Genomic DNA, 72,089 nt, shown 5'->3' on the forward strand with positions numbered 1-72,089 from the left:
TAATGATAGATGGGCTGTATTCGTCCTTAGCCTCTGTGCTTGAAATTGATCTGTTAGACGAGTGGTAGTTCGGGAAGGTTTGCTGAGTATACGGTGGCAAGGTTTCGGAGGGCAAGATACTCCTCGCATGAGTACTTCGGGGTTTAGAAGACAAGACACAATACCGAGGTCTGGGTTGGGTTGTCGTTACGAATGACGATGGTTTCATTAAATTGTCGGTTAAGGCGTTGGATTTTCGAAACACATGAACTTGGTATGGTGAGGACCATGCCAATCCATGACGAATGATGACAACGGACTCTTTACAGAAACAAATGTTAGGCTGATTTGAAAGAAACGTTTGTTATACGATGGTGTATCCCGAGTGTGCTCAACATGTATTCGGTGTAGACTTTCTAGTGTTTTCAGCTTTCTCCTTGATATAACCACTGTCACAAATTGTACCGCGATGAGCGAGTACTAACTGTGAAAGTGCTTTGATAACTAGTGTCGATACTTTATGTTATGATCCTCCTCGCTACCTCTATGATCGCCCAACATATACAAGTTATGTATAATTAAGATGAATAAGACGGTCGACTGAGTGACTCTGCCCTAAATCCACAACCAAACAAGGAATATGAATTAAGGCGAAATCACTCACTCTAAGTCTGCAAAATCTTAGCTATGCACAACCCTGATGTACATACTAAGCCATCATAGTTCACCTGTACGAATCTTTAATTCTCTTATGAATGCTGTGACTTGTTTAGATGAGTGAGTTATTATAATTACTTTTAAATGTTTCCCCAAGTTTTAATCTTATATAAATATAAATTAAAATTTCTAAAGTAATTGTTTTATTTCGAAGACGTACCGCTGCTCGCTGGTGATTCCGGGGTAGTTTCTCCTGCGGTGATCATCAGAATTCGTCCATCCACGCCTGAGTTCTTCATTATCGGGAAGTCCCTCTTGTAGTTCCCTGTCTCACCACAGCCATAGCAGGCCTGGTTTACTTCAACTCCGGGGACTTGGGAGATCGGTTGAGCCGGTGACCTGCAGAAACGGGCAGTGTGCCCCTTCCTGTGGCAGTTCATGCACTGCATTTCCCGGCATACTCCAGTGTGGTGGTAGTTACACTTACCACACTTCGGAAGAGTTCCAGCATATCGACTGACAGATGCTGGAGTGGCAGGTGTTGTGGCGGCGTGTATAGTAACCGTTTATTGCTCCTGCGGGGGTTCTTGTGTCGTTCGCTCCTTCCTCTTGTTCCCCAACTTTCTTTTATAGTCCCCTCCCTTTGATGGCTCGGGAACGGGGACCACCACGCCATGGCAGACTCCATGGTCAATGAGTAGCTGGGCCAGGCGTTTGGCGCTATCGAAGGTAGTTGGGTTAGAAGACAGTACATCCCCTTGAATCGGGGTAGATAAACCACATATATACTTTTCTATCTTCTTACTCTCCGGGGTAACCATCCCGGGGCACAGTGCTGCCAGGTCACTAAACCTGTCAGTGTAGGTCACTATGTCTGAGCCGACCATGGTATGCTCCCATAGCTCTTGTTCCAGCTTTTGAACTTCGCCCCTTGGGCAGTATTCTTCCAACATCATCTCTTTTAGGTTCTCCTAACCTATCGAGATAGCCACTGATAGGGTCAGTGACTTAACATGGCTATTCCACCATGTTAGGGCCCTGTCGGAGAAGGTGCAGGCAGCAAACTTCACTTTGCTCCCTTCTGGGCACATACAGATTTCAAAGACCGAATCTGTTTTCTCAAACCATCGCATCAGAGCAATGACTCCCCCATTTCCATTAAAGGATTTGGGTTTGCAGTTCATGAAGTCCTTATACGAACACTCCCGTGGGTAACTCCGGGGTTGGTTAAGTGGGTACCGCTACCAGTTCCACTGGTACCACTTTCGCGGATGTGAGTTAGAGCAGTTGTTACTGCGACTGTTATCGCTGCTTGGAGAGCAGCAGGATCGAATTGTGGTGGTGGATTCTCAGTTTTGCTATTGACTACGCGCCTTACAGGTCTACCGCGAGGCATATTTTGCTAGAATGAATACAAAGACGAAACGGAGATAAGTCTATAGTAATGGTTATAAGCTGAAAGCTGAATGACAAGGTTATCCTAGTTTTGAGTGTATCTGGTTCTGAATTTCGTAGGGTTCTGAAAAATAATTCATAAAGGGAGTCTATACAAAATAAACTTTATGAATCAGAAGTGGCTATCCTCGAATGAATTTTTGTGAATTGAATAACTGTTACCAGTTGCACGAAAAAGAAATAATCCTAACACATAATGTGAGCAGTGTATTCACTAGCTCACTAAGTCAATTAATGTTATTATTTATTAGCATGACGCATAAGACGTTTTGGTTTCTTCGGCTGATCCCTCCTTGGAAAATTCTCTATGAATCTCTTCTTGTTCCTCCTTGACTCCTCTGCTGACTGCCATGATGGACTGATTATATCTATATGGGTTTGTCGTGCGAGAACGGAAGTGTCTAAAGAATCTATGAGATGAAGTGAAACATTATGGGGTTATCCTTACCGGGTCTTCCTATAACTGCGCAGTGTACACAAGTTGTATATAATTCAAGATTAAATAGACCTTCGAATAAGTGATCCTACTCTAAAACCACAACTAAGCAAGGAACAGGAAGTAGAGCATAGATCACAAATTCTAAGTCTATAAAATCTCAATTATATAAAACCTTGGGAGTATACACTCCGGAATTATAGACCTACCAGAAAGGTCTTTTAATTTTTACATATGTTATTTATAGTGCCTAAAATACTCCTATAGTATTTTAATGTAATGAACTTGGTATGTTTTAAACTTGTTGTTGTATGATAGTATCATAAAATACTCCTATAGTATTTTAACTCTATGTTCTGATCTAGAAATCCATTGTGTATAGAGTTAGGTAAGTTTTAAGACTGTTGCAACACCACATCAATCCCAAACACATGTTGGTCATATCTCAAATGAATATATTTGATCAGGCTATATTGATCCCAGATATGATTACATAACTGTCTAGGTCTGACCGCAGTGTCCAACCTTTAAATACTTCTGTTCTGTTCTTATTGTGATACTTGTTCTAGTATGTATATATGTATTAAGGTATGTATATTTTTATAAGAATATTGTTATATTTTAAAATATACTTTTATTCAGAGCACTTCGGCCCCATTGCATTTATAGTTGTATATCTTTTATAGGTTGATATACTTAGTTCACTATAAACAATGCTCTGATACCAATCTGTCACACCCCCAAACCGGAACGGCAGAAACGTTCGGGGGTGGAGGACGTCATGTTTAGTATCACAACACATGCATCATAGTAATCAAAGTAACAAACAACCATTGTATTAATATTAACGTGTTTACATGTATTTGACTCACAAAAGATTTACTCCAACAGTAAATAACAAAACAAGACATGAAGCTATATGCTCCATCTACTGAATCCCTGAGCGCGTACATGTCTACTAGTTCCCTGAGAATACAAATTATTTTGAAAGAGTAGATCAGCATTTAAGCTGGTGAGTTCATAAGTATTTTAGTGATGTAAAGTAAACTGTAAGTTCTTTTAGAAAAGTTCGCATGTTCCTCCAGAAAATCCTATATCTTCTGATGTGATGAAAGATAAGTAAAAATGACTCTACAATTCCTTCTATGAGTACTAAATGGATACAAGTTATATAAAACCCAGAGTTAACAGACAATCGGTTGTGTGAATCTGCCGTAAGCCCACAACCAAACAAGGAACAGGAAATGAGGCAGAAATCACACATCCCATTGTTTGTTAGATCTTCATTGTATATAACCCTGGCGTATTCATTTGGTACTTACGGAGTTAACTGTAATAGTTCTTTATATTTGGTGAAAACATTCTTTAAGAAAATCATATATTTCCTTTAGTAAAAATGGTAACCACAATAGTTCCTTCTATAATCACTTAGTTTATACTAGCTATATATAATCTAATATCGAATGGACAGTTAATTGTGTGAATCTGCCCTAAGCCCACAACCAAACAAGGAACATGAAATAAGGCAGAAAGCACACATCCAACTGCCTATCGGATATTAATTATATATAACCCTGATATATAAACTAAGGTATTATAGAATTAACCACTAAAGGTCATTTAAGTTATACTGGTTTAATAAAATGATTTAAACCTTTTATAGATAAGTTTCTAGTTTAGCCAACTTAATGTTCTATCTGAAAAGTATGTTTTGTACTAGAAAACGGTTTACTGAATTTGTATGCTTTGACCTGACCCATACCTGTTACTCCCTATGTTTACTTGGTGTATACAGAATATATATATATATATATATATATATATATATATATATATATATATATATATATATATATATATAGCTAAGATCGAATAGATAGTAGATTGTGTAAATCTGCTCTAAGCCCACAACCAAACAAAGAATAGGAAATGAAGCGGAAAGCAGACAGCCTATTGCCTGTCGGATCCGATTAATATATAGCCCTGATGTATCTACCGAGGAATCATAAAGTTAGCATTATAGGCCCCCTTCTAACTGAATGTTCATGTTACGAGTAAGTTATGTGGCGTTGTTCTATTGTTAGGACGACTACTAGAAGTAATGAAATCCTGCACTCTTAACGCCTGAGTCGATACTGTTGTGAGTTTTGTATATATTAACATGTTTTATTTATTATTGTCCGATACTTTGTAGATGTACCCTTTTTAAATAAAATCCGGTACTTTGTAGATGTACCCCATATATATAAATCCTGGCACTTTGTAGATGCACAATACATATATATATATATATATATATATATATATATATATATATATATATATATATAAATCCTTATACCATGTTTATTATCATATTTTGTTTAGAACAATGAGTTAATGATACGTTCCCGTCCTAGGTTACTGGGAGTGTAAAGTATAAGTTCGTGAATCATGATTTGTTCTTCTGTTATAGTATGTTCCTTCCTGTTCTTGTTATAGTATGTTCCTTCCTGTTCTAGTTATAGTATGAACTGGCCCCTAAACTATACCTATTATCGTTTACTAGTATGCTTGTTTGAACTGTTACTGACATGAAGAAAAGACTCAATTATCTACTGAGTTAAGCATGTACCTTAAAACGAAGTTTTATAAACAATAAACTAATAACTTTAAAATAGTTTTTGAATTGTTTTGATTACTTACAAAAGCATAAGAAATCCGTTTAATGTGATAGTTATCACAGGTAAATATTTACACAATATCATTGTGTTCAACTTGTATTCCCCCCTTAAAAGCATTTAAAAACATTTAAAAGATTGATTATAGGGGTATGAACTCACCTTATGTGGGTGATTCAATTGAAGATTCGCGTAAGGATGAGAAGTTCCACTAATGAAGTCCCGAGGCACAAATGAGTCCTAATGACATATATTGATACATATATGTATATAGTTAGTGTCTATAACAACTAATATGCTAGGGAAACAATCTTAGGAACTAGGAAACACTTGATATGAAGTGTTAGAATCACATGTGATTGATCACAAGGAGTTCACGGCCAAGATCTAGGAGTTCACGGCCATGAGAGGGTTTACGGCCACACAAGGATGTGTTTACGGCCAAACTATGATCTTATGAAGGGTTTACGGCCAAAGGAAGAGTTTACGGCCGTAAACTCTTGAAGATCATGCACTTATTGTTTGTTTCATGGCTAGGAATCAAGTGTTTCTTATGGATAACTTGATGATAGAAGAGATACTCACACTTTGGAGGTCTTTAGGGTGTTTACGGCCCAAGAAACTAGTATGTGTTCTTGGTGTTCTTGATGAAAAGGATGATGATTTGAAGATCTATCCCAAAAGAGTTGAATTCATGGATGAAATCAATGGGTTTAACAAGATCAAGAAAGATATCAAGAAACAATGGAAGAATCACTTACAATATTGAAGAGAAATGGAAGTGTTCTTGATGATACTTGAGAGATAATGAGTTTTCTCGACTTGAAGATGTGATAAATGAAGAAATAATGAAGGAAGTATATGATGTAGGGAAGGGTTCACGGCTGCCAAGAGTTTATGGCTGTAAACTCTAGTTTGCGGCCGTAAACTCCTTGTGATGGAGTTTCCAGCTCGAATGCAACACGATGACCTTTAGTTAACACGTCCTAACAAACAATCCTTGAATGTACTAGGCTTAGAACACTCAAACAGACCCTTAACAATGCTAAAAGATAGCAGAAATAAGTTTGACTTTTGATTGAATTGAATGGCTTTACAAGATAGAAATTTCGGGTTGGCATAGCATGTGAGAGGCATTGGGCCTAAACCTGCTTCTATAGCGAGTACAAGTTGTAGCACCTGGTTCCTGGTATGTATTTTATTTAAGTATTTTGCATTTTTGGACTGGGACTCGGCGAGTTGAAGGCCCAACTCGTTGAGTAGAAGCGGATTTGATCCGGGATTTAAATGACGGACTCGTCGAGTCGGCTTCCAGACTCGACGAGTAGACTCTGACTGGACAAAACCCTAATATGAGGGTTTGCACCCTATTTAATCAACCTTATACAGCCTCCATCACCCCTTTATGCTCCTAGAACACTCCATACAGAACCCTAGTCGTGTTGTGAAGATCTAAAGGCCTTTTTGGTGATTCTTGGTAGTTTGTGGTGGCAAGAAGGAAGGAAAAGCTTGAGGAACCAAGAGGTTGGCCAGAGGAATCAAACTTGTGCATCATCTACAGTTCTTGGAAGGTATAAAGTCGATACCTTGCTTGTTCATTTGCTAGATCCCTTTTTGGGGAGATTTAGGGCTTTTATAAGCCATTCTTGGTAGCCAACCATGATTTCAATCATGGTTGGGGGTTGAGGCTTCGGATCTAGGTCCATGGAGGAGTTACAAGGCAGAAAAGGGCTGCTTTTGCACCCATGGAAGCCCCCATGCAACTTAAGAGCCTCTTTTAGAGCCTTTTTGGCTCAAAGTCCCATGCATGCACGTAAAGTTCGTAACTTTACGTGCTAGATCGAGTTTAGGGACCTAGATCTATCATTTGGACAAGAGTTGTACACCAGAAATCGAAGAAATAGACTTGGGACTATATGGACTCGGCGAGTCGTTCTTGGGACTCGGCGAGTCCGAGGCTTGATTTCCCTTTTCTGTTATGGTTCAAGAGACCCAGTTGAGTGAAAAAAAGGCTTTAGAGGGTCCAGGGAAGTGACCCAAACGTATTGGTATAAGCCATAGTCCTGGAGTTCATAGGACTCGACGAGTGCACGAACAGACTCGACGAGTCCAAGGCAATCTCCCAACTCTTGAAGATGAACTCGACGAGTTGTTCATACAACTCAGCGAGTCGAGGACAGGACGTGTTCATAGGATGAGGATGGACTCGGCGAGTGTTCATACCGCTCGGCGAGTCGGATGAAGGTTCATCCGGGGTTGTGTTAGAAGGAGAACTCGTCGAATCGTTGCTAAACTCGACGAGTAGAGACGTGGATGGTGACAGTTGAAGAGATAGGGACTCGACGAGGTGGCGACCAAACTCGGCGAGTCGGGTCAACTGAAAGTTGACTTTGGCTTTGACTTGGACTTGGTCAGGGGTAAAATGGTCACTTTACCCTAAGAATAGATATCAGACTCTGATTAAGTGTTTTGTGGGGATTATAGCCGGAGGATTTCCGGAGCAGCAGCAGAAAGAGATTTCCCGCACAGATTAGCAGCAGCTACTCGTTCAAGGTGAGTTACCTTCCAGTAGCGGTGGGTCTACGGCCACAATGCCGGCCCACCGGTAGGAGTTGTATGTTGGATGATTGTCTTTGTGATATCATCCAGGTTTGTTACTACCTGATATGTTATATGCTGGCATGATATGTTATATGTGATAGTAGTAGAGTTCGGTTGTTAGGACCGAAGGGTAGGTCGGACACCCCAGATATGTCTGACAGTATGTTGTGATATGTTTATATGCTGGCATGATATGTTATATGTGATAGTGGTAGTAGGAGGGGAATAGTCCCCAAGTTCGGTTGTTAGGACCGAAGGGTAGTTCAGACACCCCAGATATGTCTGATAGTATGTTCATGTTATGATATATGTGATAGTAGCAGTAGGGGGTGGAATAGTCCCCGAGGTTCGGTTGTTAGGACCGATGGGTAGGTCAGCACCCCAAAATGGCTTGACACGGGTAGGTCAGCACCCCAGAATGGCTTGACATGGGTAGGTCGGAACCCCAAAATTGCCGTACCGGGTAGGTCGGCACCCCAGAATGGCCGTACCGGGTAGGTCGGGCACCCCAGAATTTCCCTACAGTATGTATGCTATGTGATTGTATGGTATGAGATACGATGGGGGAACTCACTAAGCTTCGTGCTTACAGTTTACATTATTGGTTTAAGGTACCTCTTCATCGAAGGGGAAGGAGCTGGCGCGGTAGCAGCACATCATACACACACGCATTGATTTTCCGCACTTGAGATATTCTGGGATTGTACTCTGACATGTTGCTACTTTATGATTTGGGCTTTCAGACATGATATGTTGATTTACGAAATGATAAATTTTTACGTAGTTTTCTTATGAATGCTTTTATACTCAGTTAATTAAAATGAAATTTTTGGACTCGAAATTTGGGATGTTACAAGTTGGTATCAGAGCCTTGGTTTGAGGGATTCGGACACACCCTCGGGGGTGTCTGGACTCAAACCGAGGAATTGAAAGGTTCTTACAAAGAAAATGGTTTTCTAAAAAGCTAAGTTAAAAGTGTTAAGAAAGAACAAGGTGTGTGATGTGCGCGACCGGCCGAGCTCAAGTAAGTATTCCCCAAAGTACCCATACGAGTTTATGTTATGTTTATCTGCTTCAGTAGAACAACATGTTAGAATAGGACTAAGGATCTAGGAATGATGCCTTATGTGCCTGCTTTATGTGTTCCAGCTTATTGAGAACTGCATGCTAGTACAGATTAGTCAGTATGATAGCCAGAGTAGTATATGCTTGATTATGTGTACTCAACGCCCGAATGCTGCTTGCTTTGTGCTTTTAGGAGTTCTAGTTGTCTTTCACTAACTAGTAAACGAATATGTTAAGTTACATATTGCAAGGACTAAATAATTTCAGAAGGTTAGGTCTAGCTCTATTTCGCAGCTCTTGTTTGAGTCCAACCGTTGTAGGGTAGGATCTCTCATTCGAAGAATTATCTAGTCTGAGTAATATGTAATAGTATTCGCGAGCTAGTTAGGGGAATAAAGCAGGGACTTCTTATGCAGCTGATGGCAGAGAGTGGGTTGGTGATTACCCTAGGGCAAGCCTAGGATGAGAGTAGCAGAGAGCAGTAGTAGTAGAAGGGGCTTGGTGGAGTCGAGGCGGTTCTTGAGGAAAGTACGGATAGATGTGGAAGGTAGTATGGGCCCGTACTACTAAAAGCAGAGGATCCGTACTTGAATCGAGGAAGGCTGAGGCAAGACCAGGGAACTTATGATGGATGTGATTCCTCTAGATGTATCAGTATCACTGTCGGTTGTCATTATGTATTGCAAAATGGTGGTACTACATCCGAGGCCAGCAGTTGGCAGTTCAGGAGAGGGATCGGGTTCGGGTTCAGGTTCCGAACCAGTGGATGAGAGGCTACGCGAGTTCATCGCGTCCGAGATCACCAGAGGCATCCCTGATGCGACCCCGGTCATCTTTGGGTGGATCAAGGAAGGGATTGTCGAGCTGATGGAGGATCGCCTCCGGGCGTTCAGGAGCGACATGGCGAACAGCCAGTCAGGATCACGCACACTGTCCTTTAAGGACTTCAGGGGCAGTGGTGCGCCGGATTTCCATGGGGTGAAGGACCCCATTGCGGCCAGGTGGTGGATTGCAGACATTGAGTCTGCACAGTTGACCAGCTTCTGCCCCGAGGGGTCGAAGGTGAGATATGCAGCAAGGTGTTTGAGAGACAGGGCCAGAGATTGGTGGGAGTCGGTTGGTGACTCTCTGGGAGCCTCGGCTGTTGAGGCTATGACATGGCCAGATTTTGTGACCCGGTTCAGGGTTGAGTTCGCACCTGCGGTGGAGCTTCAGCAGTTGGCCAGGGAGTTCCTGGATATGAGACAGACGACTGAGACAGTGGCGGAGATCACCGCCAAGTTCCGGGAGAGGGCGTTATTGGTGCCCCAATATGCGGGAGATGAGGACATGAGGAGGACCCGCTACCATGACATGTTGCGAGCTGACATTCGGGAGCATGTTAGTTTTTCAGCTTGCCCTACCCTGGATTCCATGATTGCCAGGGCAAGGGAGAGGGAGATTGATCTGGAGCATATCCGAAAGATGAAGGTAGAGGAGGGGCAAATGACTGGGGCTTCGGGGAAGAAGCCCAAGGGATCAGATGGTAGGCCGAAAGGCCAGTCAGGACAGGGTCGCTGCAGGAAATGCGGCAGGCCGCACGAGGGAGCGTGTAGGTTGGGATTGTCGGGCTGCTACAAGTGCGGCAAGACGGTGCGCTTCAGCAGGGATTGTACCGCCCCTGCACCCACTATTCAGGCATCCGAGTTGCTGTGTTTCCACTGCAACCAGAGGGGCCATAAGAAGGCCAATTGCCCCCAGCTGACAGCAGCAGCGCCAGCTCCAGCGACCCTGCGGATTACTGATGGCCGGCATGGCAAGGCAGAGGCTCCAGTGGTGAGGAACCAGGCCTTCCAGTTGACTACCGAGGAGGCACGCGCCGCACCTGATGTGGTCACGGGTATGATTCTTCCCCTCTGATCTATTTATATGATGTTTATGATATTGATATATGCTCTGTATATACATGTTTAGGATCGTTCCATGTGAACGGTATTCCGATACAGGTGTTGTTTGATTCAGGTGCCACTCGATCTTTTGTTTCTCTTGCGCTCAACAAGAAGTTTCCTGAGTCCTCGGGTATGTTGGATTGCCCACTAGAGGTCGAGATTGCGGACGACCGATCGGTGCGAGCATCGGCGGTTTTCAGAGATTATGTTCTAAGGCTATTCGAGGAGCGCTACCTGGTAGACTTGGTTCCCATTTCGTTGCGTGGGAACAAGGTGATTATAGGCATGGATTGGTTGAGCCCTAATGGGGCGGTGATAGACTGCACACAGCAGTTAGTGCGAGTCAGGACCCCAAGTGGGGAGAGTTGGTGATTCACGGCGAGAGGCCACAGCGTGGACCCACATTATGTTCAGCAGCGAAGGCTAAACGCTACCTTCAGCAGGGCTGTGCTGGGTATGTCGCCTATGTTATGGATACCCGGGAGGTGGGTAAGGCGACGGTGAGCGATGTTCCAGTGGTACGGGACTACGCCGATGTGTTCCCAGAGGAGCTTCCTGGGATACCTCCGGAGCGGCAGGTGGAGTTCAGGATCGAACTAGTCCCTGGTGCGGCTCCGATAGCCGGGGCACCGTATCGGTTGGCTCCTCCCGAGATGCAGGAGTTGTCTACACAGCTGCAGGAGCTGTTAGACAAGGGATTCATTAGACCGAGTAGTTCACCCTGGGGATCCCCGATTCTGTTCGTGAAAAAGAAGGACGGGTCGCATCGGATGTGTATAGATTATAGGGAGCTGAATAAGGTAACGGTGAAGAACCGTTACCCACTCCCGAGGATTGATGGCCTCTTTGACCATCTACAGGGAGCATCTTGGTTCTCCAAGATTGATTTGCGTTCAGGGTATCATCAGATGAGGGTCAGAGAGGAGGATGTGCAGAAGACTGCGTTTCGGACGCGTTATGGCCACTATGAGTTCGTCGTGATGCCTTTCGGGCTCACCAATGCTCCTGCCGCATTCATGGACCTCATGAACCGTGTGTGTAGACCAATGCTGGATCGGTCCGTGATAGTTTTCATTGATGACATCTTGGTCTATTCCAAGACGCAGGAGCAGCATGAGGAGCATCTGCGAGAGGTTTTGGATACTCTGAGGAAAGAGAACGTGTACGCCAAGTTCTCCAAGTGTGAGTTCTGGTTGCGCGAGGTGCAGTTTCTTGGGCACCTTGTCAACCAAAACGGTATTCTGGTCGACCCGGCCAAGGTGGAGGCCGTGATGAGATGGGAAATTCTGAATTCTCCATCCGAGATTCAGAGTTTCCTGGGATTAGCCGGCTACTATCGGAAATTCATCCAGGATTTCTCCAAGATAGCCGTACCCTTGACGCTGCAGACGAAGAAAACTGTAGTCTTTCGTTGGGGGCCTGAGCAGCAGGCAGCGTTTGAGACACTGAGACAGAGATTGTGCGAGGCGCTGATCTTAGCCCTACCAGAGGGCGTAGATGATTTTGTTATGTATTGCGACGCGTCTATTTCAGGTTTGGGCGCGGTATTGATGCAGAGAGGGCATGTCATCGCCTACGCTTCGAGGCAGCTAAAGCCTCACGAGGCGAACTATCCGACACATGATTTGGAGTTGGGAGCTGTTGTGTTCGCCCTCAAGATTTGGCGTCATTACCTGTATGGGGTCCGTTGTACCATCTACACGGACCACAAGAGTTTGAGATACCTCATGGATAAGCCAAATCTGAACATGAGGCAGCGCCGATGGTTGGACGTAGTGAAGGATTATGATTGCGAGATCCTTTACCACCCATGGAAGGCCAATGTGGTGGCCGACGCGCTTAGCCGTAAGGCAGCGCCGATTAGAGATACTTGCATGTGGATGACAGTAGTGACTCCATTGTTGGAGCATATCCGGGAGGCCCAGCAGGAGGCTATGAAGGAGGAACATCGGAAGAGTGAGCGTATAGTGGGACAAGTTTCCTCCTTCGACTATGATAACCGAGGGTTACTGACTCTTCACCGTTGGGTGTGGGTCCCCTATCATGGAGGCGTGTGCCAGACATTGATGGATGAGGCGCACAAATCCAGTTTTTCTATCCATCCCGGAGCGACGAAGATGTATAGAGATCTTCGTCTTGACTATTGGTAGCCCTGCCTAAAGCGGGATGTAGCATGGTATGTGGAGCGGTGCTTGACCTGCAGGAAGGTCAAGGCCGAGCACCAGAGGCCGCACGACAAGATGCAGCCGTTGGATATTCCCCTGTGGAAGTGGGAGGATATTACCATGGATTTTATCACCAAACTTCCCAGGACCGCGCGAGGCGTAGATTCGATTTGGGTCATCGTCGATCGATTGACCAAGAGCGCCCATTTTATTCCGATTCAGGAGAGTATTTCGGCCGAAAGGTTGGCCGATATCTACATCAGGGAGGTGGTGGCGAGGCACGGGGTGCCAGTTTCGGTGATTTCAGACAGGGATATGCGGTTCACTTCCAGGTTTTGGAAGAAGTTTCATGACGAGCTGGGTACTCTTCTGCACTTTAGCATTGTATTTCATCCGCAGATGGATGGTCAGAGCGAGCGAACCATCCAGACTCTGGAGGATATGATGCGGGCGTGTGTGTTAGATTTCGGTGGTAGTTGTGATACTTACCTCCCATTGGCTGAGTTCTCGTACAACAACAGCTACTACGCGAGTATTGACCGTCCTCCCTTCAAGATGTTATACGGGAGGAAGTGCAGGACCCCGATATGTTGGGGTGAGGTTGGCCAGAGAGTCATGGGGGGCACCGAAGTGGTGCTCAAGACGACAGAGAGGATTCAGCAGGTTCGGAGCAGGCTTCAGACTGCTCAGAGTCGACAGAAAAGTTATGCCGACAAGCGCCGATCAGACCTGGAGTTTCAGGTCGGGGATATGGTTCTCCTAAAGGTGTCGCCATGGAAGGGCGTCATCCGATTCAGGAAGCGGGGCAAGTTGGGTCCCAGGTATATTGGACCGTTCAGGGTTTTAGCCCGGGTGGGCAAGGTGGCGTACAGGATGGACCTGCTAGCAGAACTCAATCAGATCCACAACACTTTCCACGTCTCCCAGCTGCGGAAGTGCCTGGTGGACGACTCCGCAGTGGTGCCTTTAGAGGATATTCAGGTCAATGACAGCCTGAATTACATCGAGCGGCCTGTAGCAATCCTCGACCGGAAGTCGAAGGATCTGAGGAACAAGAGGGTCGAGCTGGTGAAGGTGCAATGGCAGCACCGGAAGGGCTCGGAATGGACTTGGGAGTCGGTGGATGAGATGATGGAGCATTACCCAGAGCTTTTCCAGGGACGAGCAACAGACTTCGAGGACGAAGTCTAAAATAAGTGGGGGAGATTTGTAGCACCTGGTTCCTGGTATGCATTTTATTTAAGTATTTTACATTTTTGGCTGGGACTCGGCGAGTTGAAGGCCCAACTCGTCGAGTAGAAGCGGATTTGATCCGAGATTTAAATGACGGACTCGTCGAGTCGGCTTCCAGACTCGACGAGTAGACTCTGACTGGACAAAACCCTAATCTGAGGGTTTGCACCCTATTTAAACAACCTTATACAGCCTCCATCACCCCTTTATGCTCCTAGAACACTCCATACAGAACCCTAGTCATGTTGTGAAGATCTAAAGGCCTTTTTGGTGATTCTTGGTAGTTTGTGGTGGCAAGAAGGAAGGAAAAGCTTGAGGAACCAAGAGGTTGGCCAGAGGAATCAAACTTGTGCATCATCTACAGTTCTTGGAAGGTATAAAGTCGATACCTTGCTTGTTCATTTGCTAGATCCCTTTTTGGGGAGATTTAGGGCTTTTATAAGCCATTCTTGGTAACCAACCATGATTTCAAGCATGGTTGGGGGTTGAGGCTTCGGATCTAGGTCCATGGAGGAGTTACAAGGCAGAAAAGGGCTGCTTTTGCACCCATGGAAGCCCCCATGCAACTTAAGAGCCTCTTTTAGAGCCTTTTTGGCTCAAAGTCCCATGCATGCACGTAAAGTTCGTAACTTTACGTGCTAGATCGAGTTTAGGGACCTAGATCTATCATTTGGACAAGATTTGTACACCAGAAATCGAAGAAATAGACTTGGGACTATATCGACTCGATGAGTCGTTCTTGGGACTCGGCGAGTCCGAGGCTTGATTTCCCTTTTCTGTTATGGTTCAAGAGACCCAGTTGAGTGAAAGAAAGGCTTTAGAGGGTCCAGGGAAGTGACCCAAACGTATTGGTATAAGCCATAGTCCTGGAGTTCATAGGACTCGACGAGTGCACGAACAGACTCGACGAGTCCAAGGCAATCTCCCAACTCTTGAAGATGAACTCGACGAGTTGTTCATACAACTCTGCGAGTCGAGGACAGGACATGTTCATAGGATGAGGATGGACTCGGCGAGTGTTCATACCGCTCGGCGAGTCGGATGAAGGTTCATCCGGGGTTGTGTTAGAAGGAGAACTCGTCGAGTCGTTGCTAAACTCGACGAGTAGAGATGTGGATAGTAACAGTTGAAGAGATAGGGACTCGACGAGGTGGCGACCAAACTCGGCGAGTCGGGTCAACTGAAAGTTGACTTTGGCTTTGACTTGGACTTGGTCAGGGGTAAAATGGTCACTTTACCCTAAGAATAGATATCAGACTCTGATTAAGTGTTTTGTGGGGATTATAGCCGGAGGATTTCCGGAGCAGCAGCAGACAGAGATTTCCCGCACAGATTATCAGCAGCTACTCGTTCAAGGTGAGTTACCTTCCAGTAGCGGTGGGTCTACGGCCACAATGCCGGCCCACCGGTAGGAGTTGTATGTTGGATGATTGTCTTTGTGATATCATCCAGGTTTGTTACTACCTGATATGTTATATGCTGGCATGATATGTTATATGTGATAGTAGTAGAGTTCGGTTGTTAGGACCGAAGGGTAGGTCGGACACCCCAGATATGTCTGACAGTATGTTGTGATATGTTTATATGCTGGCATGATATGTTATATGTGATAGTGTCACACCCCCAGCCATCGGCGGAAACACCGGGTAGTGTAACGTTATTCTTCGTATCACAGTTACATTGAACAGTACTAAAGAAAATACATACCTTTATTGATAGCTGAAAGTTACATAACTGTTTTTCTAGAACCTATTACATAATATCCGACTATGGCATACTTCTTAACGAACAGAAAGGTAATAGTAAAACTTCTTCTGTTCGAATACATACCAGCTTTTCAAGTTCCTGAAAACACATGCATTTTAAAATACGTCAACATAAAGTTGGTGAGTCCACAGGTTTTGACTCCATAAAATAATACATTTTCCACATTCAAAAGTATAGTTTTTGAAAGTATCATTTTGACTCTCCAACATTTAGTATGTATATTAGGTATAATAGTTTACTTATCAATTAAGTGTTATACCTAAACATTCCTTAATCCTAAGGTATAAGTAGGGGAAACTTATACTTAACATTAATACTTGTATACGACAAAGTATAATGTTTCTAACAATTTGCTACCATGAGCCTGTAACCGCTGCTATGACATAATACCTCTGATAGAACACACTCATAATTTACCATGAGAAACAAACACACTCATGATTTACCATGAGAAACAACACCGTACGCTTCATCGACGCCGGAACAATAACAAATAAAAGGATAGTTCATCACTTGCTTTTGGTTGACTGTAGCTAACAGTCACAAGTGGGGTGGTCAACCCGTATACTAATTATACACGGCTTCCTCGCTCACACGGGATTAGCGGTTACAGTTCAGAGGATTTCCACTAAGATCCCCAATCTTAGTTGATGAATACAATTACCCATGTAGACTTTGACAGCTTCCTATAGCTCTAACAACAAAAGCATCTTTATGTCTAAAACCCTAAGTTACTAGACTATGCTTTTAAACATTACTCCTAACTTCATAATATTTAGGCAGTATAACAGCTATATCTTGAAGTAAAACCAGGTTTTATCTTGACCTAAAACCAATAATAACAACATATAACGTTCCTAGTTTTATCTTGACATAAAACTATCAATAACAATACCAAGTTTTATCTTAACATAAAACTAACAATAACAACGTATAACATATCCAGTTTTATCTTGACATAAAACTATTAATAGCAACATACTTTATAACTTAACATATAAATCTTCCGAATATAACTTCGGAACTATATCGCACACAACATATATATAGAATCTTAAGTATAACTCAAGATCTACATTAGTAAATTAACATACTGATAAGTTGATAATAGTTGTATATATTCAAAATATTATATTTAGAACAACTATACCCCGGCTATTATAACTATATACTATCATATAGACATAATAATAACATATATATATATATAATATCTAGCATGCGTTTTCCCCCGAAATATTAGAAAGTGGGGCCGTGAAACTCGCCCTAGTAGAGTGATTTTATGTTATCTAAGCAAAAACGGTCAGCGTACGAGGTCGTCGGGGCTCGGGATGCAAGAGGGCCTCAGCAAAGGAGAGAAAGGGAAGAAGTTTAGGTGTAAGAATGGCTGAAGTCGGACCTGCTATTTATAGTAATGATTTTAGAACCTCACGTCCTGAGTTTTATAAGGCTCACGTCGTGAGTCCTGCATGTTCATCCCGTAGACTTGCCATTTGCGTCCCTAGCTTCGGAAGGTGGACATGTGACTCCTCACGTCGTGAAAAACTCCTTGTTCACGTCGTGAGTTTGGATGTTATCCCCTAGCAGCCTCGTCACACCTTCTAGATCCGAAATGTGGCGGTTTGAGTCCTCACATCGTGAGTTTTTATGCTCACGTCGTGAGTTCAGTCAAATTAGGGTTTCTGACAGCGATATCTTCGGAAGGCCATAACTTTTGCATACGAACTCCGTTTTTGACGTTCTTTATATCCACGCGTAGGTATTTACGAGTACTACAACTCTCTTTTAGACTTAAATAGCTAATTCTAAGTATATTTTAAATTCCTCTTATTATAGAGATTTACAGTGTTCGGTTTATCATAACTTCTTCATGCGAAGTCAGATTCAAACATTCTCTATATTTTTGGAATCGTATGCACGTATACTTTGAGTTGTATCATAAAGAAGGTTCATATTTGTATTAGAATTTATCATGAACTACATAACACTCTTACCACATTACTAGTTTAACATAATCACATTACATGATTGGCATAATCACATGTGATTGTCTATTGACCTATTTTGACTAGTGTTACAGATAGTGGTAGTAGGAGGGGAATAGTCCCCAAGTTCGGTTGTTAGGACCGAAGGGTAGTTCGGACACCCCAGATATGTCTGATAGTATGTTCATGTTATGATATATGTGATAGTAGCAGTAGGGGGTGGTATAGTCCCCGAGGTTCGGTTGTTAGGACCGATGGGTAGGTCAGCACCCCAGAATGGCTTGACACGGGTAGGTCGGCACCCCAGAATGGCTTGACATGGGTAGGTCGGCACCCCAGAATGGCCGTACCGGGTAGGTCGGCACCCCAGAATTTCCTGACAGGATGTATGCTATGTGATTGTATGGTATGAGATACGATGGAGGAACTCACTAAGCTTCGTGCTTACAGTTTACAGTTTTGGTTTCAGGTACCTCTTCATCGAAGGGGAAGGAGCTGGCGCGGTAGCAGCACATCATATACACACGCATTGATTTTCCGCACTTGAGATATTCCGGGATTGTACTATGACATGTTGCTACTTTATGATTTGGGCTTTCAGACATGATATGTTGATTTACGAAATGATATATTTTTACGTAGTTTTCTTATGAATGCTTTTATACTTAGTTAATTAAAATGAAATTTTTGGACTCGAAATTTGGAATGTTACACAAGTGCTCCATCCCAATGGCAGTCATAGTCACAAGTACCACAACCAACACAAGTACTTGTTAAATTCTTAAAGAATTTGTTAGCTTTGCTATATTTTTAAGAACTTGATGCATTTATAGTAATTTTTGGTAGTTTGGTAGTTTGTTAAATTGTTAAAGACTTAAATGATTTGGTGGTTTAATAGTTTGTTAAATTGTAAACGAGTTAATTCATTTAGTGATTTGATAGTTTGATAGTTTGTTAAATTGTTAATGACTTAATGTGCTTGTGACTTAATTGTAGGATGTTGATGTGAATGCTTTTCTTCAAAACCCGACGTTTGTGACGACAATTGGAGATATTATCCGCTTGTTTAAGAACCAAGTCAACAACGAGGAAAACAACGATGGGGAAGACGAAGACATATAATATTTCTTGTTTTATGTTATGGATGATGTTATTTTAGATCTATTAGATAGTTTATGGATGATATATTTGATGTTTATTTTAGAGTTATTAGATAGTTTATGTAATGTGGTATGTATTTATTTCTGTATTTTTATTAAATATGCATTTTATAATATATATAAACTAATATCATAAATAAATAGTAAAAAAACATTAGCAGCGACACCTTTAGGGACGTCATTGTTTAATTGCAACGACTACTGATTCCGGGAAGAGTAGCCGGAAAAACTCCGACCGGTGGCCGGAATATCAATAGAGACAACGCCAATAGCGACGACAGTGACATTTAGCGACGACGTGTATTAGAGACGACGACATTTGCGACGACAAACGAGTATTAGCTACGAGGTAATAGCGACGACCTTGTAGCGACGACATGTCGTCGCTAAAGGTATTAGCGACGACAAGGGGCATCAATTGTGTCGTTTTTTTGTCGTCGCTAAAGGTTACATTTTTTGTTGTGGTAAGCGTGTCGGGGTTTCCACCAAGAAAGAGGCTCTTCTGAATTTCTTGACTCACCCGACAGAAGGAAGGTCAACCCTTAGACCGGATGACGTTTTGATTTTTGGATGAGTTGGAGGTAAACACGTATGTGTGGATCTTACAGGGGTATCCCCTCCTGTAGGCTTGAGGGTCAGGGGTTTCACGGCGGGATAAGCTGCAATAAAAGCTGCTACATGCAATGTCACCAAATATGAGAAACCGTGCATAGAAAATCAACACTTGTTCATACCATTTGCATATGATACGTTTGATTTTCTTGCGCCGGATGCGGTGGAGCTTTTTAGTAGAGTACAACGGATCATGCATAACAATGTTATATCCCCTAGATCTATGGTTGTAGTCTTCAAAAGAATTGACTTCAACATAGAAAAAGGCTTAGAGGCGCAACTTGTTGTCCGTTTGTCTTCTCATTCATTGTATAATGATAACTAAGATATATTAAATTGTATTTAACTTTATTGTAGCAATCTACTTCATTTTCAAAAAAAGAAAAATAATAACAAATGAAACAAGGTAGTTTTTCTAGGTTTCAACAAACATGTGAAAATGGTGAAGTTAATGCTTCTTTTCTGAAATAGTGCAACCTCGAAATGGAAATCAACCTGGTGAACTAAATGTTCCATTTAATTTCATCATTCAAATAGGAAAGGTTGCGATCCCGTGGGGGCTAAAAAATAGCTGGCTAATGGTGAAGTTGCATTACACAAATTGAGTGTATATATGTTCCCTTTTTAACGATATATATATATATATATATATATATATATATATATATATATATATATATATATATATATTTGTTTTTGTTTTTTTTTTTTGTATAATTATAGAGGAGGTATTGCATGGTATTGTTGTAAGGAAATGTTAATTATTTTCTAAGTTATTGCTATAATTGGTGCCAGAGAGATACATCACGGATTGTTGATGAAATTGTAAAAAAAAATTGAAGAACATTAATAGCAAAAACTAAAAAAAAACAAAAAGTTTATATTAAAAAAAAAAACAATAACTACAGTGAAGATTTGAATATTGGTTTTTTTTATCATGTCAATCGTGTGAAAGGGAACGTGTCACCTTTTTTTTTCAAAAAAAAAAATATTCTAAATAACCCCATTTTTTGTAAATAAGTTTTAAAGTATAGGTAAATAAGTGTGTGTCATCCTTACGCAGAGGCCATGCTAATCTTCTCTATATTGTTCCAATTTATCGGATGTCAATGCTCTCCAAGTAGACGGACGGTCGCGGGGATAATCAGACGGAGGTTCGCCGGAAAAGGAACTATTTTCAGGCTACAAACTCAATCATCACATCTTATTATGTTTCTAATCTTCCAGACGACATTAACAAGAACAAGATTAGACACTTATTCCAGGTATTCGGAAAGGTGGTCGATATCTATATTGGAGGAAAAAGGGATAGATCCGGTTCAATATTCGCTTTTGTCAGATTTGAAGGTGTGAGAGATTCAAAGACGTTAGAAAAGGACATGAGCAGAATCAGATGTGAACATTGCATACTAAAGGTCAACATAGCAAGGTACCAAAGACAAGGTGATACAAGAAATCATGTGCAGATGCGTGCTCCTCCTGTTCCTAAAACCTACCCTGTTAAAACCACGAATTGGAACCTGAGAGGCTCTAAATCTTTTGCTGAAGCACTTGTGGGTCAAAAAGACTGATGAACCACCCTCAAACATACGACCGATGATTGATCTAATACCTATTGAAAGAACCTCCAAATGGGCTGACCGAGTATTGATTGGAGAAGTATACAAAGCCCAACAGATTGCAGATATTCCCACCATTATGGAGATAGACGGGAACCAAAGTGGATCAGTCCACTATATTGGAGGTTTAAGGATTCTAATTAAATTTATTAATCAGAAAGATGCTGATTTGTTTTATGCTAATGATTCAATCTGGAAAAGATGGTTCAAGTGGTTGAAACGAGGATTCATTGAAGACACGGGGGCTGATAGACTTGCATGGGTTAGAATCCATGGAGTTCCGGTAAGATTTCGATCGGCAGGAAAATATGCTCGTATTGCAGAAGTCTTTGGAAAAGCAATCGACACTTTAGGTGGAAACTGGAACGTCTTCGATATTTCAACAGGGAAGTTTGTATTCTTACCTCACACAGGAAAATCATAAATGAGGAAATTGATATTCAATACGGAAGCAATTTATACACAATTGGCGTCGTGGAATTTGATAGAGATTGGACTCCTTTTGACAATAACACTTGGAATCATTCCTGGAACAACACTGTATGATGAAGTAGATATGGATTCAGTTAATCCATCAAATGATGAAACTTCAGACACTGATACTGATGCTATATCAGCAACACGGGAAGCCCCTCGGAAAATAATGGAAGAACCTGAAGATGGTGAAATTAGAGAGGTTGATGATGATGCAACTACCCCCTTCCAAACCCAAAATCCGGCACCGGCGATGGAGAGTGATGGTGGCGGAGATGTATTCATGGATGAAGACAAAGCGACTATCAAAGTTAATTCTATAGACAGTCCCAAGGCAAACACGTGCAACATTGATAATGGATCAAACTCGGTAAGTAATGAGTTGAATCGATCTGGTGAGCCCAATTATTACGATCCACTCCGGCCCAACTCCTTTATTCCACTACTTGGAGGTGATGAATGACCCACTTCGTCGGATCCTGTTCAAAAGGACCCGACACCACCAGATTTTGATAAAGGCGGATCAGTAGATAAAAGGAGAAGAATTATTAAGTCGATTCCACATCCTTCCATCATTCCGGTATGTCAATTTCCTAATCCTCCACCTACATCTTCAACAATAGCCTGAGGAGACCATCAAGTTTTAGGAATTCCGGATGCAATTCCTTCGTTTGATCTGAATTTGATTGCATCGTTACATAGTTCTGTTCATGCCACTGGCAATGATTCTCACTTTGACGAGATTTCTAGTCTTCTTCGTGTTGGTAAGGAGGTTGGATTCCAAATTACATCGGACGATCCAATCGTCATGGAGCTTGTCAATAATGGTGATGGTGTTGGTGAGATTCCACAAAAAATTGTTTAACTCTCAACATAAGGGGGTGTGGGGAAACCTACAAAATTGGCTGGATTCGTCGTCTAAAAAATTCTCAAGAAGTAGACTTCATTGGCTTACAGGAAACTTGGGTAGCAGACTCCAATAACATCAATTTTGAAGGTGCTTGGGGTAATTCGGATTATCAAGTGGAATTTGTAAACCCAGTTGGCAGATCAGGGGCATCATAAGCATATGGGACCCACATGTATTCGTGAAAACAAAATCTTTCTCATCCAAGAATTTCCTAGCAATATCAGGTCAGTGGATTGGAGTCCCTGGTGTCACAACCAACGTTAATGTTTATGGACCAAAATCAATTGGAGACAAAAGAAACTTTGGATGGATCTGCTTAATCTAAAAAGAACCATAGATGGAATCTGGATATTCATTGGGGATTTTAATGCTGTAAGGAACGAGGATGAAAGATTTAACTCCAGGTTTTGTAAATCCACTGCTGCAGATTTTAACAAGTTCATTGCAATGGCTGGTCTTCAAGAACCCAAACTAGGTGGGAAACGTTTCACATATATGTGTGATGACGGGATTAAGCTGAGAAATTGGATCGATATTTGGTTTGTGCGAAGTTCATTTCCCAACAACCCCTTACCATGATAATTGCATTGCCACAAGAACACTCTGATCACACTCCTCTGTCCTGAAGCCAGCAAATCAAGATTTTGGCCCTTCCCATTTTCGATTCTTTAATTCTTAAATACACAGGGACGATTTTGACATGACTTTCACAAACGCTTGGAACTCCTTCATGGGTTTTGGCACACCTGATATGTTCCTAAAAGCAAAACTTCGCCATGTCAGGAAGGTCATCAACAAATGGAGGAACATAAACTTGATGAAAGAATCAAACTTGCTTGTTCAATTAAGGAAAAGAGTGGAGGACCTTGAAGAAACGGCTGAAACGAGAATCTTAACAGAGGCCAAACGATCTGAAAGGAGGGATTGTAAAAGAAAAATTTGTGAATTAGAGAACTTTGCTAAAATAGATATTCAACAAAAAGCAAAAATTAGATGGTTAACGGACAGGGATGAGAATACATGCTTCTTTCACAACATGATCAAGAGCAAGAATCGTAAAAATAGACTATATGGATTACTAATCAATGGGGAGTGGTGTACTGAACCAGCAGATATCAAACATGAAGCCTTCCAATTTTTTGCCAATAAATTTCACGAAAACTTGTGAGAGAGACCAAAACTGATCAATGAAGATTTTAAAATTTTATCTTTAGATTAGAGTGAATTTCTTGATTCACTATTTTCACTAGAGGAAATAAAACATGCAATATGGAGTTGTGGCGGGGACAAATCACCAGGCCCAGACGAATATACATTCAAGGCGTTGAGAAATAAGTGGGACCTAATGAAACATGATATCGTTCGATTTGTTGCATATTTTGAATCTTATGGCATGTTTGCTATGGGGTGCAAGTCGTCATTTATTACACTCATTCCTAAAGTTAAATACCCATTGAATCTTGGTGACTACAGGCCTATTAGTCTAATAGGTCGTATGTACAAAATTGTGGCTAAAATTCTTGCATCAAGACTCAAACGAGTGGTAGGAACTGTGGTCGATGAAGTCCAATATGCATATATCGAAGGAATAAATATATTTGAGGGTCCCCTAGTCATAAATGAAATTTGCACTTGGGCTAAAAAAGCAAAAGAAAAGATCTTTTTATTCAAGGTGGATTTCGAAAAAGCATTTGATTCATTAAATCGGGCCTATCTTGACTCAATCATGGATCAAATGGGCTTCATTCAAAAATAGAGGGGATGGATACACGGCTGTCTCTCTTCTGCTAGAGCCTCTGTTCTTAAAAATGGATCACCCACGAACGAGTTTTCTATCACCAAAGGAGTACAACAAGGTGACCCATTATCATCGTTCCTCTTTATAATTGCAATGGCAGGCTTAAATGTTGCTATTAAGAGTGCTTTGAAGAAATCCCTTGTCCATGGTATCAACCTACCACATAGTGGTCCAATCCTATCCCACTTATTCTATGCCGACGATGCAATCTTTATGGGCAAGTGGAGTAATTACAATATCAAAAATCCAGCAAGAATTCTGAAACGCTTTTATAAATGCTCCGGATTAAAAGTCAACTTTCACAAATCACGTTTATTGGGCATGGGAATCACAGATTCCGACCTTCAAAGTCAAGCAAAAGTACTTGGATGCCTTAAAATCTCATTACCTTTCACTTATCTCGGAGTCCCGGTGGGGGTAAATATGCCGTTAAAAAAGAATTGGAAACCGATAATTGATAAATTTCAAACCCGTCTCTCAACTTGGAAGGCAAAAACTTTATCTTTTGGAGGTAGATATTTGTTGATCAAATTAGTACTTAACAACCTTCCCACTTATTACTTTTCTTTGTTCAAAGCCCCAAGTGGAATCATCGACAAACTTGAGAAAATGAGAAGGAAGTTCTTATGGAGTGGGAGTGATACCGGTTCAAAGATACATTGGGTATCATGGTCGAAAGTTGTTGCATTAAAAAAAACAGAGGACTTGGAGTAGGGACGTTAAAAGCTCAAAATATTGCTCTACTCACGAAATGGTGGTGGAGACTTAGAGAGAAAAGTGGTGGTTTATGGAGAGAGTGCTTAACAAGTATCCATAACTTAAAAAGCATGCCCGTAACGAATATTGCAAAAATCTCGTTGGGTAGCGTATGGAGAAACATTGCCAAAGCCATCAAAACTCTCCCTGAATTCGATATTAATTATCATGAGTTGTTTACATTAATTCCTGGATCGAATGTTAACATTCTTTTTTGGAAAGATAGATGGTGTGGCCCCTTAACATTACAAGAAAGGTTTCCTCACTTATACGAATTGGAATCGGCTAAGCTATGCTTAGTTTCTGACAGAATTAATAGTTCCGGGTTCTCATGAAGGTGGAAGACGCAAGCTATGGATGAGGAAATCGCGAATGATCTGGGAAATTTGTGTTTAATGATTCAGGGGGTTAATACTCAACCTGTGCAGAATGGTTTTCGTTTCACCCTCACCCCGATGGAAATTACTCAGTTAGCACTCTTCGTAATAAAATTGACACCAATATTATCCCTCACATTGGTATAAAGATAAACTGGTCAAAGGTAATTCCTCTCAAAATTCGTTGTTTTAATGGATACTAAGATGGTGTGGTGTATCGAATACTCATTTCGATAAGGTCACAAACTTCCTCAACTTTGCTGCTACATAGGGAAATTGTCCACGAAAGAAGGAGAGGCTGATTGCGGTGTGTTACGCTCTTCTATGGTGTTTATGATTAGCCATGAACAATTTGGTTTTCAAGAAAATACACACAAACCCTGCAAGGATTGCTGACGAGGTGATTTCCCAAACTTATTTATGGTTTAAATTCAAAACAAAGATGAATGAATGTAGGTGGATCGAATAGAGTATTTCCCCATTATGTTAATTATTTTGTAATCCTCATTTTGCTATTGTACTCTGCCCATGATCTAGTTACTTGCTAATCATGTGACTTTTATTTTCATATATATATATATATATATATATATATATATATATATATATATATATATATATATATATATATATATATATATATAGAGAGAGAGAGAGAGAGAGATAAGTTCAATTGAGAAAATAAAAAAGGTTGAGAATGGGGGAATCATTCTCAACCACTCATTTATTTTTGCCGCAAAAGTCTCCGTTGTACCAGCGGAAATGGGAAAGAAATAGACATGTGTTTTCCAACAAAACATGTTTCCTTAAACTATGCTAATCATTACCTTAATATATACAAAAACATAGTTATTTTTTGTTTTTTTAATTTTTAAAAAACTATTTTTATCGAAAAATGATTTTAAATATACCAAAATTCATGATTTTTTATTCTCTACAAATAGACATCCATATTGATATAGTTTTAAGATAAAATAATTTTTTTTTTAATATTTTCAGTTATCGTTATTCATAAGTGAATAAAAATACATTAGATTTTTAGATGATATCGTTATTCACTTGTAATTATTAGATGATATATTCACTTATGAATATTAGATGATATTTTCATATGTAAATATTACATAGTATTACATGGTATATCACATGTGGATATTACATAATATATTCACTTATGAATATTAGATGATATATTCACTTATGAATATTACACAATATATTCGCATATGAATATTACAAGGTGTTTTCACAAATATATATAATTTTTATATGTTATTAACATATGAATAACATACAGACTTGCATATTTGTTTTTTGTTTTAATAATCATATACTGATTCAGGTGAGAAAACATATTTATATGTGAATATAACGTGGTAATTTAGTTTATGCATTTAATCAAACAGTTAGAGTGCATACAAATTAACTTTTTTTAAAAATGTTAAAAACATGATACTTTGACTATTTAAATCTTACAAAATAGTAGATTAATAGAGAATTATATGAAATTTTTCAGAAAAAAAAAAAACGATTTGATCATTTTCTAACCTTAATTTTGAAGTTTTATTTGATGATCGATGTTGAATGAATGATATGAAGTGGATTTTTTGTTGATTATCGATAATGTTGATCTAATGACGCTGGGAGTATAATTAATCGTAGATGTTGAAGATCTGATCGTATTCAAGCAGAATTGAAGGTTGGATTAAAAGAACCAAAAACGAATTTTTGTTGTCAACTGTTGAATGGTGTTGATAAATGTGTTATTGACGAAGATCGACGATTGATTAACATTGGATGACGTTGATGATGGTTTAATTGAAGAAATCTGGAAGATTGTTGAAGGTTGGAGGAGAAATTTGGATGATGAACGATCGATTAGGAATGTGTTTGAACTGTTATCTAATTCTCTACAGTTACGTATTTGAGATTGAAGGTTATTATCATATTTACAAGTTTGTCACCGTGTCTTTTTATGCTTATATTAAATGATTGGCTGCGAATGATTCCCTCATTTTCAACCTTTTTTTTCTCAATTGAACCATCTCTCTCTCTATATATATATATATATATATATATATATATATATATATATATATATATATATATATATACACTAGGTGTAAGACCCATGTATTACATGAGTTCATTTAAAAAAAATATGAAAATTCTAAACATTTAAAAAAGTTTGAGATTATAAGAATTGAATTATTAATATTAAGATGTTTTTTTTTTAATTTAAACAAATAATTTAGATAAATAAACAAAGGAAACTAATGAAGTTTTAAATTAGAAATGTTCAAAATAGAAGGAAAATCAATTATTGAAATTGATATGCATTTATTATTAAATTTATTGCAATTACTATATTTAAATATTATGTAGATTTTAATAAAATGAAAAAAACCACAAAATGCCATGTTGAAAAAGTTTAATTGAAAATAACCATAAAATGACATGTAGTCAAATCAATGATAGTGTGACATGTGACAAATTATTTTTCATTTATTAAAGTAGATTTGCGTTTCCAGAAAAAGCAATATAAGTTTTTTAAAACACGAAAACTCCTAAAAATGGTTACGTAATGCAATTAATGCATGAGTTGATTGCATTTGTCACGAGCAAATACTTTTCTTCTTCTATCAAGCTTCGAGAGGGACTTTCAAAATAATGCAATCGAGCATTTTAATGGATTAAATAGCTCAAGGCCAGACCTCGTCAAATGTATTCGGATAAGTATATCCTACTTGCATGTCCCTTCTTTTGCAGTATATATATGTATCGATCGGTGATTGTTCTTTGTCAAATCTTTTAAGCTACACAGTCATAAAAAAGAAGAGACTAAAGCATTTTTCTCTTCTTTCTTTTGCAGTAACTATGTTGATTCCCATACTCAGTTTACTTCTCTCACTGAATTACATACCATGCAAAGCTCAGGTTTCTTCCACCTTTTACGATGACACATGCCCTAATGCACTCAGCACTATTAGAACTTCTATTGGTGCTGCGGTGACAAGTGACCGTCGCATGGCAGCCTCTCTCATTCGCCTTCATTTTCACGATTGTTTCGTTCAGGTTCATTTTGTTTCTTAATTAAATATCTCTCTCTCTCTCTCTCTCTCTCTCTCTCTCTCATATGCACTTCTTCTATATATGCATATATGCATGGTGCTTCTATATATTTATACATCAGATGTAAGAACATGCGGATTTTAATTAATCAGGTCAATTTTGCAGGGTTGTGATGCATCCATATTACTAGAAGTTGCCCCAAGTGAGAAGGATGCATTTAGGAACGGAGGTGTGAGGGGCTATGAAGTTATAGATGATGCAAAAGCTGCTGTCGAGAGCGTATGTCCTGGCATTGTTTCTTGTGCAGATATACTTGCTGTCGCTGCTCGTGATGCTTCTGTAGAGGTAATATATAGCAAAAGCTTTATATATATGATGTACATAAATAAAGATTCATAGAATCTGCAATTTCCACTGGTAATTAAATTAATTAGTTTTTTTATGTCTGAAATTAATACGTAGGTGGGTGGTCCTTCATGGTCAGTAAGGCTTGGAAGAAGAGATTCTCTAACAACAAACCCAGATGAAGCTAACAATATTCTTCCATTAGGTAGTATGGGTTTAGATGTACTCATTCCAATCTTTGCTCAAAAGTCACTCAGCGTAAGAGACATGGTTGCTCTTTCAGGTAATGATCACTTGCATCTATATATATTTTAATTAAATATATCTTCCTGGCAGATGAAATTAATGAAAACATGTTTGTTACATAATATATACTTGTTGTCATGCAGGGGCTCATACAATAGGGCAAGCAAGATGCGTTACGTTTAGGGCAAGGATATACGCCAACGACTCAAACATAGATCCTGAATTTGCTAGTAACCTTAGGACCAACTGTCCACAGACTGGAGGCGACGGGAACTTGGAGCGACTTGATTTGGTGACACCAAATACATTTGACGTCAACTACTTCAGGAATCTTTTGGAAAGAAGGGGTCTTCTAACATCAGACCAGGCACTGTTTAATGGAGATTCAACTGATAGCATCGTACAAGAGTACGTCGACAACCCTGCTTTATTTGAATCTGATTTTGCTGCAGCGATGGTTAGGATGGGAGACCTTGATCCCCTTACCGGTGCTAATGGGGAGATAAGGACTCTTTGCACTGCTCTCAATTAAGAAAGAAGAAGTGATGTACGTAATGATCGATGTATAATAATATTTCAACCACAAGTAATAAAACTATCCACTACGTACTATAAGAATTTTCTTCATTTTATTTATTCTTAGAGTAAATTATGCAAATGGTCCCTATGGTTTAGGTAATGTGTGTTTGGTCCCTAATTCTTTTTCTTAACTTGGACTCGGACGGTCCTTAACATGTATTTTTTTTGTGCGTTTAGTCCCCGATCTAAATAGATTGTATTACCCTTTTTATTTCTTTTTTAATTTGTTAATTATTTATTTATTAAAACAAATGGGTCCCACCCGTTACCTTCACCCTTCCCATGTCTCTTAATCATCATCATCGACCAATTCATCTGCTACCACCACTACATATTCCTTTCTCCTTCCTCCCTTCCTTTACCTGCCGGAAAGCTCCTAACCACCTCTTTTCTCTCACCGAAAAGCCTAATAGTCTCTCCTCCATCAACACCACCACTTTCTTCACCCTCGATCGAGAAGAAGGGGTAATATATACCGGACACTGTAGATCTCCGCCTTGGGAGACCGTTGCTTAGGGCTCTACACTACTGCTCAATCCCTACATCGGAGATCGTGTTAGCGACTCACCACTGTTGCTTGGACCACCATCGACCTATGGACAATGTTGCTGGTGTTAGGGTTCCACTATCGCAAAATCGGTGAGTGCAAAATCGACGCCACCAGCATTCGTTGCTCAAGCCACCAACGTCCACCGCCCATGCAAGTCCTTCTCGTCGAATCCAATTTCTTTCGTCGAACATTCAATTTGAAGGTTCGAATTTTGCAAAGTTTGGTTGAAATCCTTTCGGTTTTTGCAAGTTCCGATGACTCTTCAACTGATATGCAATCATATCGGTGGCAATTCAGAGTTGAATTGATGAACCCTAATGTCGACCTCCGGACCGCCTCTACTCCACCTAGATGGATTTGATTTCAGTAGGTTTGTTTCAGGTTTCATTTTAGTTTTAACTAGATTATAGCCCGAGTTAAACGCGGGGAACACATAAAAAAACATATAATTGTCTACAGATATTGCATAATGATTATAAAAAATATATATGGTTATTGGTATTATTGAAATGTGTAGAAAATACATTGAAAACGATAAATATCTATAATCATTGAATGACCTCTTTGTTGACAACATTTTTTCTTTTATTAGTTGAACGATGTTCCTCGTCTCATATAGTTTTAAGCATTTTAATTAGACGTTCCTTCCATAATAAGGTTACTTAATTTAAACATATATTGACAACCAATATACCGTTTTTTCCACTGCATTAAATATTGACAACTATTTCATTTATTCAAATAAAGTCATATAGTATAATTTATAGAATGTTAAATGTTATATGGATTTAATTTTAGTATATCATCAATGAAGATTCTTTTCTAAATCCTAATTGACTTATTTTAAATTGATTATGAATATAAGTGCTAGTTTTTATGTTTGTTCTTATTTATTTGGTGTTCGCAAGAATTTTGCATTAGTTTTGGCGCAACTTTAAATAATTTTAGTATATCATCAATGTAATTTGGTATATATCTTTCAATTATATGAAATATCAAATGATGACATTGCATTACTATTGTGATAATTAGTTTATATATTGTATTTTTACTAATCTTAACGGTCTTATTTTTTATAATAACCGTAACGCTTTTACTAATTGTACTTTTTACAAATCCCCTAATATCTTATAATTTTTATCTTACTTTATAATTTTTCATAACTATGTTATTTTCAAGATTGACTGTCTTAATAGTTTTTTTTCCAGTCTATTCAATTTATATTTCATTGTACAACATCATCGTTTGTATGTATTCTGAAATTTCACTTTAAAAATGCTTAATGTTTACACCTTGATATTAATTTTTTTTAATAAACCCGTTTAATAATTATAGAATATATATATCATTTTAATTAACATTTACTTCCTTCATTAAATCAAATTCCTCATTAAACGTATATATTTTTGGAAAGTAATAATTATAATGTGACATCATTATCTAAGACGTAAATGCTTGATATACCTTTGGAGGAAAAAAATCAGGATCATTAAAAAATTTTATATAAAGAAAATCCAAATTTAAATTTGGTGAAATTATGGATGAAATTACTGGCGAAAATTATTTTGGAGGGAGTTGTATTTTGTAAGATATAATAATATTACAAAATTCGAAATATGTATATTTGTTGCGTAAATTTATAAATTTTATTGTTACTATATAAAGATAAAAAAGTAGGTTGGTATGATATACAAAAACATAATAATTTCAATGATATTTTAAAATCATGCCAAAATTAACCGGATTCTTATGACATAAAAATTAAAAAAAATCATAACCATCTCTAATATATAAAAGTAACATATTCGTAATTAATGTCAGTTCCCAAGATAGTTAAATTCTGTTTAGTTAAAGGTACGTAATATCTTTTCATGTTTATTTGAAAAGTTTTAAAAAAGTAGTTAACTGATTTCATGTAATTTGTGACAAAGAAAATCGAAATATATGAATACATATATTTGATATAGGAATAAAAAATAATCGAAAAAAATATAAAAAACAAAGAAGGTACTAACCTTCTAGTACACAAGAACGAATGTTTGAAGCAGAGAATGATGATGGAAATTATAAACTGGAATTGCAGGTTCAATTTTGAATTTTGGGTTTGAATCGTTGTTTGATTTTGTTTAGGATTTAAATATTAGGTTTAATTTTGGTTTTTGATTTGATTAGCAGATTGGATTTTTGTTTTGGATTTTAGTTATAGATTCAATTTGGCTGGAGAACGGGAATTGTGTTCCGAGATGGTCACCAGAGGTGGTACCGGAACTCGAAGAGGATTTAAGATGGAGTGGGTCATTTTTCCAACAATATATTAATAATTTATTTTATTTTATAATAATTAAAATAATAAAAAAAGAATTAACAAAATAAAAATATATCACTAAGGGCAATAAAGTCTTTTTAGATCTGGCAGAGACCAAACACGCAATAAAAAACATTTTAGGGACTGTCCAAGTTAAGAAAATGAATTAATGACCACACGCGCAGATTACCCTAAACCACAGGGACCATTTGCATAATTTACTCTTTTATATATATATATATATATATATATATATATATATATATATATATATATATATATATATATATATATATATATATATATATATATATATATATATATATATAATCTACTTGTGGAAATGTTTGGTTTAATTTTTCTGTTTGATCCAAATGCCAATATTGTAAAAACGAATTAAAGAACTATTTTCTAGATGATACGGAGATAGTGCAAGGAGAAGGACAATTCCAAAACTAAACGGGATTAAACAACTCAACTCATCAACCTTAAAATCCACTAACGAATACAAATTTGATTAAGAGTTGACCCCTTAATAATGGAAATAAACAAAGAGACATAGAACAAAAGAAAAAAGAACAAAGTTCAACGATATTTATGACAGATTAACTCCCATTTCCACTCTACAGTAGCATTTGATTTTTATTTATTTATTGGGTTAATGTCATAAAAACCCTCAAGTTTTCAGGGTTTTGTCGGTTTTGCCCAAAGTTGAATTTTATATCCGTTTTTACCCTCACAATTTCCACAAAATGTTCGGTTTTACCCTTTTACCGGTGATAACAGGTTTTCCATGTTACCATTATATTAAATTCTCAAAAAAACCCTTAAGTTTATCGTTTTTTTTTTATGTTTTTACCCTTAAGTTTATAATTTTTTTACACTTTTACCCTAAGTATTTTTTTTTCATAATATACGTATTCATGCAAATCGTATTTATATACGAAAAAATATTTAATTAAATAGTGTGTGTATATATATATATATATATATATATATATATATATATATAGTGTGTGTGTGTGTGTGTGTGTGTGTATGTGTGTGTTTGCAGCGTTATACCATTTAAAAATAAACTAATATTTTTAGAATTATGAATACGTATTTTATAAATATAGTTTTTAGAAGTATAAATACATATTTTTATATTTTTAGAAATATTAATTTGTATATATACTTCTAAAAATATATTTATACTTTTAAAAAAACATATATCAAAATACATATTTACACTTGTAAAAATATATGTATATACTTATATAAACGTAAAAATAAATATTTATACTTCTAAAATACATATTAACATTTCTAATATATATATATATATATATATATATATATATATATATATATATATATATATATATATATATATATATATATATATAGACACACACACACGTTTATGATTGAACAAGTTATTTTATTGATATGCATATTTTTAAATACATAAACATACGTATTTGTAGTTATAAAAACATATTAATTTGGTTTTTTTTTGTTTTACATTTTAAACGGTTCATCCAGAAAATATATATATATACAGAGACACATAAAGAAATAACATTAAAAAAATGTAAATATAATATTTAATTAATTTTTTATCGTATATAAATATGATTTTTTTTGCATTGAATACGTATAATATTAAAAAAAATACATAGGGTAAAAGTATAAAAAAATTATAAACTTAAGGGTAAAAGCGTAAAAAAACTATAAACCTAAGGGTTTTTTTTGCGAATTTAATATAATGGTAACATGGAAAACTTGCTATCACCGGTAAAAGGGTAAAACCGAACATTTTTTGGAAAATGTAAGGGTAAAAACGGACATAAAATTCAACTTTGGACAAAACCGACAAAACCATGAAAACTTGAGGGTTTTTATGACATTAACCCTTATTTATTTATTTTTTTGGAACCGGCGAGATTTTACTAAAGACCAAACTTAACAAGATGCCAAAGAGGCCACAACCCAAAACATGTTATAAAGTACAAGTACAATTTAAGAAATACGCCAACTGTGGGGAAGGGGGCAAGTTACAGAATGCTAAATGGGTTATTAAACCACTTTCACCCAATTGCAATTTCCCATTTTACCCCTATGTTTAATCCATCCGTAAATCATAGTAATCCCCTGGTCCGCTGTTGTGGAAGGTTTTGGAGGAGTTTTGTTAAAAATCATGTTAATCTTATCATCCAAATATACCACAGAACGCCATAAACAATGTTTAATAGGATTTTCTTTTTCTTAGTGCAGTTCCCCCACTGAGCCGCAAACCTGATTATATCCTCCAATTTGGAAAATAATTGAGTACCAATGCCACACCAATCAAATATCCAACGTGAATGTATCTCTCGAGCAAATGAACATTCAATTAATAGTAAAATAGAAAGAAACGTTACGGCGAGATAAAAAAAAATCATGTTAAGTGGCAATCAAGGAATTGAATACAACATTCCTTTCTCTCCTATAGTAATTTTCATTACATACCGGAGCAGTTTTTTTTACATGATTCATTAATTCATTAATGGAATGATATATATTATAACTGAAAATTACTTTAAATATTCCATTAATATATTATAATTGAAAATTACTTAAAATATTAATATAACCTTCAATGATATTAATCTTGTTAAGTATTTTAAAACTTTAATTAAATATCTTTTTATTTTTGAAAAATAAATAACTTAAGTATTCTTATAATAATATTTAAAATTAAGTGGTATCTATTTCTTCACATTTTGTAAATCTTTTAGACGACAGATAACTATTTTTTTTAACTATTTACAACCCATCACTACAAAAAATTGTCAATCAGGACTTGATCAATCATGATCGCTAAAAGTAGAAAGAGTCGGTAAGTGATTTAGTGACCAAAATTTTCGTCACTAGGTCTGTCACTAAACTGATTAGTGACTAAAATATATAAGTGGTCACTAATTAGTGACTAAATATCTTCGTCACAAAATCTGTGACGATCCGTTCTGTCACTAAATGTGTCACTGTTAGGTGTGTCAAACCCAACAAATAATAGGGGTACAATAGACTTCAAATATACTGCTTTAATGCACTAAAAAACAGTACAAGACAAGCAGGGTCGAACCACAGAGACACATGATAAAAGTCTATACCTTTTTGTGGAAGGTACTTTGGTCACAAAGGGGTTTTTTTTTTCCAAAAGTTAAATAATGAAAATAACAATCTACTTTGAAAACATATAGAAAAAAAGGAAATAGATTTGTAAATAGGTTGTTGAAATGGTCCCAGTTCTAGTTCTCAATGTTGACATTTAACTTGATTACAACTTGATGTAATTCATGATTGTTATTCTATGTTGGTACTAAAATATATTAACACGCTCTAATACCTTTTGCTTGACAAATTATCTAACCAAAACACGCTCTTTGAGTAGACCTAGCTTTACTAATTCAACCTAAACATGCTCTTAAATTGTATTGAAAAACTGCATTAAGTTTTATACAAGCTTCCCAACAATGTTCATTTCTTCTCATACACTCAGAAGTGTGAAAACATGTGATATATGCTCTACAATAAGAAAACTTATTGTTTGTTACCAATTATTAACTTAATAGAACTATTAGGTGCCCTAATAGTTAATTAACTACACAAAAATTCAATTCATGAAAGTGGCCAATCAAACACAAATCAAATTCAAGGGTTCTAGTTTAAACAAAAACATAATCACTAATAGAATCACAAATCAAACATCAAATCACATGCTTCAAGTCAAATAATCAACATGTTTTGAACAGGAACTAGAAACTAGGGTTTCTTAGCCACACATGGCTAAGAACAAATCAAACAAGAATAAAGATGGAATTGAAATGCTTAATGCTTACAAAATGGAAATCAAAACTGTTTGCAATGATTAATAATATTCAAGAGCTCCAAATTTTTCCCAAAAATCGCCCTTTGTTCTCCAAAAACTGTCTCTCATTAAAAAATGGTGACTTCCTCCAATTTAGCTCCACAATTAACTGCTCACGTGCTTTCCATAAGACCATGCGTTTTTGGCATGGCCATGCCTTTTTCCCATGTGTTTCTAGCATGGCCATGTGTTTTGACCATGTGTTTTTAGCATGGCCATGCGTTTTTTTACTAAAACTCCAATAAGTCTTCAGACTTGGCTCCGTCTTCGGTCTAGCTTCACCACGAGTCATGTTGCTCAAATATAAGATGAAAAAGGACAAACACGACCTGTGTCGGTATGACACGAACCGTGTTTCAAACGTAGTCATTTGTTATGATGATATGCAACGACTCGGGTTACGTCTTCACATTTTCTTCCATGGCATGACCGGTTCATATTTTCTTCATGCTCCAATGCTCCAAGCTCCAAGCTCCAAGGTCTAAGTTCCAAGCTCGCATCCATAGTTCCGATCCTCTAAGCTCCATAATGCCTAAAAAATTAATCAAAAATAGTGAATTACCAGGCATTCTGGATAAAACATGCAAATGCCAAATAATTAACTAAATGCAAGAATTATGAAGTAAAATGCAATGAAAAGATAGAAATAGACGTTCAAAATAGGTACATAAAATGCACCTATCAGTCACTAATCAATAAAAGTCGTCACTATTTTATCCAATTAGTGATGAGTGTTACCTGATTAGTGACGATAAAAACCCTTCACTGTTTTATCTAATTAGTGACCATAAAAGTCGTTAGTGGTTTATCCAAATAGTGACCAGAAAAAGCTGTCACTAATTTTTGTTGTTATTTATTGTATTTAACCCATTTAAAGCTGTCACTAATTTTTGTTGTTATTTATTGTATTTAACCCATTTAAGTAACTAGTCAATGATAAGATATACTATAATCCATTTATCAAAATATATATCCTCAAATGATAAGCATTAGTTGTTCTCAAATTTAAAGGAACCTACAATATTCACCTTTGGACAAGATATTCAAAGAAGATGGATTCAACCACTTTTTTTACCATGAAAAATAATACAAGTTTGTATCTCATGGCCGACAAAAGAACAAATAAGAGTAAAATAAGTAGATGTTAACTTTCATTGCAATCCACAACCTTGTTTCAATCACACATTTTATTTTGATTGCAAAAGTAGATCATATTGAACATCTATCAAATCAATAGTTTCAAGTGAGAACCTAGTAAAACTGGAAGATGACAAAATGATTGTACATTGATGTTTTTGCATTTAAGAACTATAATGCACCGACCCTTATTCTTCACCCACAAAAGAAGTATAAATAAGACAAAGAAAACAAATGGTGGGATGGCAAAGGACCTGGACACATTTGGGATCACATATCGAGGGCCAAGGGTAGAATAAGGATTTTTATCTGAATATTCTGTATTTAAGGAATGTTAATTGTTTGTGTGAGGTCAACCGAGTTTTGTTAGAACTTTCTCTTGGAAAAATGATAATTTCTCGAATTGTTATCTTGTCAATCCGTATTCAGTATTCAGTTAAGTAATCATTTGAATCTCTTTTTATTCCCTGTTATCTTTAATTGTAATAGAAAGTATCATGGAGGCTGCAGGCATAACAAAGTGGTATTAGGGATGGGAAGGAAGGTGGCATTGGGAAGGAGGGGCAAGCAACAAACAAAAGATTTGAAACCTTGGAGTCTGCCATGAGTCATGTTTATAAAAGATTGGATGCATAGTCTCTTCATATCAAACACCAACATCAGACAGATATGATGACCTCTATTGAGTTAAAAATGATGAAATTCTTCAAGTGGTCCTCAAGAACAACTCTGGTGGATATGAGGAGGAAGGGGGAAAGAAGATAGCTGATGGAGGATCTAGTGGGGGCATCAACCTACCCGTGGAAGAAACACCCAAGGTGATATCCAATTTCGTGAAGAAAATCAGAGGTGGAGGTGAAGGAGTTGGCTCAGGAGGTGGTCACAGTGGCTGGTCTGGGTGAAGTCATGGAGGAATTGGTTTCAATGGGGGTACATATTGGAGGTTCAGGAAGCTCTGGATATGCCTCTTTTTGATGGAAATTTCCACGATGGATGGGTTCTATGGGCATAAACATATTTCAAGTTTTATCATTTATCGGAGGAAGGCAATATTGAGGTTGTCGTCGTGGCTTTGGTGGGTGACGCTCTCCTGTGATTTCAGTTGGAACTCCATAGGAGACCGATATTGCGATGGGAGGAGTTGAAATCTTTGCTCCTCTGGCAGTTCCGTCCGTCAAATGCCGAAACATTGCACGAGTAATGGCTAGCAATGTCTTAGGTGGGATCGATGTTGGAATATCAACGAAGTTTCATCGAGTTAATGGCACTGCTGAACAACGTACCAGACGACATATCCATGGGGAAATTCATCAATTGATTGAATCCGAAGATTAGGTCAGATGTGAGACTTCTTGAACCCTACGCAGTGGATCATGCACTTAGACATTAAGGTGGATGACAAGATAAAGGCCCAATAAAGCAAGAAAAGAGGCCTAATTTTGATAAGTAACTCTGGTACCATTCCGAAACCGACTCCATCAACCGGGGTAATATACAAGTCTCCTTTAATCACTCCCATCAAAACCACCTTCTTTTCACCGCGAACGTCAAATTCACCCTCACAGTCTCAAGTAAAAGCAAGTAACAAAGTTTGACGTTTAACTGATAACGAGCTCTAGTACATGCAAGAAAAAGGGTTTTGTTTCAGGTGTGACGACAAGTGGAGCGCATGTCGTAGATGTCGGCATCGAGAGCTCAGTGTTTGTGTTCTCCTCACACGGGAGGAAAGAGCCAGCCATAATCAGAGTGTGAGGAAGAATCCAATCTGGAAGTAGAACAAAAAGCCTCAGAGGTAACCAGCCTATCGGGAACTTGTTTGAATTCAGTTTTGGGAAAAGCTAACCCTAAAACCCTCAAATTACTAGGAAGGTTGACTAATGATTAAGTGGTGGTGGTGATTGACCCGTGTTCCACCCATAATTTCCGAGCCTTAGTTTTGGTCGAGAAATTTAAGCTCTAGTGATCCCATCAGAAGGGTTCGAAGTGGCAATAGGCACCAAATTGTTGTAAGAAGAAAAGGGAAGTGTGAATGAGTTTCCTTAAGCTTACATGGAGTGGTTATCAAAGAAGAATTTTTTCCCTTATATTTAGGTAGTGCGTATGTGATATTGTGAATCCAGTGGTTAGAAAAAATTAGGGCCAGTGGATCACCAGTTGGACACATATCATGAAGTTCAACGTCGATGGGAAAACCATTACACTCAAAGGAGATTCATCTCTCGATCGTGCCAAGCTAACCCTAAAAACAATGATGCATACCATTGGGTCAGTGGGAGAGGAATACTTGTTACAGTTTTCTCATCTTACAAGTGAAGTAGGAGAGCAACAAGATGTTTCCAGTCCCGAACTCTTAACACCCTTACTTCAACAGTACCACCAGGTTTTCAAATGGAAGGGTGACCTTTCCCCACATCGGAATCAACAACACTCAACCACCCTCAAGGAAGGTACATAACCTGTATCGTTTAGACCTTATCGATACTCTCATAACTAGAAGTCAGAAAATGGGAGACTACTCAAGGATTTGATATGTTCGAGAGTCATACAACCCTCAAGGAGCCCGTTCTCGAGCCCGATGTTGTTAGTTTAAAAAAAACAGATGATTCATGGAGGTTTTGAATTCATGACAGGAACTTGAATAAGGTAACCGTCAAAGACAAGTTTCCTATTCCAATGATAGACAAAATTATCACTAATTACCGGATGGATTACACAGGTCGAGAGTCTATTCCAAGTTGGATTTGAAATCGGGGTACCACCAAATACGCATGAAAGAAGAAGACATACCGAAAACAGCTTTTCGTACACACGAAGGTCATTACGAGTTTCTGGTCATGCCCTTCGGGCTTACGTACTGCCCGACGACCTTTCAGTCGGTGATGAATGAGATATTTAAACCATATTTGCAAAGGTTTGTGTTGGTTTTTTATGACATCCTCGTTTACAGCCCTAATAAAACAAAGCACGTAGAGTACTTGGAGATTGTCTTACAACTGCTTACATACCACCAAATCTATGCTAACCCAAAAAAAATGTGAATTTGGAAAGGGAAAGTTAGCATATATGGGGCACATCATCTCTCAACAAGAGATGGCGGTAGATGAAGACAATGTACAAGCCATTAAAGCATGGCATATACCAAGAAGCATCAGGGATTTCAGGGGTATTTGGGACACACTAGAATTTCATCGCATGGTATGCGACAATTGTAGCTCCATTAAATGACTAATTAAAAAAAGAATGTTTCTAGTAGAATGAACAAGCTACCAAGAGTTTTAAAGCTCTCAAGAATGCCATGATTCATGCACCGATATTGGTAACGCATGACTTTACAAAAGACTTTGTGTTAGAGACAGATGCTTCGCATGTGGAAATTCGGGTCGTTATCACAGAAGATAATCACCCCATAGCCTTCTATAGTCAAGTGCTCGGGACCAGAAATAGACTCAAACCTATTTACAAGAAGGAACTTATGGCGATTTTGATTGCAGTTAAGAAGTGGAGACATTACCTAATGGGATGACACTTCACCATACGCACCGCTAAGAAGAGTCTCAAGTATTTAATGGACAAAGATATGTGGGATAAGAGTATCAGGAATAGATGTATAAGTTACTCGATTATGATTTCGAAATTCATTACAAACCAAGAGCCTCCAATAAGGTAGTTGACGCCTTGTCATGAGCGTTCAATTTCACTACCGAATTATGTATGATCACTCCTTCTTGGATCATGTCGGAGGAGAGCTTGTGGAAGGAAATTGAGGTTGATCTCTCGTCCAACAGGTGCATAAAGACATAACAGAATCCGGAAAGGTGCATGCTATTTCACGGTGATAGCCAATCGGGTGTTGTATAAAGGGAGGTTAGTTATACCTCACAAATCAACCCTATTCCCTAAACTCCTTAAGGAGTTCCATGATTCGGTGGTGGGTGGCCAGTCGGGGGAATTACGAACCTACGATAGATTAGCATTGGAATGGTATTGGGTTGAAATGAAAAAAGGGTTCAAAATTATGTTCGATAATGCAGTACTTACCAAACACAAAAGGCCTTAACCACTCCCAGTACTGGACTATTGGAACCATTCCATCTCAAGTATGGGAAGAAATAACAATGGACTTTGTGGAAGGATTGCCATGTTCCTACGGGTTCGATACAATGTTGGTGGTTGTGGACCAATTGAGTAAATATCCACATTTCTTAGCCCTAAAACATCATTTTACTACAGTAGGGATGGCTGAAGTGTTTTTAAAGAAAATGGTGCACCTTCATGGATTTTTAGTGTTTATAGTATCAGATCGTGACGGGATCTTCATGAGCAAAATTTTGAACTAGCTATTCCGTCTCAAAGGTAATATGCTATGTAGAAGCACATCCTACCACCCCTAATTAGATGGTCAATCAAAAATCACCAACAAATCCTTGGAATTGTACCTTCGCTACTTCATCAGGGGAAACCCCAAATCTTGGTACCAGTGTGCATTGCCACTAGGCAGAGTTCTGGCATAATACAACATTTGTTAGGTCAAAAGTTGTTGTGAGAAGTCAAATTGTAGGATCTTTAATCGAAAGTGTCTGTGAAAAGCGAATGTCCATGTGACTTCGTTGTCTTAATCTATTTACAAGGCATCTATAATTTTTGTATTGTGATGTTTAGTCCTTATATTTTTTGGTCCGTGAGTACCCTATAAATAGGGTAAGTACTTATAGTATAGTGTAAGAACTTTAGCATTAGACTTTACCATTTTTTACTCGTTTTCTCTCTGTACTCTTCCAGATTTATTAAGCTGAAAACCAGATCGTATTTAGATCTATGTCTTCTTACCCGCTTTTCATAATCGATTGACTTAAACACATTTCAAACAAAATATAATTTGGTATTAGAGTAGGAATCATTACATCGATTGAAGAATTATTTCACGTTTCTGTCTGATTGAGTCGTTATGTCCGATTCAATCTTTCCGCAAGATAGAAACATAATTCTTTCTGTAATCGATTGTGATTAATCGATTATGCATCCATTTTTGTTATTCGATCTAGTAATAAATTCATTTATCTTCAAGAAATTCTTCTTTTCATTGAATCTGATGGCAAATCTCTACTTGGATCTGCAACCAAGATCTTGATGCTAGTCCCAGATTACTATGATCAGTAGCCTGATCGCATGGAGGATTACCTTAATGGTATCGATGAGGATCTCAGGAGATCGATCGAGACTGGACCTTATCATGCTGATTTGTTTCAAGCCATTGGTAACACTGGAGCAGTTGAGGATATGTTTGCGCAAGGGAATAAGAAGAAAGCAAACAACAAAAAAATGTGTCTCTATGAAATGTGAGGAGCTCTTCCCCCTACCGTTTACAATTACATTTGAATTTTCCCAACAACAAAGGATATTTGGGATACTTTGAAAGAAAAGTATCAATGCAACGAAATAACGAAGAAGAGTTCTGTGAAGAAGTGTTTGTCTGAATTTGAAGAGTTTAAGCAAAATGAGAATAAGAGTATTAAGGCATACTATGACAGGCTAAATGATTTGATCTTCAAATGCAATCGGTATGGAGTGATTCGTACAACCTTGGAATTTAATCTCACTTTTGTTTACGGACTTATTAAAGAATGCAGAAACGTGTGTATGATGATAAAGACATAGGCGAATTTTGATACATATTCGTTATCGAATCTGTATAACATTCTGAAAACGCACGAATCGGAGGTGATATAGATTGCTGAAGAAAACAAGATGAACTTTGGAGGTACGCTGGCGTTAGTGTCCAAAACAAATGAGAAGGAAGAAGAGTCTGAAGATGATGCGAAAGAAGGTGAAGAAGGTTTTCTTCTTAATTCTAACGATGAAGATGTTGCCTATTACTCGACTAATAAGGTGAAAAAGGTTTACAAGAAGCCAATAAGTGGAAATTTCAAGAACAACTTGGAGAAGAAGCCGATGACGAATGTTCGTAGAAGTCAGAAAGGAGTTTCGAAAGTTGAGAAGAAAGAAGAAGAGAAGAAAGTTGAGATGAAGTTAAAGGGTGATTCGGGGTACAACTGTAACTATTGTAATGGTCACAATCATCTTGATAAAGATTGTATGTTGAGGAAGAAATAGGACAAGAAAGAGAAAGTGAAGGATGAAGCCTATTATGCGAAAAGGCTTGAAGAAGTTCGTAAACCCAGTTGGCAGATCAGGGGCATCATAAGCATATGGGACCCACATGTATTCGTGAAAACAAAATCTTTCTCATCCAAGAATTTCCTAGCAATATCAGGTCAGTGGATTGGAGTCCCTGGTGTCACAACCAACGTTAATGTTTATGGACCAAAATCAATTGGAGACAAAAGAAACTTTGGATGGATCTGCTTAATCTAAAAAGAACCATAGATGGAATCTGGATATTCATTGGGGATTTTAATGCTGTAAGGAACGAGGATGAAAGATTTAACTCCAGGTTTTGTAAATCCACTGCTGCAGATTTTAACAAGTTCATTGCAATGGCTGGTCTTCAAGAACCCAAACTAGGTGGGAAACGTTTCACATATATGTGTGATGACGGGATTAAGCTGAGAAATTGGATCGATATTTGGTTTGTGCGAAGTTCATTGCCCAACAACCCCTTACCATGATAATTGCATTGCCACAAGAACACTCTGATCACACTCCTCTGTCCTGAAGCCAGCAAATCAAGATTTTGGCCCTTCCCCTTTTCGATTCTTTAATTCTTAAATACACAGGGACGATTTTGACATGACTTTCACAAACGCTTGGAACTCCTTCATGGGTTTTGGCACACCTGATATGTTCCTAAAAGCAAAACTTCGCCATGTCAGGAAGGTCATCAACAAATGGAGGAACATAAACTTGATGAAAGAATCAAACTTGCTTGTTCAATTAAGGAAAAGAGTGGAGGACCTTGAAGAAACGGCTGAAACGAGAATCTTAACAGAGGCCAAACGATCTGAAAGGAGGGATTGTAAAAGAAAAATTTGTGAATTAGAGAACTTTGCTAAAATAGATATTCAACAAAAAGCAAAAATTAGATGGTTAACGGACAGGGATGAGAATACATGCTTCTTTCACAACATGATCAAGAGCAAGAATCGTAAAAATAGACTATATGGATTACTAATCAATGGGGAGTGGTGTACTGAACCAGCAGATATCAAACATGAAGCCTTCCAATTTTTTGCCAATAAATTTCACGAAAACTTGTGAGAGAGACCAAAACTGATCAATGAAGATTTTAAAATTTTATCTTTAGATCAGAGTGAATTTCTTGATTCACTATTTTCACTAGAGGAAATAAAACATGCAATATGGAGTTGTGGCGGGGACAAATCACCAGGCCCAGACGAATATACATTCAAGGCGTTGAGAAATAAGTGGGACCTAATGAAACATGATATCGTTCGATTTGTTGCATATTTTGAATCTTATGGCATGTTTGCTATGGGGTGCAAGTCGTCATTTATTACACTCATTCCTAAAGTTAAATACCCATTGAATCTTGGTGACTACAGGCCTATTAGTCTAATAGGTCGTATGTACAAAATTGTGGCTAAAATTCTTGCATCAAGACTCAAACGAGTGGTAGGAACTGTGGTCGATGAAGTCCAATATGCATATATCGAAGGAATAAATATATTTGAGGGTCCCCTAGTCATAAATGAAATTTGCACTTGGGCTAAAAAAGCAAAAGAAAAGATCTTTTTATTCAAGGTGGATTTCGAAAAAGCATTTGATTCATTAAATCGGGCCTATCTTGACTCAATCATGGATCAAATGGGCTTCAGTCAAAAATAGAGGGGATGGATACACGGCTGTCTCTCTTCTGCTAGAGCCTCTGTTCTTAAAAATGGATCACCCACGAACGAGTTTTCTATCACCAAAGGAGTACAACAAGGTGACCCATTATCATCGTTCCTCTTTATAATTGCAATGGCAGGCTTAAATGTTGCTATTAAGAGTGCTTTGAAGAAATCCCTTGTCCATGGTATCAACCTACCACATAGTGGTCCAATCCTATCCCACTTATTCTATGCCGACGATGCAATCTTTATGGGCAAGTGGAGTAATTACAATATCAAAAATCCAGCAAGAATTCTGAAACGCTTTTATAAATGCTCCGGATTAAAAGTCAACTTTCACAAATCACGTTTATTGGGCATGGGAATCACAGATTCCGACCTTCAAAGTCAAGCAAAAGTACTTGGATGCCTTAAAATCTCATTACCTTTCACTTATCTCGGAGTCCCGGTGGGGGTAAATATGCCGTTAAAAAAGAATTGGAAACCGATAATTGATAAATTTCAAACCCGTCTCTCAACTTGGAAGGCAAAAACTTTATCTTTTGGAGGTAGATATTTGTTGATCAAATTAGTACTTAACAACCTTCCCACTTATTACTTTTCTTTGTTCAAAGCCCCAAGTGGAATCATCGACAAACTTGAGAAAATGAGAAGGAAGTTCTTATGGAGTGGGAGTGATACCGGTTCAAAGATACATTGGGTATCATGGTCGAAAGTTGTTGCATTAAAAAAAACAGAGGACTTGGAGTAGGGACGTTAAAAGCTCAAAATATTGCTCTACTCACGAAATGGTGGTGGAGACTTAGAGAGAAAAGTGGTGGTTTATGGAGAGAGTGCTTAACAAGTATCCATAACTTAAAACGCATGCCCGTAACGAATATTGCAAAAATCTCGTTGGGTAGCGTATGGAGAAACATTGCCAAAGCCATCAAAACTCTCCCTGAATTCGATATTAATTATCATGAGTTGTTTACATTAATTCCTGGATCGAATGTTAACATTCTTTTTTGGAAAGATAGATGGTGTGGTCCCTTAACATTACAAGAAAGGTTTCCTCACTTATACGAATTGGAATCGGCTAAGCTATGCTTAGTTTCTGACAGAATTAATAGTTCCGGGTTCTCATGAAGGTGGAAGACGCAAGCTATGGATGAGGAAATCGCGAATGATTTGGGAAATTTGTGTTTAATGATTCAGGGGGTTAATACTCAACCTGTGCAGAATGGTTTTCGTTTCACCCTCACCCCGATGGAAATTACTCAGTTAGCACTCTTCGTAATAAAATTGACACCAATATTATCCCTCACATTGGTATAAAGATAAACTGGTCAAAGGTAATTCCTCTCAAAATTCGTTGTTTTAATGGATACTAAGATGGTGTGGTGTATCGAATACTCATTTCGATAAGGTCACAAACTTCCTCAACTTTGCTGCTACATAGGGAAATTGTCCACGAAAGAAGGAGAGGCTGATTGCGGTGTGTTACGCTCTTCTATGGTGTTTATGATTAGCCATGAACAATTTGGTTTTCAAGAAAATACACACAAACCCTGCAAGGATTGCTGACGAGGTGATTTCCCAAACTTATTTATGGTTTAAATTCAAAACAAAGATGAATGAATGTAGGTGGATCGAATAGAGTATTTCCCCATTATGTTAATTATTTTGTAATCCTCATTTTGCTATTGTACTCTGCCCATGATCTAGTTACTTGCTAATCATGTGACTTTTATTTTCATATATATATATATATATATATATATATATATATATATATATATATATATATATATATATATATATATATATATATATATATAGAGAGAGAGAGAGAGATAAGTTCAATTGAGAAAATAAAAAAGGTTGAGAATGGGGGAATCATTCTCAACCACTCATTTATTTTTGCCGCAAAAGTCTCCGTTGTACCAGCGGAAATGGGAAAGAAATAGACATGTGTTTTCCAACAAAACATGTTTCCTTAAACTATGCTAATCATTACCTTAATATATACAAAAACATAGTTATTTTTTGTTTTTTTAATTTTTAAAAAACTATTTTTATCGAAAAATGATTTTAAATATACCAAAATTCATGATTTTTTATTCTCTACAAATAGACATCCATATTGATATAGTTTTAAGATAAAATAATTTTTTTTTTAATATTTTCAGTTATCGTTATTCATAAGTGAATAAAAATACATTAGATTTTTAGATGATATCGTTATTCACTTGTAATTATTAGATGATATATTCACTTATGAATATTAGATGATATTTTCATATGTAAATATTACATAGTATTACATGGTATATCACATGTGGATATTACATAATATATTCACTTATGAATATTAGATGATATATTCACTTATGAATATTACACAATATATTCGCATATGAATATTACAAGGTGTTTTCACAAATATATATAATTTTTATATGTTATTAACATATGAATAACATACAGACTTGCATATTTGTTTTTTGTTTTAATAATCATATACTGATTCAGGTGAGAAAACATATTTATATGTGAATATAACGTGGTAATTTAGTTTATGCATTTAATCAAACAGTTAGAGTGCATACAAATTAACTTTTTTTAAAAATGTTAAAAACATGATACTTTGACTATTTAAATCTTACAAAATAGTAGATTAATAGAGAATTATATGAAATTTTTCAGAAAAAAAAAAACGATTTGATCATTTTCTAACCTTAATTTTGAAGTTTTATTTGATGATCGATGTTGAATGAATGATATGAAGTGGATTTTTTGTTGATTATCGATAATGTTGATCTAATGACGCTGGGAGTATAATTAATCGTAGATGTTGAAGATCTGATCGTATTCAAGCAGAATTGAAGGTTGGATTAAAAGAACCAAAAACGAATTTTTGTTGTCAACTGTTGAATGGTGTTGATAAATGTGTTATTGACGAAGATCGACGATTGATTAACATTGGATGACGTTGATGATGGTTTAATTGAAGAAATCTGGAAGATTGTTGAAGGTTGGAGGAGAAATTTGGATGATGAACGATCGATTAGGAATGTGTTTGAACTGTTATCTAATTCTCTACAGTTACGTATTTGAGATTGAAGGTTATTATCATATTTACAAGTTTGTCACCGTGTCTTTTTATGCTTATATTAAATGATTGGCTGCGAATGATTCCCTCATTCTCAACCTTTTTTTTCTCAATTGAACCATCTCTCTCTCTCTCTCTCTATATATATATATATATATATATATATATATATATATATATATATATATATATATATATATACACTAGGTGTAAGACCCATGTATTACATGAGTTCATTTAAAAAAAATATGAAAATTCTAAACATTTAAAAAAGTTTGAGATTATAAGAATTGAATTATTAATATTAAGATGTTTTTTTTTTAATTTAAACAAATAATTTAGATAAATAAACAAAGGAAACTAATGAAGTTTTAAATTAGAAATGTTCAAAATAGAAGGAAAATCAATTATTGAAATTGATATGCATTTATTATTAAATTTATTGCAATTACTACATTTAAATATTATGTAGATTTTAATAAAATGAAAAAAACCACAAAATGCCATGTTGAAAAAGTTTAATTGAAAATAACCATAAAATGACATGTAGTCAAATCAATGATAGTGTGACATGTGACAAATTATTTTTCATTTATTAAAGTAGATTTGCGTTTCCAGAAAAAGCAATATAAGTTTTTTAAAACACGAAAACTCCTAAAAATGGTTACGTAATGCAATTAATGCATGAGTTGATTGCATTTGTCACGAGCAAATACTTTTCTTCTTCTATCAAGCTTCGAGAGGGACTTTCAAAATAATGCAATCGAGCATTTTAATGGATTAAATAGCTCAAGGCCAGACCTCGTCAAATGTATTCGGATAAGTATATCCTACTTGCATGTCCCTTCTTTTGCAGTATATATATGTATCGATCGGTGATTGTTCTTTGTCAAATCTTTTAAGCTACACAGTCATAAAAAAGAAGAGACTAAAGCATTTTTCTCTTCTTTCTTTTGCAGTAACTATGTTGATTCCCATACTCAGTTTACTTCTCTCACTGAATTACATACCATGCAAAGCTCAGGTTTCTTCCACCTTTTACGATGACACATGCCCTAATGCACTCAGCACTATTAGAACTTCTATTGGTGCTGCGGTGACAAGTGACCGTCGCATGGCAGCCTCTCTCATTCGCCTTCATTTTCACGATTGTTTCGTTCAGGTTCATTTTGTTTCTTAATTAAATATCTCTCTCTCTCTCTCTCTCTCTCTCTCTCTCTCTCTCTCATATGCACTTCTTCTATATATGCATATATGCATGGTGCTTCTATATATTTATACATCAGATGTAAGAACATGCGGATTTTAATTAATCAGGTCAATTTTGCAGGGTTGTGATGCATCCATATTACTAGAAGTTGCCCCAAGTGAGAAGGATGCATTTAGGAACGGAGGTGTGAGGGGCTATGAAGTTATAGATGATGCAAAAGCTGCTGTCGAGAGCGTATGTCCTGGCATTGTTTCTTGTGCAGATATACTTGCTGTCGCTGCTCGTGATGCTTCTGTAGAGGTAATATATAGCAAAAGCTTTATATATATGATGTACATAAATAAAGATTCATAGAATCTGCAATTTCCACTGGTAATTAAATTAATTAGTTTTTTTATGTCTGAAATTAATACGTAGGTGGGTGGTCCTTCATGGTCAGTAAGGCTTGGAAGAAGAGATTCTCTAACAACAAACCCAGATGAAGCTAACAATATTCTTCCATTAGGTAGTATGGGTTTAGATGTACTCATTCCAATCTTTGCTCAAAAGTCACTCAGCGTAAGAGACATGGTTGCTCTTTCAGGTAATGATCACTTGCATCTATATATATTTTAATTAAATATATCTTCCTGGCAGATGAAATTAATGAAAACATGTTTGTTACATAATATATACTTGTTGTCATGCAGGGGCTCATACAATAGGGCAAGCAAGATGCGTTACGTTTAGGGCAAGGATATACGCCAACGACTCAAACATAGATCCTGAATTTGCTAGTAACCTTAGGACCAACTGTCCACAGACTGGAGGCGACGGGAACTTGGAGCGACTTGATTTGGTGACACCAAATACATTTGACGTCAACTACTTCAGGAATCTTTTGGAAAGAAGGGGTCTTCTAACATCAGACCAGGCACTGTTTAATGGAGATTCAACTGATAGCATCGTACAAGAGTACGTCGACAACCCTGCTTTATTTGAATCTGATTTTGCTGCAGCGATGGTTAGGATGGGAGACCTTGATCCCCTTACCGGTGCTAATGGGGAGATAAGGACTCTTTGCACTGCTCTCAATTAAGAAAGAAGAAGTGATGTACGTAATGATCGATGTATAATAATATTTCAACCACAAGTAATAAAACTATCCACTACGTACTATAAGAATTTTCTTCATTTTATTTATTCTTAGAGTAAATTATGCAAATGGTCCCTATGGTTTAGGTAATGTGTGTTTGGTCCCTAATTCTTTTTCTTAACTTGGACTCGGACGGTCCTTAACATGTATTTTTTTTGTGCGTTTAGTCCCCGATCTAAATAGATTGTATTACCCTTTTTATTTCTTTTTTAATTTGTTAATTATTTATTTATTAAAACAAATGGGTCCCACCCGTTACCTTCACCCTTCCCATGTCTCTTAATCATCATCATCGACCAATTCATCTGCTACCACCACTACATATTCCTTTCTCCTTCCTCCCTTCCTTTACCTGCCGGAAAGCTCCTAACCACCTCTTTTCTCTCACCGAAAAGCCTAATAGTCTCTCCTCCATCAACACCACCACTTTCTTCACCCTCGATCGAGAAGAAGGGGTAATATATACCGGACACTGTAGATCTCCGCCTTGGGAGACCGTTGCTTAGGGCTCTACACTACTGCTCAATCCCTACATCGGAGACCGTGTTAGCGACTCACCACTGTTGCTTGGACCACCATCGACCTATGGACAATGTTGCTGGTGTTAGGGTTCCACTATCGCAAAATCGGTGAGTGCAAAATCGACGCCACCAGCATTCGTTGCTCAAGCCACCAACGTCCACCGCCCATGCAAGTCCTTCTCGTCGAATCCAATTTCTTTCGTCGAACATTCAATTTGAAGGTTCGAATTTTGCAAAGTTTGGTTGAAATCCTTTCGGTTTTTGCAAGTTCCGATGACTCTTCAACTGATATGCAATCATATCGGTGGCAATTCAGAGTTGAATTGATGAACCCTAATGTCGACCTCCGGACCGCCTCTACTCCACCTAGATGGATTTGATTTCAGTAGGTTTGTATTTAACTTTATTGTAGCAATCTACTTCATTTTCAAAAAAAGAAAAATAATAACAAATGAAACAAGGTAGTTTTTCTAGGTTTCAACAAACATGTGAAAATGGTGAAGTTAATGCTTCTTTTCTGAAATAGTGCAACCTCGAAATGGAAATCAACCTGGTGAACTAAATGTTCCATTTAATTTCATCATTCAAATAGGAAAGGTTGCGATCCCGTGGGGGCTAAAAAATAGCTGGCTAATGGTGAAGTTGCATTACACAAGTTGAGTGTATATATGTTCCCTTTTTAACGATATATATATATATATATATATATATATATATATATATATATATATATATATATATATATATATATATATATATATATATATATATTTGTTTTTGTTTTTTTTTTTTTGTATAATTATAGAGGAGGTATTGCATGGTATTGTTGTAAGGAAATGTTAATTATTTTCTAAGTTATTGCTATAATTGGTGCCAGAGAGATACATCACGAATTGTTGATGAAATTGTAAAAAAAAATTGAAGAACATTAATAGCAAAAACTAAAAAAAAAACAAAAAGTTTATATTAAAAAAAAAACAATAACTACAGTGAAGATTTGAATATTGGTTTTTTTTATCATGTCAATCGTGTGAAAGGGAACGTGTCACCTTTTTTTTTCAAAAAAAAAAATATTCTAAATAACCCCATTTTTTGTAAATAAGTTTTAAAGTATAGGTAAATAAGTGTGTGTCATCCTTACGCAGAGGCCATGCTAATATTCTCTATATTGTTCCAATTTATCGGATGTCAATGCTCTCCAAGTAGACGGACGGTCGCGGGGATAATCAGACGGAGGTTCGCCGGAAAAGGAACTATTTTCAGGCTACAAACTCAATCATCACATCTTATTATGTTTCTAATCTTCCAGACGACATTAACAAGAACAAGATTAGACACTTATTCCAGGTATTCGGAAAGGTGGTCGATATCTATATTGGAGGAAAAAGGGATAGATCCGGTTCAATATTCGCTTTTGTCAGATTTGAAGGTGTGAGAGATTCAAAGACGTTAGAAAAGGACATGAGCAGAATCAGATGTGAACATTGCATACTAAAGGTCTGTTGGATTAGGTGTCTAAGCCCATAACTATAATTGGTATGTACTTGAATTGATAGCAGCACAGTCCTTTTGGGTTGCCCTCAACCTAGCAACTGGACAAGGAAATTGTGAAAGGAGAGATATTAATTTATAAGATTAATAAATTAATATAAATGATTTATTAATATGTTAATGGATTAATATATTAATTAGAAATCATTATGTTTAATTAATTGTTAGCCAGAAATTAATCAGAATTGATTTTGGGGTTAAAAGAATTAATTATAAGGTGCAGGGACTAGTTTGCAATTATCTAATAGTTGAGTGGAAGGCTCTAAAACCCCCTTGGAAGAGGGTGGACGAAATCTTTAGGGGAAACCCTAATAATTTCGTCCATAGGGGCTTGGATAAGGCCTTTGGGTTTGCTTAGGCCCTAATCAAAGGATAACTAGGGTTTCCCTTAAACCCTAGATCCCTCAGCTATATAAGGAGCCTCCTGGTTCATGTTTTTGGTCACTCTTTCTTTTGAAGAAACCCTAAGGCCGAGATTTTGCATACTCCCTCTCCCCTCTCTCTTCTACTTTCCTTCTTGCTAGTCACTGGGTGTGATTCCATTAGAGGCATTACACTTGTGGTGCTAAAGCTTCCAAGAAGATCAAGATCAAGATCAAGGGAATATCAATTGTTTGCTATAACAATTGAAAGGTATGTAAACCCTAAACCCTAGTTTACTATTTTTGAAAATAGCCTCTCTCCTCTAGGGTTCTTGTTTTGCAATTCAAAGTTATATGTTCAATAGTTAAAACATAGATCCAAAGTAGGTTGCATGTGAACTTAGGAATTGTTTTTCTAGTTTATTTGTTTTACCTAAAACCCATCAGTGGTATCAGAGCCATTGTTGTTTTAAATTGAATTGCTACAATTGTTGAATTGCAAATTAGGGTTTATAGCTATTAAACCCTAAAGGCCAAAATTTTCGATTTCTAGGGTTTTGGATCAAAGGTTTTTTTCGAAAACCCTAGCCTCCAAAGAACCCTAATCGAAATTAGGGTTAGGGTTTTGAAAACCCTAGCCTCCTCCCTTGTAAATTTCGAAATTTGCTTAGAAGTTTTAGGGTTTCTTGTTTTGGATAATTGTTGCTTAATTAGATTAATTGGATAATTATCCTTACCCTATTTTTTGAAATTTAGAGGGATAAGGATTAGGATTAAATTAATGGATTAATTTAATTAGATAATCCTTACAAGATTTAATAATTTGATTAATAGTTAATTAAAAGATAAATATTAAATCTAGTTAATTGGTTTATTTAAATTTAAATTTAATAGTTTAAATTTCGAAATTCATAAACCCTTGAAGTTTTAAAATGTTTTAAAACACACCTTATATATATATATTATAATTAAAAGTTTAATATTATATATGTATAAGAACATGGTCAGTCAAATCGCTAGTATGCCTCATTCACGAAGCTAATCTATAAGGGGGTATAAGGAAACTGCCTATAAAATGGTAGTTGAATGGGTGTCCACTCTCACCCACCGCTTCCTTGATTAGTGGAGGGTCGTTAGCAGAACGGATTTGATAGGACAACTACTTCTCATTAAAAGTATAATGATATTAAAGAAAGTACTAGAACATTATTTTCAAAATCCCAACTCTAGTTACTTTAGGAAAAATGTGAAAAGTATGCTAATCCATGAAATTGCACATTATGCTTTATTGGTCGTTAGTGGAGCGTGTGTGGTTAACCAGCACACTAAAAGGCACTAATAAAGAGTAGCAATGGGTATCTCATAATTGTCATTTTGATGGAGCGTGTGTGGTTTACCAGCACATCAATAGTTAATGATAAAGACAATGAGGTTACCAAGCACATTTGCATGGTTATTCACATCTTGTTTGTGATCCTCGGCATCCCAGTCACAAATAGAAGAGCATAATCTGAGATTAAAACATGCCATTGAATAGTTTCAATGTATCTCAAAAGAATTAGGAATTTCACTTCGTTTGTTTCGTCTAATGGTGGAATTGGTGAATCGTCATTCACCTACCTTTATGAAATTTGCACTTGGATCTCGGCATCCCATTTCTAAGTTGTGAATCTTCATAGTTGGATCCTAACCTTGATATTATATCTTTGGGTTATTCTATTAAGGTATCTTGAAATCTAACTAAAACTTTCTTTCTTTTAAGATGTCTACTCCTGGAAACACTTCTGCTTCATCCTCCTCCAACCAGAACTTCTCTTTGCTCAATATCTGCTCCAAAGTCGTTATGGATGGCTCAAACTATAACGATTGGATGCGCAACATCAAGATGGCTCTTCGTTTCGAGAACAAAGAATATGTTCTTGAAAAGGAGCTCAAAGAGCTTGATGAGAATGAAGCTACTCCTGAAGATCTTGCTGCCTACAAGAAACATTACGATGATGCTACCAAAGTGGCATGCATCATGGTGGCAACTATGTCCCCAGAACTGCAGAGGTACTATGAGGACTACTGGCCTTTCGAGATGAACAAGGACCTTATGGAAAAGTACCATAAGCGAGCTCGTCAAGAAAAGTTCGAAGTAGTCAAGTCACTCATGGCTTGCAAGATGAAGGATGGGGAGTCGGTAGTGTCACATGTGCAAAGAATGCAACGCTACATAGAGCGTTTGGTCAAGCTCAATATTCACTTTGATGAGGAATTGGCCATTGACATGGTCTTGAACTCACTTCCTGAATGTTATGGTCAGTTTATTCTAACTTACCATTTGAACAATACTGAGCAGACCTTGGCCCAATTGCACAACTTGTTGCAGACAGCTGAGGCAGGGATGAAGGGTAAAAGTATACCCTCCACACCTACGAGTGCCCCTGTTTTGGCTATTGGACAGGGAAAGGGGAAAAAGAGGAAAGGTCCTCCCAAGCAAAACTGGAAGAGCAAGGCTCAAGCTGGGTCATCTAGTAATGGCCCAAAGGCTAAGCCCAATGGTTCCACTCCCCATGTTTCTGATCCAAAAGAGGCAGTTTGCTTTTACTACAACCAAAAGGGGCATTGGAAGAGATCTTGCCCACAATATCTGCAAGATATCAAGGATGGCAAAGTGAAGCCATCTTCGGCAGGTATTTACACTATTTCTGCTAATAACTCATTATCTTCTCGTTCATGGGTCCTTGATACAGGATGTGGTTTTCATATCTGTTCTGATTTGCAGGGTCTAAAGGAAAGTGAGGAGATAGAGCGAGGAAGGATAAACCTGATCATGGGAAACAGAAAGTCTTCACCAGTAACCAAGATCGGAGTTTATCAGCTTCTGCTTAGTAATGATGTTAGATTAGATTTAATAAATTGTTGCTATTCGTCTGAGATGACGAGAAACATTATTTCATTTCATGCATTGTTCAGACAAGGTTTTACATATTCTTTTAATGATTTGAATGGTTCAATTTCTGTTTATAAGAATGGTGTTTTTATGTTTGAAGCTTTGCCTTGTAATGGTGTGTATGAAACAGTGACTTGTGTTGATAGCCTAGGAAATAGTGTGCTTAATATTGACTTGTCTAATAGTGTAGACAAGGCATGCTTGTGGCATTGTCGTCTTGGACACATTAACAAGAAACGCATAGCCCAACTCCAAAAGGATGGAGTGTTGGAATCATTTGACCTAAAGTCAGATGATATGTGTGAATCTTGTCGTTTGGGAAAGATGACAAAATCACCATTCACAGGGTCTTGTGAAAGAGGTGAAGGTCTGTTGGATCTCATACACACGGATGTGTGTGGGCCCTTCAGATCAACCACAAGAGATGCTAATCGATTCTATGTGACTTTCACTGACGATTATAGCAGATATGGATATATCTACTTGGTCAAGCATAAGTCAGAAACTTTTGAAAAGTTCAAAGAGTTTAAGCATGAAGTCGAAAATCAATTGGGCAGAAAGATAAAGATACTTAGATCCGATAGAGGCGGGGAGTATCTTAGTATCGAGTTTAACGACTATCTAAAAGAATGTGGGATAGTCTCACAATTGACTCCTCCTAGGACACCACAATTAAATGGTGTAGCTGAGAGGCGCAATCGGACCTTGTTAGACATGGTTCGTTCTATGATGAGTCGGGCTTCGCTTCCCATTCACTTCTGGGGGTATGCCTTAGAGACAGCCGCCCACATCCTCAATCTTGTCCCTACAAAGAAGGTTGCCAAAACACCTCACGAAATGTGGACAGGGAAAGTTCCCTCGTTAGCACACATTAAAGTCTGGGGTTGTGAAGCTTTCGTAAGACGAGAGACTCACGACAAGCTAGCAGCTAGAAGTGAGAAATGTGTTTTCATTGGTTACCCAAAGCAGTCTTTTGGATATTTGTTCTACAGGCCTAGTGAAAACGTGGTCTTTGTAGCACGAAGAGGAGTCTTTCTTAAAAGAGAGCTCATATTCAAAGAGGACAGTGGGAGCACTATTGACCTTGAAGAAATTCAAGATTCAGCCAATGAAGGAACCTTAGATGACACTAGCACTCAACCAGAGGAAACAGTTCCTGTTGAACCAATCGATAACTCATTACCTCTTAGAAGATCCACTAGGGTGAGTGTGCCACCTGAGTTGTATGGTTTTCATATTACTTCAGATGGTGACACATTCATAAGTGACAGAACACTGGTAAACTTAGATGAACCAGTCACTTATAAGGAAGCAATGGCAGGCCCAGAGGCTTCCAAGTGGAAAGAGGCAATGGACAGCGAGATTAAGTCCATGTATGACAACCAAGTTTGGAATTTGGTTGATAGTGCACCAGGTCGCAAGACAGTTGGGTGCAAATGGATCTTCAAGAAGAAGACAGACATGGATGGAAATGTGCACACATTCAAGGCTCGACTGGTTGCAAAAGGTTTCACTCAAACCCCAGGGGTTGACTATGATGAGACCTTCTCACCAGTAGCTAAGATTAAATCTATTAGGATATTGCTCGCCATAGCTGCCTTTCATGATTATGAAATCTGGCAAATGGATGTCAAAACTGCTTTCCTTAATGGGAAGTTGGCTGAAGATGTTTACATGAGTCAGCCAGAGGGTTTTGTTGATGCAAAGTTCCCCAATAGAGTGTGCAAGCTTGAGAAATCCATTTATGGATTGAAACAAGCATCTCGCAGTTGGAATCTTTGCTTCCATGAGAAAGTCAAAGAGTTTGGTTTCTCTAGAAGTGAAGATGAGTTTTGTGTGTATATCAAGGCTAGTGGGAGTATAGTAACTTTTCTGGTGTTATATGTCGATGACATATTACTCATTGGTAACGATGTTCCAACCTTGAAAGAAGTTAAGTCTTGGCTTGGAAAGTGTTTTGCCATGAAAGACCTTGGAGAAGCTGCCTATATTCTTGGGATTAGAATATTGAGAGATAGAAAGAAGAGACTAATTGGACTTAGTCAGAGCACATACTTGGATAAGGTACTAAAGAGGTTTAGTATGGAAAACTCCAAGAAGGGAGAGCTACCTATCCAGAGCAATACCAAATTGAGTAAGACTCAATGCCCGAGTACAGATGTTGAAATAGATGACATGAGTCGTGTACCTTATGCTTCCGCTGTCGGATCGATCATGTACGCTATGACATGTACTCGCCCTGATGTGGCATTTGCTTTGAGCATGGTCAGTCGCTATCAGGGAAACCCAGGTAGAGCTCATTGGGTAGCAGTTAAGAATATACTCAAGTATTTGCGAAGGACAAAGGACTGGGTCCTTGTGCTTGGTGGCAGTGATACTTTGAGAGTAGATGGTTACAGTGATGCCAGCTTTCAGACGGATAGAGATAACTTCCGTTCTCAGTCAGGCTGGGTGTTTTTACTGAATGGAGGAGCAGTTACTTGGAAGAGTTCCAAGCAAAATACGGTGGCTGATTCTACTTGTGAATCAGAGTACATAGCAGCAAGTGAAGCGTCGAAAGAAGCAGCTTGGTTGAGGAACTTCATCGGGGATCTCGGAGTTGTTCCAACCATCCAGGAGCCTATGGAACTGTTCTGCGATAATGAAGGAGCGGTTGCCTTGACAAAGGAACCAAGAGATCATGGTAAGACCAGACATATCGACAGAAAGTACCATTTCATCAGACATAGAGTAGAAGAAGGCCATCTTAGAGTAAAGAGGGTGTCATCTGAAGATAACCCAGCAGATCCTCTCACAAAGGGTCTGAGTAGGGCTAAGCATATTCAGCATGCTCGGAGCATAGGACTGAAAGATGATATTAGTTTTAGTAGTTAGATTAGTTTTTGAAACTTGTAACAAAGTAAATGTAATTGACTTTTGGTGATTAAATAATAAAGTATTATTTATAAGTTTGGCTACTACCTTTTGTCGATTGTTTATTATTGTGTTTCATTTTTGCATGTTTTACTTCCTGAATAATGAGATTATTCAAACTCCACAGTCGCTCGTACTCTTGGAAGTAAGTAGTGAATTAAGACTGTCATGAATTGGATTGCAAATTGTCTAAGGATAGACATGGCAATAGAATTGCTGCAATGTTCATGAGTACTCAGAAATTGAGATTTGAGTATTGGATAAACCCTCGCTCAGAGTATTACTTCATGGAATTCATCACGAGTAATACTGAGACGATAATATCTTATAATCTTGAAACAAAGATATATGAGTTGTAATTTACAAGTCGGTTATGCATTGGTGATGCGAAAACGCATCAGTAACTTGGTGTTATAAAACGTATTGTCATGTATAATTTGATGAGTAAAAGATACAAGCATATGAGTCAACGTTTATTCGTTCCTTTTGCCCTAACAGGAAAAGCGATATCTGTGGGCCCCTCGATGATTTGGTGTTGACTTATGTGCTGGGCCCAGCCAGGACTAAATTGATGTGTTCGATTAGAAGTCCTACATCATCACAAATCAGGAATCGGGAAACATAGATTCTGGACAAACAGATTGATTACATTCCGTGTCTTTTGACTGGGGATATCAAGCAGAACGAAGGGTTATATGATCACTTATCTTAGGACACGTAACTGACTGGGTCAGAGTTCGGCAGCAGCTTTTGGAAGCTACAATTTGCTGGTCAAATTTAGAAGGCATACTAGCAATTATAGTTACAGACTTATCCAAGTGGGAGACTGTTGGATTAGGTGACTAAGCCCATAACTATAATTGGTATGTACTTGAATTGATAGCAGCACAGTCCTTTTGGGTTGCCCTCAACCTAGCAACTGGACAAGGAAATTGTGAAAGGAGAGATATTAATTTATAAGATTAATAAATTAATATAAATGATTTATTAATATGTTAATGGATTAATATATTAATTAGAAATCATTATGTTTAATTAATTGTTAACCAGAAATTAATCAGAATTGATTTTGGGGTTAAAAGAATTAATTATAAGGTGCAGGGACTAGTTTGCAATTATCTAATAGTTGAGTGGAAGGCTCTAAAACCCCCTTGGAAGAGGGTGGACGAAATCTTTAGGGGAAACCCTAATAATTTCGTCCATAGGGGCTTGGATAAGGCCTTTGGGTTTGCTTAGGCCCTAAGCAAAGGATAACTAGGGTTTCCCTTAAACCCTAGATCCCTCAGCTATATAAGGAGCCTCCTGGTTCATGTTTTTGGTCACTCTTTCTTTTGAAGAAACCCTAAGGCCGAGATTTTGCATACTCCCTCTCCCCTCTCTCTTCTACTTTCCTTCTTGCTAGTCATTGGGTGTGATTCCATTAGAGGCATTACACTTGTGGTGCTAAAGCTTCCAAGAAGATCAAGATCAAGATCAAGGGAATATCAATTGTTTGCTATAACAATTGAAAGGTATGTAAACCCTAAACCCTAGTTTACTATTTTCGAAAATAGCCTCTCTCCTCTAGGGTTCTTGTTTTGCAATTCAAAGTTATATGTTCAATAGTTAAAACATAGATCCAAAGTAGGTTGCATGTGAACTTAGGAATTGTTTTTCTAGTTTATTTGTTTTACCTAAAACCCATCAAGGTCAACATAGCAAGGTACCAAAGACAAGGTGATACAAGAAATCATGTGCAGATGCGTGCTCCTCCTGTTCCTAAAACCTACCCTGTTAAAACCACGAATTGGAACCTGAGAGGCTCTAAATCTTTTGCTGAAGCACTTGTGGGTCAAAAAGACTGATGAACCACCCTCAAACATACGACCGATGATTGATCTAATACCTATTGAAAGAACCTCCAAATGGGCTGACCGAGTATTGATTGGAGAAGTATACAAAGCCCAACAGATTGCAGATATTCCCACCATTATGGAGATAGACGGGAACCAAAGTGGATCAGTCCACTATATTGGAGGTTTAAGGATTCTAATTAAATTTATTAATCAGAAAGATGCTGATTTGTTTTATGCTAATGATTCAATCTGGAAAAGATGGTTCAAGTGGTTGAAACGAGGATTCATTGAAGACACGGGGGCTGATAGACTTGCATGGGTTAGAATCCATGGAGTTCCGGTAAGATTTCGATCGGCAGGAAAATATGCTCGTATTGCAGAAGTCTTTGGAAAAGCAATCGACACTTTAGGTGGAAACTGGAACGTCTTCGATATTTCAACAGGGAAGTTTGTATTCTTACCTCACACAGGAAAATCATAAATGAGGAAATTGATATTCAATACGGAAGCAATTTATACACAATTGGCGTCGTGGAATTTGATAGAGATTGGACTCCTTTTGACAATAACACTTGGAATCATTCCTGGAACAACACTGTATGATGAAGTAGATATGGATTCAGTTAATCCATCAAATGATGAAACTTCAGACACTGATACTGATGCTATATCAGCAACACGGGAAGCCCCTCGGAAAATAATGGAAGAACCTGAAGATGGTGAAATTAGAGAGGTTGATGATGATGCAACTACCCCCTTCCAAACCCAAAATCCGGCACCGGCGATGGAGAGTGATGGTGGCGGAGATGTATTCATGGATGAAGACAAAGCGACTATCAAAGTTAATTCTATAGACAGTCCCAAGGCAAACACGTGCAACATTGATAATGGATCAAACTCGGTAAGTAATGAGTTGAATCGATCTGGTGAGCCCAATTATTACGATCCACTCCGGCCCAACTCCTTTATTCCACTACTTGGAGGTGATGAATGACCCACTTCGTCGGATCCTGTTCAAAAGGACCCGACACCACCAGATTTTGATAAAGGCGGATCAGTAGATAAAAGGAGAAGAATTATTAAGTCGATTCCACATCCTTCCATCATTCCGGTATGTCAATTTCCTAATCCTCCACCTACATCTTCAACAATAGCCTGAGGAGACCATCAAGTTTTAGGAATTCCGGATGCAATTCCTTCGTTTGATCTGAATTTGATTGCATCGTTACATAGTTCTGTTCATGCCACTGGCAATGATTCTCACTTTGACGAGATTTCTAGTCTTCTTCGTGTTGGTAAGGAGGTTGGATTCCAAATTACATCGGACGATCCAATCGTCATGGAGCTTGTCAATAATGGTGATGGTGTTGGTGAGATTCCACAAAAAATTGTTTAACTCTCAACATAAGGGGGTGTGGGGAAACCTACAAAATTGGCTGGATTCGTCGTCTAAAAAATTCTCAAGAAGTAGACTTCATTGGCTTACAGGAAACTTGGGTAGCAGACTCCAATAACATCAATTTTGAAGGTGCTTGGGGTAATTCGGATTATCAAGTGGAATTTGTAAACCCAGTTGGCAGATCAGGGGCATCATAAGCATATGGGACCCACATGTATTCGTGAAAACAAAATCTTTCTCATCCAAGAATTTCCTAGCAATATCAGGTCAGTGGATTGGAGTCCCTGGTGTCACAACCAACGTTAATGTTTATGGACCAAAATCAATTGGAGACAAAAGAAACTTTGGATGGATCTGCTTAATCTAAAAAGAACCATAGATGGAATCTGGATATTCATTGGGGATTTTAATGCTGTAAGGAACGAGGATGAAAGATTTAACTCCAGGTTTTGTAAATCCACTGCTGCAGATTTTAACAAGTTCATTGCAATGGCTGGTCTTCAAGAACCCAAACTAGGTGGGAAACGTTTCACATATATGTGTGATGACGGGATTAAGCTGAGAAATTGGATCGATATTTGGTTTGTGCGAAGTTCATTGCCCAACAACCCCTTACCATGATAATTGCATTGCCACAAGAACACTCTGATCACACTCCTCTGTCCTGAAGCCAGCAAATCAAGATTTTGGCCCTTCCCCTTTTCGATTCTTTAATTCTTAAATACACAGGGACGATTTTGACATGACTTTCACAAACGCTTGGAACTCCTTCATGGGTTTTGGCACACCTGATATGTTCCTAAAAGCAAAACTTCGCCATGTCAGGAAGGTCATCAACAAATGGAGGAACATAAACTTGATGAAAGAATCAAACTTGCTTGTTCAATTAAGGAAAAGAGTGGAGGACCTTGAAGAAACGGCTGAAACGAGAATCTTAACAGAGGCCAAACGATCTGAAAGGAGGGATTGTAAAAGAAAAATTTGTGAATTAGAGAACTTTGCTAAAATAGATATTCAACAAAAAGCAAAAATTAGATGGTTAACGGACAGGGATGAGAATACATGCTTCTTTCACAACATGATCAAGAGCAAGAATCGTAAAAATAGACTATATGGATTACTAATCAATGGGGAGTGGTGTACTGAACCGGCAGATATCAAACATGAAGCCTTCCAATTTTTTGCCAATAAATTTCACGAAAACTTGTGAGAGAGACCAAAACTGATCAATGAAGATTTTAAAATTTTATCTTTAGATCAGAGTGAATTTCTTGATTCACTATTTTCACTAGAGGAAATAAAACATGCAATATGGAGTTGTGGCGGGGACAAATCACCAGGCCCAGACGAATATACATTCAAGGCGTTGAGAAATAAGTGGGACCTAATGAAACATGATATCGTTCGATTTGTTGCATATTTTGAATCTTATGGCATGTTTGCTATGGGGTGCAAGTCGTCATTTATTACACTCATTCCTAAAGTTAAATACCCATTGAATCTTGGTGACTACAGGCCTATTAGTCTAATAGGTCGTATGTACAAAATTGTGGCTAAAATTCTTGCATCAAGACTCAAACGAGTGGTAGGAACTGTGGTCGATGAAGTCCAATATGCATATATCGAAGGAATAAATATATTTGAGGGTCCCCTAGTCATAAATGAAATTTGCACTTGGGCTAAAAAAGCAAAAGAAAAGATCTTTTTATTCAAGGTGGATTTCGAAAAAGCATTTGATTCATTAAATCGGGCCTATCTTGACTCAATCATGGATCAAATGGGCTTCAGTCAAAAATAGAGGGGATGGATACACGGCTGTCTCTCTTCTGCTAGAGCCTCTGTTCTTAAAAATGGATCACCCACGAACGAGTTTTCTATCACCAAAGGAGTACAACAAGGTGACCCATTATCATCGTTCCTCTTTATAATTGCAATGGCAGGCTTAAATGTTGCTATTAAGAGTGCTTTGAAGAAATCCCTTGTCCATGGTATCAACCTACCACATAGTGGTCCAATCCTATCCCACTTATTCTATGCCGACGATGCAATCTTTATGGGCAAGTGGAGTAATTACAATATCAAAAATCCAGCAAGAATTCTGAAACGCTTTTATAAATGCTCCGGATTAAAAGTCAACTTTCACAAATCACGTTTATTGGGCATGGGAATCACAGATTCCGACCTTCAAAGTCAAGCAAAAGTACTTGGATGCCTTAAAATCTCATTACCTTTCACTTATCTCGGAGTCCCGGTGGGGGTAAATATGCCGTTAAAAAAGAATTGGAAACCGATAATTGATAAATTTCAAACCCGTCTCTCAACTTGGAAGGCAAAAACTTTATCTTTTGGAGGTAGATATTTGTTGATCAAATTAGTACTTAACAACCTTCCCACTTATTACTTTTCTTTGTTCAAAGCCCCAAGTGGAATCATCGACAAACTTGAGAAAATGAGAAGGAAGTTCTTATGGAGTGGGAGTGATACCGGTTCAAAGATACATTGGGTATCATGGTCGAAAGTTGTTGCATTAAAAAAAACAGAGGACTTGGAGTAGGGACGTTAAAAGCTCAAAATATTGCTCTACTCACGAAATGGTGGTGGAGACTTAGAGAGAAAAGTGGTGGTTTATGGAGAGAGTGCTTAACAAGTATCCATAACTTAAAACGCATGCCCGTAACGAATATTGCAAAAATCTCGTTGGGTAGCGTATGGAGAAACATTGCCAAAGCCATCAAAACTCTCCCTGAATTCGATATTAATTATCATGAGTTGTTTACATTAATTCCTGGATCGAATGTTAACATTCTTTTTTGGAAAGATAGATGGTGTGGTCCCTTAACATTACAAGAAAGGTTTCCTCACTTATACGAATTGGAATCGGCTAAGCTATGCTTAGTTTCTGACAGAATTAATAGTTCCGGGTTCTCATGAAGGTGGAAGACGCAAGCTATGGATGAGGAAATCGCGAATGATCTGGGAAATTTGTGTTTAATGATTCAGGGGGTTAATACTCAACCTGTGCAGAATGGTTTTCGTTTCACCCTCACCCCGATGGAAATTACTCAGTTAGCACTCTTCGTAATAAAATTGACACCAATATTATCCCTCACATTGGTATAAAGATAAACTGGTCAAAGGTAATTCCTCTCAAAATTCGTTGTTTTAATGGATACTAAGATGGTGTGGTGTATCGAATACTCATTTCGATAAGGTCACAAACTTCCTCAACTTTGCTGCTACATAGGGAAATTGTCCACGAAAGAAGGAGAGGCTGATTGCGGTGTGTTACGCTCTTCTATGGTGTTTATGATTAGCCATGAACAATTTGGTTTTCAAGAAAATACACACAAACCCTGCAAGGATTGCTGACGAGGTGATTTCCCAAACTTATTTATGGTTTAAATTCAAAACAAAGATGAATGAATGTAGGTGGATCGAATAGAGTATTTCCCCATTATGTTAATTATTTTGTAATCCTCATTTTGCTATTGTACTCTGCCCATGATCTAGTTACTTGCTAATCATGTGACTTTTATTTTCATATATATATATATATATATATATATATATATATATATATATATATATATATATATATATATATATATAGAGAGAGAGAGAGAGAGAGATAAGTTCAATTGAGAAAATAAAAAAGGTTGAGAATGGGGGAATCATTCTCAACCACTCATTTATTTTTGCCGCAAAAGTCTCCGTTGTACCAGCGGAAATGGGAAAGAAATAGACATGTGTTTTCCAACAAAACATGTTTCCTTAAACTATGCTAATCATTACCTTAATATATACAAAAACATAGTTATTTTTTGTTTTTTTAATTTTTAAAAAACTATTTTTATCGAAAAATGATTTTAAATATACCAAAATTCATGATTTTTTATTCTCTACAAATAGACATCCATATTGATATAGTTTTAAGATAAAATAATTTTTTTTTTAATATTTTCAGTTATCGTTATTCATAAGTGAATAAAAATACATTAGATTTTTAGATGATATCGTTATTCACTTGTAATTATTAGATGATATATTCACTTATGAATATTAGATGATATTTTCATATGTAAATATTACATAGTATTACATGGTATATCACATGTGGATATTACATAATATATTCACTTATGAATATTAGATGATATATTCACTTATGAATATTACACAATATATTCGCATATGAATATTACAAGGTGTTTTCACAAATATATATAATTTTTATATGTTATTAACATATGAATAACATACAGACTTGCATATTTGTTTTTTGTTTTAATAATCATATACTGATTCAGGTGAGAAAACATATTTATATGTGAATATAACGTGGTAATTTAGTTTATGCATTTAATCAAACAGTTAGAGTGCATACAAATTAACTTTTTTTAAAAATGTTAAAAACATGATACTTTGACTATTTAAATCTTACAAAATAGTAGATTAATAGAGAATTATATGAAATTTTTCAGAAAAAAAAAAAACGATTTGATCATTTTCTAACCTTAATTTTGAAGTTTTATTTGATGATCGATGTTGAATGAATGATATGAAGTGGATTTTTTGTTGATTATCGATAATGTTGATCTAATGACGCTGGGAGTATAATTAATCGTAGATGTTGAAGATCTGATCGTATTCAAGCAGAATTGAAGGTTGGATTAAAAGAACCAAAAACGAATTTTTGTTGTCAACTGTTGAATGGTGTTGATAAATGTGTTATTGACGAAGATCGACGATTGATTAACATTGGATGACGTTGATGATGGTTTAATTGAAGAAATCTGGAAGATTGTTGAAGGTTGGAGGAGAAATTTGGATGATGAACGATCGATTAGGAATGTGTTTGAACTGTTATCTAATTCTCTACAGTTACGTATTTGAGATTGAAGGTTATTATCATATTTACAAGTTTGTCACCGTGTCTTTTTATGCTTATATTAAATGATTGGCTGCGAATGATTCCCTCATTCTCAACCTTTTTTTTTCTCAATTGAACCATCTCTCTCTCTATATATATATATATATATATATATATATATATATATATATATATATATATATATATATATACACTAGGTGTAAGACCCATGTATTACATGAGTTCATTTAAAAAAAATATGAAAATTCTAAACATTTAAAAAAGTTTGAGATTATAAGAATTGAATTATTAATATTAAGATGTTTTTTTTTTAATTTAAACAAATAATTTAGATAAATAAACAAAGGAAACTAATGAAGTTTTAAATTAGAAATGTTCAAAATAGAAGGGAAATCAATTATTGAAATTGATATGCATTTATTATTAAATTTATTGCAATTATTACATTTAAATATTATGTAGATTTTAATAAAATGAAAAAAACCACAAAATGCCATGTTGAAAAAGTTTAATTGAAAATAACCATAAAATGACATGTGGTCAAATCAATGATAGTGTGACATGTGACAAATTATTTTTCATTTATTAAAGTAGATTTGCGTTTCCAGAAAAAGCAATATAAGTTTTTTAAAACACGAAAACTCCTAAAAATGGTTACGTAATGCAATTAATGCATGAGTTGATTGCATTTGTCACGAGCAAATACTTTTCTTCTTCTATCAAGCTTCGAGAGGGACTTTCAAAATAATGCAATCGAGCATTTTAATGGATTAAATAGCTCAAGGCCAGACCTCGTCAAATGTATTCGGATAAGTATATCCTACTTGCATGTCCCTTCTTTTGCAGTATATATATGTATCGATCGGTGATTGTTCTTTGTCAAATCTTTTAAGCTACACAGTCATAAAAAAGAAGAGACTAAAGCATTTTTCTCTTCTTTCTTTTGCAGTAACTATGTTGATTCCCATACTCAGTTTACTTCTCTCACTGAATTACATACCATGCAAAGCTCAGGTTTCTTCCACCTTTTACGATGACACATGCCCTAATGCACTCAGCACTATTAGAACTTCTATTGGTGCTGCGGTGACAAGTGACCGTCGCATGGCAGCCTCTCTCATTCGCCTTCATTTTCACGATTGTTTCGTTCAGGTTCATTTTGTTTCTTAATTAAATATCTCTCTCTCTCTCTCTCTCTCTCTCTCTCTCTCTCTCATATGCACTTCTTCTATATATGCATATATGCATGGTGCTTCTATATATTTATACATCAGATGTAAGAACATGCGGATTTTAATTAATCAGGTCAATTTTGCAGGGTTGTGATGCATCCATATTACTAGAAGTTGCCCCAAGTGAGAAGGATGCATTTAGGAACGGAGGTGTGAGGGGCTATGAAGTTATAGATGATGCAAAAGCTGCTGTCGAGAGCGTATGTCCTGGCATTGTTTCTTGTGCAGATATACTTGCTGTCGCTGCTCGTGATGCTTCTGTAGAGGTAATATATAGCAAAAGCTTTATATATATGATGTACATAAATAAAGATTCATAGAATCTGCAATTTCCACTGGTAATTAAATTAATTAGTTTTTTTATGTCTGAAATTAATACGTAGGTGGGTGGTCCTTCATGGTCAGTAAGGCTTGGAAGAAGAGATTCTCTAACAACAAACCCAGATGAAGCTAACAATATTCTTCCATTAGGTAGTATGGGTTTAGATGTACTCATTCCAATCTTTGCTCAAAAGTCACTCAGCGTAAGAGACATGGTTGCTCTTTCAGGTAATGATCACTTGCATCTATATATATTTTAATTAAATATATCTTCCTGGCAGATGAAATTAATGAAAACATGTTTGTTACATAATATATACTTGTTGTCATGCAGGGGCTCATACAATAGGGCAAGCAAGATGCGTTACGTTTAGGGCAAGGATATACGCCAACGACTCAAACATAGATCCTGAATTTGCTAGTAACCTTAGGACCAACTGTCCACAGACTGGAGGCGACGGGAACTTGGAGCGACTTGATTTGGTGACACCAAATACATTTGACGTCAACTACTTCAGGAATCTTTTGGAAAGAAGGGGTCTTCTAACATCAGACCAGGCACTGTTTAATGGAGATTCAACTGATAGCATCGTACAAGAGTACGTCGACAACCCTGCTTTATTTGAATCTGATTTTGCTGCAGCGATGGTTAGGATGGGAGACCTTGATCCCCTTACCGGTGCTAATGGGGAGATAAGGACTCTTTGCACTGCTCTCAATTAAGAAAGAAGAAGTGATGTACGTAATGATCGATGTATAATAATATTTCAACCACAAGTAATAAAACTATCCACTACGTACTATAAGAATTTTCTTCATTTTATTTATTCTTAGAGTAAATTATGCAAATGGTCCCTATGGTTTAGGTAATGTGTGTTTGGTCCCTAATTCTTTTTCTTAACTTGGACTCGGACGGTCCTTAACATGTATTTTTTTTGTGCGTTTAGTCCCCGATCTAAATAGATTGTATTACCCTTTTTATTTCTTTTTTAATTTGTTAATTATTTATTTATTAAAACAAATGGGTCCCACCCGTTACCTTCACCCTTCCCATGTCTCTTAATCATCATCATCGACCAATTCATCTGCTACCACCACTACATATTCCTTTCTCCTTCCTCCCTTCCTTTACCTGCCGGAAAGCTCCTAACCACCTCTTTTCTCTCACCGAAAAGCCTAATAGTCTCTCCTCCATCAACACCACCACTTTCTTCACCCTCGATCGAGAAGAAGGGGTAATATATACCGGACACTGTAGATCTCCGCCTTGGGAGACCGTTGCTTAGGGCTCTACACTACTGCTCAATCCCTACATCGGAGACCGTGTTAGCGACTCACCACTGTTGCTTGGACCACCATCGACCTATGGACAATGTTGCTGGTGTTAGGGTTCCACTATCGCAAAATCGGTGAGTGCAAAATCGACGCCACCAGCATTCGTTGCTCAAGCCACCAACGTCCACCGCCCATGCAAGTCCTTCTCGTCGAATCCAATTTCTTTCGTCGAACATTCAATTTGAAGGTTCGAATTTTGCAAAGTTTGGTTGAAATCCTTTCGGTTTTTGCAAGTTCCGATGACTCTTCAACTGATATGCAATCATATCGGTGGCAATTCAGAGTTGAATTGATGAACCCTAATGTCGACCTCCGGACCGCCTCTACTCCACCTAGATGGATTTGATTTCAGTAGGTTTGTTTCAGGTTTCATTTTAGTTTTAACTAGATTATAGCCCGAGTTAAACGCGGGGAACACATAAAAAAACATATAATTGTCTACAGATATTGCATAATGATTATAAAAAATATATATGGTTATTGGTATTATTGAAATGTGTAGAAAATACATTGAAAACGATAAATATCTATAATCATTGAATGACCTCTTTGTTGACAACATTTTTTCTTTTATTAGTTGAACGATGTTCCTCGTCTCATATAGTTTTAAGCATTTTAATTAGACGTTCCTTCCATAATAAGGTTACTTAATTTAAACATATATTGACAACCAATATACCGTTTTTTCCACTGCATTAAATATTGACAACTATTTCATTTATTCAAATAAAGTCATATAGTATAATTTATAGAATGTTAAATGTTATATGGATTTAATTTTAGTATATCATCAATGAAGATTCTTTTCTAAATCCTGATTGACTTATTTTAAATTGATTATGAATATAAGTGCTAGTTTTTATGTTTGTTCTTATTTATTTGGTGTTCGCAAGAATTTTGCATTAGTTTTGGCGCAACTTTAAATAATTTTAGTATATCATCAATGTAATTTGGTATATATCTTTCAATTATATGAAATATCAAATGATGACATTGCATTACTATTGTGATAATTTAGTTTATATATTGTATTTTTACTAATCTTAACGGTCTTATTTTTTATAATAACCGTAACGCTTTTACTAATTGTACTTTTTACAAATCTCCTAATATCTTATAATTTTTATCTTACTTTATAATTTTTCATAACTATGTTATTTTCAAGATTGACTGTCTTAATAGTTTTTTTTCCAGTCTATTCAATTTATATTTCATTGTACAACATCATCGTTTGTATGTATTCTGAAATTTCACTTTAAAAATGCTTAATGTTTACACCTTGATATTAATTTTTTTTAATAAACCCGTTTAATAATTATAGAATATATATATCATTTTAATTAACATTTACTTCCTTCATTAAATCAAATTCCTCATTAAACGTATATATTTTTGGAAAGTAATAATTATAATGTGACATCATTATCTAAGACGTAAATGCTTGATATACCTTTGGAGGAAAAAAATCAGGATCATTAAAAAATTTTATATAAAGAAAATCCAAATTTAAATTTGGTGAAATTATGGATGAAATTACTGGCGAAAATTATTTTGGAGGGAGTTGTATTTTGTAAGATATAATAATATTACAAAATTCGAAATATGTATATTTGTTGCGTAAATTTATAAATTTTATTGTTACTATATAAAGATAAAAAAGTAGGTTGGTATGATATACAAAAACATAATAATTTCAATGATATTTTAAAATCATGCCAAAATTAACCGGATTCTTATGACATAAAAATTAAAAAAAATCATAACCATCTCTAATATATAAA

At 37.1% G+C, this 72,089-nt stretch overlaps 5 protein-coding genes and 2 pseudogenes across 8 annotated transcripts; 5 read left to right on the forward strand and 2 right to left on the reverse strand.

The window, feature by feature from the left end:
- Positions 1-20,718: 20,718 nt before the first annotated feature.
- Positions 20,719-20,829, reverse strand: LOC145110058 (U6 spliceosomal RNA; annotated as a pseudogene).
- A 7,434-nt stretch (positions 20,830-28,263) lies between these two features.
- Positions 28,264-29,918, forward strand: LOC145104038 (basic peroxidase-like). Of its 2 annotated transcripts, none has more exons than XM_079041323.1 (5): positions 28,264-28,373; positions 28,510-28,712; positions 28,875-29,054; positions 29,172-29,337; positions 29,444-29,918. In XM_079041323.1, exons 2-5 carry the CDS (start codon positions 28,515-28,517, stop codon positions 29,830-29,832), a joined length of 933 nt encoding a protein of 310 aa, XP_078897449.1. In that variant the 5' UTR covers positions 28,264-28,373; positions 28,510-28,514; the 3' UTR covers positions 29,833-29,918. The 2 variants fall into 2 exon arrangements, with proteins under 2 accessions (XP_078897449.1, XP_078897448.1); XM_079041322.1 differs by having other exon boundaries at positions 28,316-28,425.
- A 14,201-nt stretch (positions 29,919-44,119) lies between these two features.
- LOC145104431 (uncharacterized) lies at positions 44,120-45,569 on the forward strand. The gene is made up of 3 exons (XM_079041682.1): positions 44,120-44,352; positions 44,501-44,868; positions 45,028-45,569. The coding sequence occupies exons 1-3, from the start codon at positions 44,120-44,122 to the stop codon at positions 45,567-45,569; spliced, it is 1,143 nt and encodes a 380-aa protein (XP_078897808.1).
- A 3,812-nt stretch (positions 45,570-49,381) lies between these two features.
- Positions 49,382-51,042, forward strand: LOC145104039 (basic peroxidase-like). 2 transcript variants are annotated; one of them, XM_079041325.1, is made up of 5 exons: positions 49,382-49,491; positions 49,628-49,830; positions 49,999-50,178; positions 50,296-50,461; positions 50,568-51,042. In XM_079041325.1, exons 2-5 carry the CDS (start codon positions 49,633-49,635, stop codon positions 50,954-50,956), a joined length of 933 nt encoding a protein of 310 aa, XP_078897451.1. In that variant the 5' UTR covers positions 49,382-49,491; positions 49,628-49,632; the 3' UTR covers positions 50,957-51,042. The 2 variants fall into 2 exon arrangements, with proteins under 2 accessions (XP_078897451.1, XP_078897450.1); XM_079041324.1 differs by having other exon boundaries at positions 49,434-49,543.
- Positions 51,043-52,631: 1,589 nt separating this feature from the next.
- Positions 52,632-52,742, reverse strand: LOC145110059 (U6 spliceosomal RNA; annotated as a pseudogene).
- A 10,135-nt stretch (positions 52,743-62,877) lies between these two features.
- On the forward strand, positions 62,878-64,327 carry LOC145104433 (uncharacterized). Its single transcript, XM_079041683.1, has 3 exons — positions 62,878-63,110; positions 63,259-63,626; positions 63,786-64,327. The coding sequence occupies exons 1-3, from the start codon at positions 62,878-62,880 to the stop codon at positions 64,325-64,327; spliced, it is 1,143 nt and encodes a 380-aa protein (XP_078897809.1).
- Positions 64,328-68,123: 3,796 nt separating this feature from the next.
- Positions 68,124-69,782, forward strand: LOC145104040 (basic peroxidase-like). 2 transcript variants are annotated; one of them, XM_079041327.1, is made up of 5 exons: positions 68,124-68,233; positions 68,370-68,572; positions 68,739-68,918; positions 69,036-69,201; positions 69,308-69,782. In XM_079041327.1, the coding sequence occupies exons 2-5, from the start codon at positions 68,375-68,377 to the stop codon at positions 69,694-69,696; spliced, it is 933 nt and encodes a 310-aa protein (XP_078897453.1). In that variant the 5' UTR covers positions 68,124-68,233; positions 68,370-68,374; the 3' UTR covers positions 69,697-69,782. The 2 variants fall into 2 exon arrangements, with proteins under 2 accessions (XP_078897453.1, XP_078897452.1); XM_079041326.1 differs by having other exon boundaries at positions 68,176-68,285.
- Positions 69,783-72,089: the final 2,307 nt, after the last annotated feature.

This window comes from Lactuca virosa, chromosome 4 (genome assembly GCF_052849685.1).
Source record: "Lactuca virosa cultivar CGN04683 chromosome 4, Lactuca_virosa_CGN04683_v6, whole genome shotgun sequence".
Classification (NCBI taxonomy): domain Eukaryota; kingdom Viridiplantae; phylum Streptophyta; class Magnoliopsida; order Asterales; family Asteraceae; genus Lactuca; species Lactuca virosa.

Coding starts and splice junctions, on each gene's coding strand:
- LOC145104039 (XM_079041324.1), top strand. CDS start 49,507: ATGTCCCTTCTTTTGCAGTATATATATGTATCGATCG. Junction 49,544..49,627: donor GTATATATATGTATCGATCG/GTGATTGTTCTT, acceptor TTTCTTTTGCAG/TAACTATGTTGATTCCCATA. Junction 50,462..50,567: donor AGACATGGTTGCTCTTTCAG/GTAATGATCACT, acceptor GTTGTCATGCAG/GGGCTCATACAATAGGGCAA.
- LOC145104433 (XM_079041683.1), top strand. CDS start 62,878: ATGGATCTGCTTAATCTAAAAAGAACCATAGATGGAATCTGGATATTC. Junction 63,111..63,258: donor AGAAATTGGATCGATATTTG/GTTTGTGCGAAG, acceptor TTAAATACACAG/GGACGATTTTGACATGACTT. Junction 63,627..63,785: donor CATGATCAAGAGCAAGAATC/GTAAAAATAGAC, acceptor TTTTATCTTTAG/ATCAGAGTGAATTTCTTGAT.
- LOC145104040 (XM_079041326.1), top strand. CDS start 68,249: ATGTCCCTTCTTTTGCAGTATATATATGTATCGATCG. Junction 68,286..68,369: donor GTATATATATGTATCGATCG/GTGATTGTTCTT, acceptor TTTCTTTTGCAG/TAACTATGTTGATTCCCATA. Junction 68,573..68,738: donor TTCACGATTGTTTCGTTCAG/GTTCATTTTGTT, acceptor TCAATTTTGCAG/GGTTGTGATGCATCCATATT.
- LOC145104431 (XM_079041682.1), top strand. CDS start 44,120: ATGGATCTGCTTAATCTAAAAAGAACCATAGATGGAATCTGGATATTC. Junction 44,353..44,500: donor AGAAATTGGATCGATATTTG/GTTTGTGCGAAG, acceptor TTAAATACACAG/GGACGATTTTGACATGACTT. Junction 44,869..45,027: donor CATGATCAAGAGCAAGAATC/GTAAAAATAGAC, acceptor TTTTATCTTTAG/ATCAGAGTGAATTTCTTGAT.
- LOC145104038 (XM_079041322.1), top strand. CDS start 28,389: ATGTCCCTTCTTTTGCAGTATATATATGTATCGATCG. Junction 28,426..28,509: donor GTATATATATGTATCGATCG/GTGATTGTTCTT, acceptor TTTCTTTTGCAG/TAACTATGTTGATTCCCATA. Junction 28,713..28,874: donor TTCACGATTGTTTCGTTCAG/GTTCATTTTGTT, acceptor TCAATTTTGCAG/GGTTGTGATGCATCCATATT.